Genomic DNA, 72089 nt, shown 5'->3' with positions numbered 1-72089 from the left:
CCAGAAGGGACCAGGCACCACAGGTCCAAAGGGGTTAATTCGCTGGTGCGACCCACTCCCGCGCCGACCTGCCTCACTGTGACCACACTCCAACTTTGGTGCCCAAGCCTGCTCACGCTCCAGGGAAGTGACACCCGCGCATCTCTCTGAGGCCTGAGAGGACCATACTGGATCTCGATCATTTTGCTTTTTATAGAGATTCTAATTTCTGTCCATGTCTAGTGAATTTACAATGCTGTTGACTTTCGCTGTGCAGCACCTTGATTCAGTTCTCCGTGTATGTATATATATACACATCCATTCTCTTTCGCATTCTCTTCCCACGTAGCTTAGTCCAGGGTGGTGGCGACCGCTCCCTGTGCTTTGTAGAAGGTGGTTGTGGATCATCTGCTTAATACATATTAGAATGCATGTGTTAATCCCACCCTCCTCATTCAACCCACCTCCGCATGTCTTTGCCCTCTCGAAACCCTTTACTTGCGTTCTAAATCTGTGACTCTGTTTGTGCTTTCTACTTTCCTGGTATCGACTTTGAGATGCCACCTATACGTGCTATCGTTGGAATTTTCTCTTTCTCTGTTGGACGTCCCATGCTGAGTACAGGGAACTCCAGATCTATCGAAGATGCTGGAAATGGCAGGATATTATTCTGTTTCATGGCTGAGCAGTATTCCATGCTCTATGTGTACCAACTCTTCACTTTCCATTCATCTGGGGATGGACATTGTGTTTTTACTTTCAAGACTTGGCTGTTGTCAATAGGTGGCTAGTGACAGCTGGGGCACCCGTGTCTCTCTAAAGTACACATGGTTCTGCAAACGCTTCCAAAACACTGCAGAGGAAAGAACACTCCCAAACTCATTGTACGAAGCCATCCACCTGATCCCCAAACCAGACAAAGATACTACAAGAAAAGAAAACTGGAGAGCAATATCACCGATGAACTTAGATGCAAAAATCCTCAACAAGATACTAGCCAACAGACTCCAACATGACATTAAAAGGATCACACACCATGACACTGTGTTTTTACTTTCAAGCCTTGGCTCTTGTCAATAGGTGTGCAGGGGTTGCTGGCCTGCCCGGGTCTCCCCAAATGATACTTTACTGTGCAAAGACAGCCAGGAGGTGGATTGCCACATCATGTGGCTGGCTCTCTGGTTTTGTTTTGTTTTTGGCAGGAATCTCTTGATTGTTTTCAATGGTGCCTGTTACCAGGGCGCAATACCACCAGTGGCTTAGGAGGCTTCCCTTTTCTCCAGGCCCTCTCCCGAAGGTATTGCTTCCAGACGTATTGATACTGGCAATCCTAACGGCTGCCAGGTGAAACCGCGAAGGCGTTTCAATTTCCATTTCTCCCATTCGCATGGGCGTGGAGCATATTTCCTGGGCCTTTCTTAGAAAACAACACAAAGGGAAACAAAACACGCATGGTGAATTCAACTTACCTCTTAAAATCGCCTGTTGCCAATCAATCCTGTTTCGGGCTCTTTTCCAGTGCCTATCCCCAGGACATTTTTGCAGCGGGGGTGTCAATTACAACCCCGCTGGCCTTTTGAACAGGAAGGGCCGCTGAGCTCCCTTTGGAACGTTGTAGTTACAGGAGGCGGCCACAAGGCGGCAGCATTTTCCCACAGCTGGCCGGATTCCCCAGGAACGCAGACCTTGCGCACACGCGTGTTCTTGGAATATGAATTAGAGAGGAACGTGTCCGGACAGACACCTAAGGGCTTGTGTCTCACTCCTTCTCCCACTTACCCTTCCCACTCTCGATTCATCACACCCCCTGCAAACCCCTCCTGAAGAGTGTGTTGTCGGAGGCAAGTGGGGTGACTCTAAGGAAGGAGGTGAATGGCGGGAACCCCACCAGCAGGAGACCTGGACACCAGGTGATGTTTGAACACTGTTGTGCATGTCGGACCACCATCCTCTGGCTGCAGTGGGCTTGGCTTAGCTGCAGGAGGGCACACCTACATCTACAGAGACTGCTGCCAACCAGAAGGGACCAGGCACCACAGGTCCAAAGGGGTTAATTCGCTGGTGCGACCCACTCCCGCGCCGACCTGCCTCACTGTGACCACACTCCAACTTTGGTGCCCAAGCCTGCTCACGCTCCAGGGAAGTGACACCCGCGCATCTCTCTGAGGCCTGAGAGGAACATACTGGATCTCGATCATTTTGCTTTTTATAGAGATTCTAATTTCTGTCCATGTCTAGTGAATTTACAATGCTGTTGACTTTCGCTGTGCAGCACCTTGATTCAGTTCTCCGTGTATGTATATATATACACATCCATTCTCTTTCGCATTCTCTTCCCACGTAGCTTAGTCCAGGGTGGTGCCGACCGCTCCCTGTGCTTTGTAGAAGGTGGTTGTGGATCGTCTGCTTAATACATATTAGAATGCATGTGTTAATCCCACCCTCCTCATTCAACCCACCTCCGCATGCCTTTGCCCTCTCGAAACCCTGTACTTGCGTTCTAAATCTGTGACTCTGTTTGTGCTTTCTACTTTCCTGGTATCGACTTTGAGATGCCACCTATATGTGCTATCGTTGGAATTTTCTCTTTCTCTGTTGGACGTCCCATGCTGAGTACAGGGAACTCCGGATCTATCGAAGATGCTGGAAATGGCAGGATATTATTCTGTTTCATGGCTGAGCAGTATTCCATGCTCTATGTGTACCAACTCTTCACTTTCCATTCATCTGGGGATGGACATTGTGTTTTTACTTTCAAGACTTGGCTGTTGTCAATAGGTGGCTAGTGACAGCTGGGGCACCCGTGTCTCTCTAAAGTACACATGGTTCTGCAAACGCTTCCAAAACACTGCAGAGGAAAGAACACTCCCAAACTCATTGTACGAAGCCATCCACCTGATCCCCAAACCAGACAAAGATACTACAAGAAAAGAAAACTGGAGAGCAATATCACCGATGAACTTAGATGCAAAAATCCTCAACAAGATACTAGCCAACAGACTCCAACATGACATTAAAAGGATCACACACCATGACACTGTGTTTTTACTTTCAAGCCTTGGCTCTTGTCAATAGGTGTGCAGGGGTCGCTGGCCTGCCCGGGTCTCCCCAAATGATACTTTACTGTGCAAAGACAGCCAGGAGGTGGATTGCCACATCATGTGGCCGGCTCTCTGGTTTTGTTTTGTTTTTGGCAGGAATCTCTTGATTGTTTTCAGTGGTGCCTGTTACCAGGGCGCAATACCACCAGTGGCTTAGGAGGCTTCCCTTTTCTCCAGGCCCTCTCCCGAAGGTATTGCTTCCAGACGTATTGACACTGGCAATCCTAACGGCTGCCAGGTGAAACCGCGAAGGCGTTTCAATTTCCATTTCTCCCATTCGCATGGGCGTGGAGCATATTTCCTGGGCCTTTCTTAGAAACCAACACAAAGGGAAATAAGACACACATGGTGAATTCAACTTACCTCTTGAAACCGCCTGTTGCCAATCAATCCTGTTTCGGGCTCTTTTCCAGTGCCTATCCCCAGGACATTTTTGCAGCGGGGGTGTCAATTACAACCCCGCTGGCCTTTTGAACAGGCAGGGCCGCTGAGCTCCCTTTGGAACGTTGTAGTTACAGGAGGCGGCCACAAGGCGGCAGCATTTTCCCACAGCTGGTCGGATTCCCCAGGAACGCAGACCTTGCGCACACGCGTGTTCTTGGAATATGAATTAGAGAGGAACGTGTCCGGACAGACACCTAAGGGCTTGTGTCTCACTCCTTCTCCCACTTACCCTTCCCACTCTCGATTCATCACACCCCCTGCAAACCCCTCCTGAAGAGTGTGTTGTCGGAGGCAAGTGGGGTGACTCTAAGGAAGGAGGTGAATGGCGGGAACCCCACCAGCAGGAGACCTGGACACCAGGTGATGTTTGAACACTGTTGTGCATGTCGGACCACCATCCTCTGGCTGCAGTGGGCTTGGCTTAGCTGCAGGAGGGCACACCTACATCTACAGAGACTGCTGCCAACCAGAAGGGACCAGGCACCACAGGTCCAAAGGGGTTAATTCGCTGGTGCGACCCACTCCCGCGCCGACCTGCCTCACTGTGACCACACTCCAACTTTGGTGCCCAAGCCTGCTCACGCTCCAGGGAAGTGACACCCGTGCATCTCTCTGAGGCCTGAGAGGAACATACTGGATCTCGATCATTTTGCTTTTTATAGAGATTCTAATTTCTGTCCATGTCTAGTGAATTTACAATGCTGTTGACTTTCGCTGTGCAGCACCTTGATTCAGTTCTCCGTGTATGTATATATATACACATCCATTCTCTTTCGCATTCTCTTCCCACGTAGCTTAGTCCAGGGTGGTGGCAACCGCTCCCTGTGCTTTGTAGAAGGTGGTTGTGGATCGTCTGCTTAATACATATTAGAATGCATGTGTTAATCCCACCCTCCTCATTCAACCCACCTCCGCATGCCTTTGCCCTCTCGAAACCCTGTACTTGCGTTCTAAATCTGTGACTCTGTTTGTGCTTTCTACTTTCCTGGTATCGACTTTTAGATGCCACCTATACGTGCTATCGTTGGAATTTTCTCTTTCTCTGTTGGACGTCCCATGCTGAGTACAGGGAACTCCAGATCTATCGAAGATGCTGGAAATGGCAGGATATTATTCTGTTTCATGGCTGAGCAGTATTCCATGCTCTATGTGTACCAACTCTTCACTTTCCATTCATCTGGGGATGGACATTGTGTTTTTACTTTCAAGACTTGGCTGTTGTCAATAGGTGGCTAGTGACAGCTGGGGCACCCGTGTCTCTCTAAAGTACACATGGTTCTGCAAACGCTTCCAAAACACTGCAGAGGAAAGAACACTCCCAAACTCATTGTACGAAGCCATCCACCTGATCCCCAAACCAGACAAAGATACTACAAGAAAAGAAAACTGGAGAGCAATATCACCGATGAACTTAGATGCAAAAATCCTCAACAAGATACTAGCCAACAGACTCCAACATGACATTAAAAGGATCACACACCATGACACTGTGTTTTTACTTTCAAGCCTTGGCTCTTGTCAATAGGTGTGCAGGGGTCGCTGGCCTGCCCGGGTCTCCCCAAATGATACTTTACTGTGCAAAGACAGCCAGGAGGTGGATTGCCACATCATGTGGCCGGCTCTCTGGTTTTGTTTTTCTTTGGCAGGAATCTCTTGATTGTTTTCAGTGGTGCCTGTTACCAGGGCGCAATACCACCAGTGGCTTAGGAGGCTTCCCTTTTCTCCAGGCCCTCTCCCGAAGGTATTGCTTCCAGACGTATTGACACTGGCAATCCTAACGGCTGCCAGGTGAAACCGCGAAGGCGTTTCAATTTCCATTTCTCCCATTCGCATGGGCGTGGAGCATATTTCCTGGGCCTTTCTTAGAAACCAACACAAAGGGAAACAAAACACGCATGGTGAATTCAACTTACCTCTTGAAACCGCCTGTTGCCAATCAATCCTGTTTCGGGCTCTTTTCCAGTGCCTATCCCCAGGACATTTTTGCAGCGGGGGTGTCAATTACAACCCCGCTGGCCTTTTGAACAGGAAGGGCCGCTGAGCTCCCTTTGGAACGTTGTAGTTACAGGAGGCGACCACAAGGCGGCAGCATTTTCCCACAGCTGGTCGGATTCCCCAGGAACGCAGACCTTGCGCACACGCGTGTTCTTGGAATATGAATTAGAGAGGAACGTGTCCGGACAGACACCTAAGGGCTTGTGTCTCACTCCTTCTCCCACTTACCCTTCCCACTCTCGATTCATCACACCCCCTGCAAACCCCTCCTGAAGAGTGTGTTGTCGGAGGCAAGTGGGGTGACTCTAAGGAAGGAGGTGAATGGCGGGAACCCCACCAGCAGGAGACCTGGACACCAGGTGATGTTTGAACACTGTTGTGCATGTCGGACCACCATCCTCTGGCTGCAGTGGGCTTGGCTTAGCTGCAGGAGGGCACACCTACATCTACAGAGACTGCTGCCAACCAGAAGGGACCAGGCACCACAGGTCCAAAGGGGTTAATTCGCTGGTGCGACCCACTCCCGCGCCGACCTGCCTCACTGTGACCACACTCCAACTTTGGTGCCCAAGCCTGCTCACGCTCCAGGGAAGTGACACCCGCGCATCTCTCTGAGGCCTGAGAGGAACATACTGGATCTCGATCATTTTGCTTTTTATAGAGATTCTAATTTCTGTCCATGTCTAGTGAATTTACAATGCTGTTGACTTTCGCTGTGCAGCACCTTGATTCAGTTCTCCGTGTATGTATATATATACACATCCATTCTCTTTCGCATTCTCTTCCCACGTAGGTTAGTCCAGGGTGGTGCCGACCGCTCCCTGTGCTTTGTAGTAGGTGGTTGTGGATCGTCTGCTTTATACATATTAGAATGCATGTGTTAATCCCACCCTCCTCATTCAACCCACCTCCGCATGCCTTTGCCCTCTCGAAACCCTGTACTTGCGTTCTAAATCTGTGACTCTGTTTGTGCTTTCTACTTTCTTGGTATCGACTTTGAGATGCCACCTATACGTGCTATCGTTGGAATTTTCTCTTTCTCTGTTGGACGTCCCATGCTGAGTACAGGGAACTCCGGATCTATCGAAGATGCTGGAAATGGCAGGATATTATTCTGTTTCATGGCTGAGCAGTATTCCATGCTCTATGTGTACCAACTCTTCACTTTCCATTCATCTGGGGATGGACATTGTGTTTTTACTTTCAAGACTTGGCTGTTGTCAATAGGTGGCTAGTGACAGCTGGGGCACCCGTGTCTCTCTAAAGTACACATGGTTCTGCAAACGCTTCCAAAACACTGCAGAGGAAAGAACACTCCCAAACTCATTGTACGAAGCCATCCACCTGATCCCCAAACCAGACAAAGATACTACAAGAAAAGAAAACTGGAGAGCAATATCACCGATGAACTTAGATGCAAAAATCCTCAACAAGATACTAGCCAACAGACTCCAACATGACATTAAAAGGATCACGCACCATGACACTGTGTTTTTACTTTCAAGCCTTGGCTCTTGTCAATAGGTGTGCAGGGGTCGCTGGCCTGCCCGGGTCTCCCTAAATGATACTTTACTGTGCAAAGACAGCCAGGAGGTGGATTGCCACATCATGTGGCCGGCTCTCTGGTTTTGTTTTTCTTTGGCAGCAATCTCTTGATTGTTTTCAGTGGTGCCTGTTACCAGGGCGCAATACCACCAGTGGCTTAGGAGGCTTCCCTTTTCTCCAGGCCCTCTCCCGAAGGTATTGCTTCCAGACGTATTGACACTGGCAATCCTAACGGCTGCCAGGTGAAACCGCGAAGGCGTTTCAATTTCCATTTCTCCCATTCGCATGGGCGTGGAGCATATTTCCTGGGCCTTTCTTAGAAACCAACACAAAGGGAAACAAAACACGCATGGTGAATTCAACTTACCTCTTGAAACCGCCTGTTGCCAATCAATCCTGTTTCGGGCTCTTTTCCAGTGCCTATCCCCAGGACATTTTTGCAGCGGGGGTGTCAATTACAACCCCGCTGGCCTTTTGAACAGGAAGGGCTGCTGAGCTCCCTTTGGAACGTTGTAGTTACAGGAGGCGGCCACAAGGCGGCAGCATTTTCCCACAGCTGGTCGGATTCCCCAGGAACGCAGACCTTGCGCACACGCGTGTTCTTGGAATATGAATTAGAGAGGAACGTGTCCGGACAGACACCTAAGGGCTTGTGTCTCACTCCTTCTCCCACTTACCCTTCCCACTCTCGATTCATCACACCCCCTGCAAACCCCTCCTGAAGAGTGTGTTGTCGGAGGCAAGTGGGGTGACTCTAAGGAAGGAGGTGAATGGCGGGAACCCCACCAGCAGGAGACCTGGACACCAGGTGATGTTTGAACACTGTTGTGCATGTCGGACCACCATCCTCTGGCTGCAGTGGGCTTGGCTTAGCTGCAGGAGGGCACACCTACATCTACAGAGACTGCTGCCAACCAGAAGGGACCAGGCACCACAGGTCCAAAGGGGTTAATTCGCTGGTGCGACCCACTCCCGCGCCGACCTGCCTCACTGTGACCACACTCCAACTTTGGTGCCCAAGCCTGCTCACGCTCCAGGGAAGTGACACCCGCGCATCTCTCTGAGGCCTGAGAGGAACATACTGGATCTCGATCATTTTGCTTTTTATAGAGATTCTAATTTCTGTCCATGTCTAGTGAATTTACAATGCTGTTGACTTTCGCTGTGCAGCACCTTGATTCAGTTCTCCGTGTATGTATATATACACACATCCATTCTCTTTCGCATTCTCTTCCCACGTAGCTTAGTCCAGGGTGGTGGCGACCGCTCCCTGTGCTTTGTAGAAGGTGGTTGTGGATCGTCTGCTTAATACATATTAGAATGCATGTGTTAATCCCACCCTCCTCATTCAACCCACCTCCGCATGCCTTTGCCCTCTCGAAACCCTGTACTTGCGTTCTAAATCTGTGACTCTGTTTGTGCTTTCTACTTTCCTGGTATCGACTTTGAGATGCCACCTATATGTGCTATCGTTGGAATTTTCTCTTTCTCTGTTGGACGTCCCATGCTGAGTACAGGGAACTCCGGATCTATCGAAGATGCTGGAAATGGCAGGATATTATTCTGTTTCATGGCTGAGCAGTATTCCATGCTCTATGTGTACCAACTCTTCACTTTCCATTCATCTGGGGATGGACATTGTGTTTTTACTTTCAAGACTTGGCTGTTGTCAATAGGTGGCTAGTGACAGCTGGGGCACCCGTGTCTCTCTAAAGTACACATGGTTCTGCAAACGCTTCCAAAACACTGCAGAGGAAAGAACACTCCCAAACTCATTGTACGAAGCCATCCACCTGATCCCCAAACCAGACAAAGATACTACAAGAAAAGAAAACTGGAGAGCAATATCACCGATGAACTTAGATGCAAAAATCCTCAACAAGATACTAGCCAACAGACTCCAACATGACATTAAAAGGATCACGCACCATGACACTTTGTTTTTACTTTCAAGCCTTGGCTCTTGTCAATAGGTGTGCAGGGGTCGCTGGCCTGCCCGGGTCTCCCTAAATGATACTTTACTGTGCAAAGACAGCCAGGAGGTGGATTGCCACATCATGTGGCCGGCTCTCTGGTTTTGTTTTTCTTTGGCAGCAATCTCTTGATTGTTTTCAGTGGTGCCTGTTACCAGGGCGCAATACCACCAGTGGCTTAGGAGGCTTCCCTTTTCTCCAGGCTCTCTCCCGAAGGTATTGCTTCCAGACGTATTGACACTGGCAATCCTAACGGCTGCCAGGTGAAACCGCGAAGGCGTTTCAATTTCCATTTCTCCCATTCGCATGGGCGTGGAGCATATTTCCTGGGCCTTTCTTAGAAACCAACACAAAGGGAAACAAAACACGCATGGTGAATTCAACTTACCTCTTGAAACCGCCTGTTGCCAATCAATCCTGTTTCGGGCTCTTTTCCAGTGCCTATCCCCAGGACATTTTTGCAGCAGGGGTGTCAATTACAACCCCGCTGGCCTTTTGAACAGGAAGGGCCGCTGAGCTCCCTTTGGAACGTTGTAGTTACAGGAGGCGGCCACAAGGCGGCAGCATTTTCCCACAGCTGGTCGGATTCCCCAGGAACGCAGACCTTGCGCACACGCGTGTTCTTGGAATATGAATTAGAGAGGAACGTGTCCGGACAGACACCTAAGGGCTTGTGTCTCACTCCTTCTCCCACTTACCCTTCCCACTCTCGATTCATCACACCCCCTGCAAACCCCTCCTGAAGAGTGTCTTGTCAGAGGCAAGTGGGGTGACTCTAAGGAAGGAGGTGAATGGCGGGAACCCCACCAGCAGGAGACCTGGACACCAGGTGATGTTTGAACACTGTTGTGCATGTCGGACCACCATCCTCTGGCTGCAGTGGGCTTGGCTTAGCTGCAGGAGGGCACACCTACATCTACAGAGACTGCTGCCAACCAGAAGGGACCAGGCACCACAGGTCCAAAGGGGTTAATTCGCTGGTGCGACCCACTCCCGTGCCGACCTGCCTCACTGTGACCACACTCCAACTTTGGTGCCCAAGCCTGCTCACGCTCCAGGGAAGTGACACCCGCGCATCTCTCTGAGGCCTGAGAGGAACATACTGGATCTCGATCATTTTGCTTTTTATAGAGATTCTAATTTCTGTCCATGTCTAGTGAATTTACAATGCTGTTGACTTTCGCTGTGCAGCACCTTGATTCAGTTCTCCGTGTATGTATATATATACACATCCATTCTCTTTCGCATTCTCTTCCCACGTAGCTTAGTCCAGGGTGGTGCCGACCGCTCCCTGTGCTTTGTAGTAGGTGGTTGTGGATCGTCTGCTTAATACATATTAGAATGCATGTGTTAATCCCACCCTCCTCATTCAACCCACCTCCGCATGCCTTTGCCCTCTCGAAACCCTGTACTTGCGTTCTAAATCTGTGACTCTGTTTGTGCTTTCTACTTTCCTGGTATCGACTTTGAGATGCCACCTATACGTGCTATCGTTGGAATTTTCTCTTTCTCTGTTGGACGTCCCATTCTGAGTACAGGGAACTCCAGATCTATCGAAGATGCTGGAAATGGCAGGATATTATTCTGTTTCATGGCTGAGCAGTATTCCATGCTCTATGTGTACCAACTCTTCACTTTCCATTCATCTGGGGATGGACATTGTGTTTTTACTTTCAAGACTTGGCTGTTGTCAATAGGTGGCTAGTGACAGCTGGGGCACCCGTGTCTCTCTAAAGTACACATGGTTCTGCAAACGCTTCCAAAACACTGCAGAGGAAAGAACACTCCCAAACTCATTGTACGAAGCCATCCACCTGATCCCCAAACCAGACAAAGATACTACAAGAAAAGAAAACTGGAGAGCAATATCACCGATGAACTTAGATGCAAAAATCCTCAACAAGATACTAGCCAACAGACTCCAACATGACATTAAAAGGATCACACACCATGACACTGTGTTTTTACTTTCAAGCCTTGGCTCTTGTCAATAGGTGTGCAGGGGTCGCTGGCCTGCCCGGGTCTCCCCAAATGATACTTTACTGTGCAAAGACAGCCAGGAGGTGGATTGCCACATCATGTGGCCGGCTCTCTGGTTTTGTTTTGTTTTTGGCAGGAATCTCTTGATTGTTTTCAGTGGTGCCTGTTACCAGGGCGCAATACCACCAGTGGCTTAGGAGGCTTCCCTTTTCTCCAGGCCCTCTCCCGAAGGTATTGCTTCCAGACGTATTGACACTGGCAATCCTAACGGCTGCCAGGTGAAACCGCGAAGGCATTTCAATTTCCATTTCTCCCATTCGCATGGGCGTGGAGCATATTTCCTGGGCCTTTCTTAGAAACCAACACAAAGGGAAACAAAACACGCATGGTGAATTCAACTTACCTCTTGAAACCGCCTGTTGCCAATCAATCCTGTTTCGGGCTCTTTTCCAGTGCCTATCCCCAGGACATTTTTGCAGCGGGGGTGTCAATTACAACCCCGCTGGCCTTTTGAACAGGAAGGGCCGCTGAGCTCCCTTTGGAACGTTGTAGTTACAGGAGGCAGCCACAAGGCGGCAGCATTTTCCCACAGCTGGTCGGATTCCCCAGGAACGCAGACCTTGCGCACACGCGTGTTCTTGGAATATGAATTAGAGAGGAACGTGTCCGGACAGACACCTAAGGGCTTGTGTCTCACTCCTTCTCCCACTTACCCTTCCCACTCTCGATTCATCACACCCCCTGCAAGCCCCTCCTGAAGAGTGTGTTGTCGGAGGCAAGTGGGGTGACTCTAAGGAAGGAGGTGAATGGTGGGAACCCCACCAGCAGGAGACCTGGACACCAGGTGATGTTTGAACACTGTTGTGCATGTCGGACCACCATCCTCTGGCTGCAGTGGGCTTGGCTTAGCTGCAGGAGGGCACACCTACATCTACAGAGACTGCTGCCAACCAGAAGGGACCAGGCACCACAGGTCCAAAGGGGTTAATTCGCTGGTGCGACCCACTCCCGCGCCGACCTGCCTCACTGTGACCACACTCCAACTTTGGTGCCCAAGCCTGCTCACGCTCCAGGGAAGTGACACCCGCGCATCTCTCTGAGGCCTGAGAGGAACATACTGGATCTCGATCATTTTGCTTTTTATAGAGATTCTAATTTCTGTCCATGTCTAGTGAATTTACAATGCTGTTGACTTTCGCTGTGCAGCACCTTGATTCAGTTCTCCGTGTATGTATATATATACACAACCATTCTCTTTCACATTCTCTTCCCACGTAGCTTAGTCCAGGGTGGTGCCGACCGCTCCCTGTGCTTTGTAGAAGGTGGTTGTGGATCGTCTGCTTAATACATATTAGAATGCATGTGTTAATCCCACCCTCCTCATTCAACCCACCTCCGCATGCCTTTGCCCTCTCGAAACCCTGTACTTGCGTTCTAAATCTGTGACTCTGTTTGTGCTTTCTACTTTCCTGGTATCGACTTTGAGATGCCACCTATACGTGCTATCGTTGGAATTTTCTCTTTCTCTGTTGGACGTCCCATGCTGAGTACAGGGAACTCCGGATCTATCGAAGATGCTGGAAATGGCAGGATTTTATTCTGTTTCATGGCTGAGCAGTATTCCATGCTCTATGTGTACCATCTCTTCACTTTCCATTCATCTGGGGATGGACATTGTGTTTTTACTTTCAAGACTTGGCTGTTGTCAATAGGTGGCTAGTGACAGCTGGGGCACCCATGTCTCTCTAAAGTACACATGGTTCTGCAAACGCTTCCAAAACACTGCAGAGGAAAGAACACTCCCAAACTCATTGTACGAAGCCATCCACCTGATCCCCAAACCAGACAAAGATACTACAGGAAAAGAAAACTTGAGAGCAATATCACCGATGAACTTAGATGCAAAAATCCTCAACAAGATACTAGCCAACAGACTCCAACATGACATTAAAAGGATCACACACCATGACACTGTGTTTTTACTTTCAAGCCTTGGCTCTTGTCAATAGGTGTGCAGGGGTCGCTGGCCTGCCCGGGTCTCCCCAAATGATACTTTACTGTGCAAAGACAGCCAGGAGGTGGATTGCCACATCATGTGGCCGGCTCTCTGGTTTTGTTTTGTTTTTGGCAGGAATCTCTTGATTGTTTTCAGTGGTGCCTGTTACCAGGGCACAATACCACCAGTGGCTTAGGAGGCTTCCCTTTTCTCCAGGCCCTCTCCCGAAGGTATTGCTTCCAGACGTATTGACACTGGCAATCCTAATGGCTGCCAGGTGAAACCGCGAAGGCGTTTCAATTTCCATTTCTCCCATTCGCATGGGCGTGGAGCATATTTCCTGGGCCTTTCTTAGAAACCAACACAAAGGGAAACAAAACACGCATGGTGAATTCAACTTACCTCTTGAAACCGCCTGTTGCCAATCAATCCTGTTTCGGGCTCTTTTCCAGTGCCTATCCCCAGGACATTTTTGCAGCGGGGGTGTCAATTACAACCCCGCTGGCCTTTTGAACAGGAAGGGCCGCTGAGCTCCCTTTGGAACGTTGTAGTTACAGGAGGCGGCCACAAGGCGGCAGCATTTTCCCACAGCTGGTCGGATTCCCCAGGAACGCAGACCTTGCGCACACGCGTGTTCTTGGAATATGAATTAGAGAGGAACGTGTCCGGACAGACACCTAAGGGCTTGTGTCTCACTCCTTCTCCCACTTACCCTTCCCACTCTCGATTCATCACACCCCCTGCAAACCCCTCCTGAAGAGTGTGTTGTCGGAGGCAAGTGGGGTGACTCTAAGGAAGGAGGTGAATGGCGGGAACCCCACCAGCAGGAGACCTGGACACCAGGTGATGTTTGAACACTGTTGTGCATGTCGGACCACCATCCTCTGGCTGCAGTGGGCTTGGCTTAGCTGCAGGAGGGCACACCTACATCTACAGAGACTGCTGCCAACCAGAAGGGACCAGGCACCACAGGTCCAAAGGGGTTAATTCGCTGGTGCGACCCACTCCCGTGCCGACCTGCCTCACTGTGACCACACTCCAACTTTGGTGCCCAAGCCTGCTCACGCTCCAGGGAAGTGACACCCGCGCATCTCTCTGAGGCCTGAGAGGAACATACTGGATCTCGATCATTTTGCTTTTTATAGAGATTCTAATTTCTGTCCATGTCTAGTGAATTTACAATGCTGTTGACTTTCGCTGTGCAGCACCTTGATTCAGTTCTCCGTGTATGTATATATATACACATCCATTCTCTTTCGCATTCTCTTCCCACGTAGGTTAGTCCAGGGTGGTGCCGACCGCTCCCTGTGCTTTGTAGTAGGTGGTTGTGGATCGTCTGCTTTATACATATTAGAATGCATGTGTTAATCCCACCCTCCTCATTCAACCCACCTCCGCATGCCTTTGCCCTCTCGAAACCCTGTACTTGCGTTCTAAATCTGTGACTCTGTTTGTGCTTTCTACTTTCCTGGTATCGACTTTGAGATGCCACCTATATGTGCTATCGTTGGAATTTTCTCTTTCTCTGTTGGACGTCCCATGCTGAGTACAGGGAACTCCGGATCTATCGAAGATGCTGGAAATGGCAGGATATTATTCTGTTTCATGGCTGAGCAGTATTCCATGCTCTATGTGTACCAACTCTTCACTTTCCATTCATCTGGGGATGGACATTGTGTTTTTACTTTCAAGACTTGGCTGTTGTCAATAGGTGGCTAGTGACAGCTGGGGCACCCGTGTCTCTCTAAAGTACACATGGTTCTGTAAACGCTTCCAAAACACTGCAGAGGAAAGAACACTCCCAAACTCATTGTACGAAGCCATCCACCTGATCCCCAAACCAGACAAAGATACTACAAGAAAAGAAAACTGGAGAGCAATATCACCGATGAACTTAGATGCAAAAATCCTCAACAAGATACTAGCCAACAGACTCCAACATGACATTAAAAGGATCACACACCATGACACTGTGTTTTTACTTTCAAGCCTTGGCTCTTGTCAATAGGTGTGCAGGGGTCGCTGGCCTGCCTGGGTCTCCCTAAATGATACTTTACTGTGCAAAGACAGCCAGGAGGTGGATTGCCACATCATGTGGCCGGCTCTCTGGTTTTGTTTTTCTTTGGCAGCAATCTCTTGATTGTTTTCAGTGGTGCCTGTTACCAGGGCGCAATACCACCAGTGGCTTAGGAGGCTTCCCTTTTCTCCAGGCCCTCTCCCAAAGGTATTGCTTCCAGACGTATTGACACTGGCAATCCTAACGGCTGCCAGGTGAAACCGCGAAGGCGTTTCAATTTCCATTTCTCCCATTCGCATGGGCGTGGAGCATATTTCCTGGGCCTTTCTTAGAAACCAACACAAAGGGAAACAAAACACGCATGGTGAATTCAACTTACCTCTTGAAACCGCCTGTTGCCAATCAATCCTGTTTCGGGCTCTTTTCCAGTGCCTATCCCCAGGACATTTTTGCAGCGGGGGTGTCAATTACAACCCCGCTGGCCTTTTGAACAGGAAGGGCCGCTGAGCTCCCTTTGGAACGTTGTAGTTACAGGAGGCGGCCACAAGGCGGCAGCATTTTCCCACAGCTGGTCGGATTCCCCAGGAACGCAGACCTTGCGCACACGCGTGTTCTTGGAATATGAATTAGAGAGGAACGTGTCCGGACAGACACCTAAGGGCTTGTGTCTCACTCCTTCTCCCACTTACCCTTCCCACTCTCGATTCATCACACCCCCTGCAAACCCCTCCTGAAGAGTGTGTTGTCGGAGGCAAGTGGGGTGACTCTAAGGAAGGAGGTGAATGGCGGGAACCCCACCAGCAGGAGACCTGGACACCAGGTGATGTTTGAACACTGTTGTGCATGTCGGACCACCATCCTCTGGCTGCAGTGGGCTTGGCTTAGCTGCAGGAGGGCACACCTACATCTACAGAGACTGCTGCCAACCAGAAGGGACCAGGCACCACAGGTCCAAAGGGGTTAATTCGCTGGTGCGACCCACTCCCGTGCCGACCTGCCTCACTGTGACCACACTCCAACTTTGGTGCCCAAGCCTGCTCACGCTCCAGGGAAGTGACACCCGCGCATCTCTCTGAGGCCTGAGAGGAACATACTGGATCTCGATCATTTTGCTTTTTATAGAGATTCTAATTTCTGTCCATGTCTAGTGAATTTACAATGCTGTTGACTTTCGCTGTGCAGCACCTTGATTCAGTTCTCCGTGTATGTATATATATACACATCCATTCTCTTTCGCATTCTCTTCCCACGTAGGTTAGTCCAGGGTGGTGCCGACCGCTCCCTGTGCTTTGTAGTAGGTGGTTGTGGATCGTCTGCTTTATACATATTAGAATGCATGTGTTAATCCCACCCTCCTCATTCAACCCACCTCCGCATGCCTTTGCCCTCTCGAAACCCTGTACTTGCGTTCTAAATCTGTGACTCTGTTTGTGCTTTCTACTTTCCTGGTATCGACTTTGAGATGCCACCTATATGTGCTATCGTTGGAATTTTCTCTTTCTCTGTTGGACGTCCCATGCTGAGTACAGGGAACTCCGGATCTATCGAAGATGCTGGAAATGGCAGGATATTATTCTGTTTCATGGCTGAGCAGTATTCCATGCTCTATGTGTACCAACTCTTCACTTTCCATTCATCTGGGGATGGACATTGTGTTTTTACTTTCAAGACTTGGCTGTTGTCAATAGGTGGCTAGTGACAGCTGGGGCACCCGTGTCTCTCTAAAGTACACATGGTTCTGTAAACGCTTCCAAAACACTGCAGAGGAAAGAACACTCCCAAACTCATTGTACGAAGCCATCCACCTGATCCCCAAACCAGACAAAGATACTACAAGAAAAGAAAACTGGAGAGCAATATCACCGATGAACTTAGATGCAAAAATCCTCAACAAGATACTAGCCAACAGACTCCAACATGACATTAAAAGGATCACACACCATGACACTGTGTTTTTACTTTCAAGCCTTGGCTCTTGTCAATAGGTGTGCAGGGGTCGCTGGCCTGCCTGGGTCTCCCTAAATGATACTTTACTGTGCAAAGACAGCCAGGAGGTGGATTGCCACATCATGTGGCCGGCTCTCTGGTTTTGTTTTTCTTTGGCAGCAATCTCTTGATTGTTTTCAGTGGTGCCTGTTACCAGGGCGCAATACCACCAGTGGCTTAGGAGGCTTCCCTTTTCTCCAGGCCCTCTCCCAAAGGTATTGCTTCCAGACGTATTGACACTGGCAATCCTAACGGCTGCCAGGTGAAACCGCGAAGGCGTTTCAATTTCCATTTCTCCCATTCGCATGGTCGTGGAGCATATTTCCTGGGCCTTTCTTAGAAACCAACACAAAGGGAAACAAAACACGCATGGTGAATTCAACTTACCTCTTGAAACCGCCTGTTGCCAATCAATCCTGTTTCGGGCTCTTTTCCAGTGCCTATCCCCAGGACATTTTTGCAGCAGGGGTGTCAATTACAACCCCGCTGGCCTTTTGAACAGGAAGGGCCGCTGAGATCCCTTTGGAACGTTGTAGTTACAGGAGGCGGCCACAAGGCGGCAGCATTTTCCCACAGCTGGTCGGATTCCCCAGGAACGCAGACCTTGCGCACACGCGTGTTCTTGGAATATGAATTAGAGAGGAACGTGTCCGGACAGACACCTAAGGGCTTGTGTCTCACTCCTTCTCCCACTTACCCTTCCCACTCTCGATTCATCACACCCCCTGCAAACCCCTCCTGAAGAGTGTGTTGTCGGAGGCAAGTGGGGTGACTCTAAGGAAGGAGGTGAATGGCGGGAACCCCACCAGCAGGAGACCTGGACACCAGGTGATGTTTGAACACTGTTGTGCATGTCGGACCACCATCCTCTGGCTGCAGTGGGCTTGGCTTAGCTGCAGGAGGGCACACCTACATCTACAGAGACTGCTGCCAACCAGAAGGGACCAGGCACCACAGGTCCAAAGGGGTTAATTCGCTGGTGCGACCCAGTCCCGCGCCGACCTGCCTCACTGTGACCACACTCCAACTTTGGTGCCCAAGCCTGCTCACGCTCCAGGGAAGTGACACCCGCGCATCTCTCTGAGGCCTGAGAGGAACATACTGGATCTCGATCATTTTGCTTTTTATAGAGATTCTAATTTCTGTCCATGTCTAGTGAATTTACAATGCTGTTGACTTTCGCTGTGCAGCACCTTGATTCAGTTCTCCGTGTATGTATATATATACACATCCATTCTCTTTCGCATTCTCTTCCCACGTAGCTTAGTCCAGGGTGGTGCCGACCACTCCCTGTGCTTTGTAGTAGGTGGTTGTGGATCGTCTGCTTTATACATATTAGAATGCATGTGTTAATCCCACCCTCCTCATTCAACCCACCTCCGCATGCCTTTGCCCTCTCGAAACCCTGTACTTGCGTTCTAAATCTGTGACTCTGTTTGTGCTTTCTACTTTCCTGGTATCGACTTTGAGATGCCACCTATACGTGCTATCGTTGGAATTTTCTCTTTCTCTGTTGGACGTCCCATGCTGAGTACAGGGAACTCCGGATCTATCGAAGATGCTGGAAATGGCAGGATATTATTCTGTTTCATGGCTGAGCAGTATTCCATGCTCTATGTGTACCAACTCTTCACTTTCCATTCATCTGGGGATGGACATTGTGTTTTTACTTTCAAGACTTGGCTGTTGTCAATAGGTGGCTAGTGACAGCTGGGGCACCCGTGTCTCTCTAAAGTACACATGGTTCTGCAAACGCTTCCAAAACACTGCAGAGGAAAGAACACTCCCAAACTCATTGTACGAAGCCATCCACCTGATCCCCAAACCAGACAAAGATACTACAAGAAAAGAAAACTGGAGAGCAATATCACCGATGAACTTAGATGCAAAAATCCTCAACAAGATACTAGACAACAGACTCCAACATGACATTAAAAGGATCACGCACCATGACACTGTGTTTTTACTTTCAAGCCTTGGCTCTTGTCAATAGGTGTGCAGGGGTCGCTGGCCTGCCCGGGTCTCCCTAAATGATACTTTACTGTGCAAAGACAGCCAGGAGGTGGATTGCCACATCATGTGGCCGGCTCTCTGGTTTTGTTTTTCTTTGGCAGGAATCTCTTGATTGTTTTCAGTGGTGCCTGTTACCAGGGCGCAATACCACCAGTGGCTTAGGAGGCTTCCCTTTTCTCCAGGCCCTCTCCCGAAGGTATTGCTTCCAGACGTATTGACACTGGCAATCCTAACGGCTGCCAGGTGAAACCGCGAAGGCGTTTCAATTTCCATTTCTCCCATTCGCATGGGCGTGGAGCATATTTCCTGGGCCTTTCTTAGAAACCAACACAAAGGGAAACAAAACACGCATGGTGAATTCAACTTACCTCTTGAAACCGCCTGTTGCCAATCAATCCTGTTTCGGGCTCTTTTCCAGTGCCTATCCCCAGGACATTTTTGCAGCAGGGGTGTCAATTACAACCCCGCTGGCCTTTTGAACAGGAAGGGCCGCTGAGCTCCCTTTGGAACGTTGTAGTTACAGGAGGCGGCCACAAGGCGGCAGCATTTTCCCACAGCTGGTCGGATTCCCCAGGAACGCAGACCTTGCGCACACGCGTGTTCTTGGAATATGAATTAGAGAGGAACGTGTCCGGACAGACACCTAAGGGCTTGTGTCTCACTCCTTCTCCCACTTACCCTTCCCACTCTCGATTCATCACACCCCCTGCAAACCCCTCCTGAAGAGTGTGTTGTCGGAGGCAAGTGGGGTGACTCTAAGGAAGGAGGTGAATGGCGGGAACCCCACCAGCAGGAGACCTGGACACCAGGTGATGTTTGAACACTGTTGTGCATGTCGGACCACCATCCTCTGGCTGCAGTGGGCTTGGCTTAGCTGCAGGAGGGCACACCTACATCTACAGAGACTGCTGCCAACCAGAAGGGACCAGGCACCACAGGTCCAAAGGGGTTAATTCGCTGGTGCGACCCAGTCCCGCGCCGACCTGCCTCACTGTGACCACACTCCAACTTTGGTGCCCAAGCCTGCTCACGCTCCAGGGAAGTGACACCCGCGCATCTCTCTGAGGCCTGAGAGGAACATACTGGATCTCGATCATTTTGCTTTTTATAGAGATTCTAATTTCTGTCCATGTCTAGTGAATTTACAATGCTGTTGACTTTCGCTGTGCAGCACCTTGATTCAGTTCTCCGTGTATGTATATATATACACATCCATTCTCTTTCGCATTCTCTTCCCACGTAGCTTAGTCCAGGGTGGTGCCGACCGCTCCCTGTGCTTTGTAGTAGGTGGTTGTGGATCGTCTGCTTAATACATATTAGAATGCATGTGTTAATCCCACCCTCCTCATTCAACCCACCTCCGCATGCCTTTGCCCTCTCGAAACCCTGTACTTGCGTTCTAAATCTGTGACTCTGTTTGTGCTTTCTACTTTCCTGGTATCGACTTTGAGATGCCACCTATACGTGCTATCGTTGGAATTTTCTCTTTCTCTGTTGGACGTCCCATGCTGAGTACAGGGAACTCCGGATCTATCGAAGATGCTGGAAATGGCAGGATATTATTCTGTTTCATGGCTGAGCAGTATTCCATGCTCTATGTGTACCAACTCTTCACTTTCCATTCATCTGGGGATGGACATTGTGTTTTTACTTTCAAGACTTGGCTGTTGTCAATAGGTGGCTAGTGACAGCTGGGGCACCCGTGTCTCTCTAAAGTACACATGGTTCTGCAAACGCTTCCAAAACACTGCAGAGGAAAGAACACTCCCAAACTCATTGTACGAAGCCATCCACCTGATCCCCAAACCAGACAAAGATACTACAAGAAAAGAAAACTGGAGAGCAATATCACCGATGAACTTAGATGCAAAAATCCTCAACAAGATACTAGACAACAGACTCCAACATGACATTAAAAGGATCACGCACCATGACACTGTGTTTTTACTTTCAAGCCTTGGCTCTTGTCAATAGGTGTGCAGGGGTCGCTGGCCTGCCCGGGTCTCCCTAAATGATACTTTACTGTGCAAAGACAGCCAGGAGGTGGATTGCCACATCATGTGGCCGGCTCTCTGGTTTTGTTTTTCTTTGGCAGGAATCTCTTGATTGTTTTCAGTGGTGCCTGTTACCAGGGCGCAATACCACCAGTGGCTTAGGAGGCTTCCCTTTTCTCCAGGCCCTCTCCCGAAGGTATTGCTTCCAGACGTATTGACACTGGCAATCCTAACGGCTGCCAGGTGAAACCGCGAAGGCGTTTCAATTTCCATTTCTCCCATTCGCATGGTCGTGGAGCATATTTCCTGGGCCTTTCTTAGAAACCAACACAAAGGGAAACAAAACACGCATGGTGAATTCAACTTACCTCTTGAAACCGCCTGTTGCCAATCAATCCTGTTTCGGGCTCTTTTCCAGTGCCTATCCCCAGGACATTTTTGCAGCAGGGTTGTCAATTACAACCCCGCTGGCCTTTTGAACAGGAAGGGCCGCTGAGCTCCCTTTGGAACGTTGTAGTTACAGGAGGCGGCCACAAGGCGGCAGCATTTTCCCACAGCTGGTCGGATTCCCCAGGAACGCAGACCTTGCGCACACGCGTGTTCTTGGAATATGAATTAGAGAGGAACGTGTCCGGACAGACACCTAAGGGCTTGTGTCTCACTCCTTCTCCCACTTACCCTTCCCACTCTCGATTCATCACACCCCCTGCAAACCCCTCCTGAAGAGTGTGTTGTCGGAGGCAAGTGGGGTGACTCTAAGGAAGGAGGTGAATGGCGGGAACCCCACCAGCAGGAGACCTGGACACCAGGTGATGTTTGAACACTGTTGTGCATGTCGGACCACCATCCTCTGGCTGCAGTGGGCTTGGCTTAGCTGCAGGAGGGCACACCTACATCTACAGAGACTGCTGCCAACCAGAAGGGACCAGGCACCACAGGTCCAAAGGGGTTAATTCGCTGGTGCGACCCAGTCCCGCGCCGACCTGCCTCACTGTGACCACACTCCAACTTTGGTGCCCAAGCCTGCTCACGCTCCAGGGAAGTGACACCCGCGCATCTCTCTGAGGCCTGAGAGGAACATACTGGATCTCGATCATTTTGCTTTTTATAGAGATTCTAATTTCTGTCCATGTCTAGTGAATTTACAATGCTGTTGACTTTCGCTGTGCAGCACCTTGATTCAGTTCTCCGTGTATGTATATATATACACATCCATTCTCTTTCGCATTCTCTTCCCACGTAGCTTAGTCCAGGGTGGTGCCGATCGCTCCCTGTGCTTTGTAGTAGGTGGTTGTGGATCGTCTGCTTTATACATATTAGAATGCATGTGTTAATCCCACCCTCCTCATTCAACCCACCTCCGCATGCCTTTGCCCTCTCGAAACCCTGTACTTGCGTTCTAAATCTGTGACTCTGTTTGTGCTTTCTACTTTCCTGGTATCGACTTTGAGATGCCACCTATACGTGCTATCGTTGGAATTTTCTCTTTCTCTGTTGGACGTCCCATGCTGAGTACAGGGAACTCCGGATCTATCGAAGATGCTGGAAATGGCAGGATATTATTCTGTTTCATGGCTGAGCAGTATTCCATGCTCTATGTGTACCAACTCTTCACTTTCCATTCATCTGGGGATGGACATTGTGTTTTTACTTTCAAGACTTGGCTGTTGTCAATAGGTGGCTAGTGACAGCTGGGGCACCCGTGTCTCTCTAAAGTACACATGGTTCTGCAAACGCTTCCAAAACACTGCAGAGGAAAGAACACTCCCAAACTCATTGTACGAAGCCATCCACCTGATCCCCAAACCAGACAAAGATACTACAAGAAAAGAAAACTGGAGAGCAATATCACCGATGAACTTAGATGCAAAAATCCTCAACAAGATACTAGACAACAGACTCCAACATGACATTAAAAGGATCACACACCATGACACTGTGTTTTTACTTTCAAGCCTTGGCTCTTGTCAATAGGTGTGCAGGGGTCGCTGGCCTGCCCGGGTCTCCCTAAATGATACTTTACTGTGCAAAGACAGCCAGGAGGTGGATTGCCACATCATGTGGCCGGCTCTCTGGTTTTGTTTTTCTTTGGCAGCAATCTCTTGATTGTTTTCAGTGGTGCCTGTTACCAGGGCGCAATACCACCAGTGGCTTAGGAGGCTTCCCTTTTCTCCAGGCCCTCTCCCGAAGGTATTGCTTCCAGACGTATTGACACTGGCAATCCTAACGGCTGCCAGGTGAAACCGCGAAGGCGTTTCAATTTCCATTTCTCCCATTCGCATGGTCGTGGAGCATATTTCCTGGGCCTTTCTTAGAAACCAACACAAAGGGAAACAAAACACGCATGGTGAATTCAACTTACCTCTTGAAACCGCCTGTTGCCAATCAATCCTGTTTCGGGCTCTTTTCCAGTGCCTATCCCCAGGACATTTTTGCAGCAGGGGTGTCAATTACAACCCCGCTGGCCTTTTGAACAGGAAGGGCCGCTGAGCTCCCTTTGGAACGTTGTAGTTACAGGAGGCGGCCACAAGGCGGCAGCATTTTCCCACAGCTGGTCGGATTCCCCAGGAACGCAGACCTTGCGCACACGCGTGTTCTTGGAATATGAATTAGAGAGGAACGTGTCCGGACAGACACCTAAGGGCTTGTGTCTCACTCCTTCTCCCACTTACCCTTCCCGCTCTCGATTCATCACACCCCCTGCAAACCCCTCCTGAAGAGTGTGTTGTCGGAGGCAAGTGGGGTGACTCTAAGGAAGGAGGTGAATGGCGGGAACCCCACCAGCAGGAGACCTGGACACCAGGTGATGTTTGAACACTGTTGTGCATGTCGGACCACCATCCTCTGGCTGCAGTGGGCTTGGCTTAGCTGCAGGAGGGCACACCTACATCTACAGAGACTGCTGCCAACCAGAAGGGACCAGGCACCACAGGTCCAAAGGGGTTAATTCGCTGGTGCGACCCACTCCCGCGCCGACCTGCCTCACTGTGACCACACTCCAACTTTGGTGCCCAAGCCTGCTCACGCTCCAGGGAAGTGACACCCGCGCATCTCTCTGAGGCCTGAGAGGAACATACTGGATCTCGATCATTTTGCTTTTTATAGAGATTCTAATTTCTGTCCATGTCTAGTGAATTTACAATGCTGTTGACTTTCGCTGTGGAGCACCTTGATTCAGTTCTCCCTGTATGTATATATATACACATCCATTCTCTTTCGCATTCTCTTCCCACGTAGCTTAGTCCAGGGTGGTGGCGACCGCTCCCTGTGCTTTGTAGAAGGTGGTTGTGGATCGTCTGCTTAATACATATTAGAATGCATGTGTTAATCCCACCCTCCTCATTCAACCCACCTCCGCATGCCTTTGCCCTCTCGAAACCCTGTACTTGTGTTCTAAATCTGTGACTCTGTTTGTGCTTTCTACTTTCCTGGTATCGACTTTGAGATGCCACCTATATGTGCTATCGTTGGAATTTTCTCTTTCTCTGTTGGACGTCCCATGCTGAGTACAGGGAACTCCGGATCTATCGAAGATGCTGGAAATGGCAGGATATTATTCTGTTTCATGGCTGAGCAGTATTCCATGCTCTATGTGTACCAACTCTTCACTTTCCATTCATCTGGGGATGGACATTGTGTTTTTACTTTCAAGACTTGGCTGTTGTCAATAGGTGGCTAGTGACAGCTGGGGCACCCGTGTCTCTCTAAAGTACACATGGTTCTGCAAACGCTTCCAAAACACTGCAGAGGAAAGAACACTCCCAAACTCATTGTACGAAGCCATCCACCTGATCCCCAAACCAGACAAAGATACTACAAGAAAAGAAAACTGGAGAGCAATATCACCGATGAACTTAGATGCAAAAATCCTCAACAAGATACTAGCCAACAGACTCCAACATGACATTAAAAGGATCACGCACCATGACACTTTGTTTTTACTTTCAAGCCTTGGCTCTTGTCAATAGGTGTGCAGGGGTCGCTGGCCTGCCCGGGTCTCCCTAAATGATACTTTACTGTGCAAAGACAGCCAGGAGGTGGATTGCCACATCATGTGGCCGGCTCTCTGGTTTTGTTTTTCTTTGGCAGCAATCTCTTGATTGTTTTCAGTGGTGCCTGTTACCAGGGCGCAATACCACCAGTGGCTTAGGAGGCTTCCCTTTTCTCCAGGCCCTCTCCCGAAGGTATTGCTTCCAGACGTATTGACACTGGCAATCCTAACGGCTGCCAGGTGAAACCGCGAAGGCGTTTCAATTTCCATTTCTCCCATTCGCATGGGCGTGGAGCATATTTCCTGGGCCTTTCTTAGAAACCAACACAAAGGGAAACAAAACACGCATGGTGAATTCAACTTACCTCTTGAAACCGCCTGTTGCCAATCAATCCTGTTTCGGGCTCTTTTCCAGTGCCTATCCCCAGGACATTTTTGCAGCAGGGGTGTCAATTACAACCCCGCTGGCCTTTTGAACAGGAAGGGCCGCTGAGCTCCCTTTGGAACGTTGTAGTTACAGGAGGCGGCCACAAGGCGGCAGCATTTTCCCACAGCTGGTCGGATTCCCCAGGAACGCAGACCTTGCGCACACGCGTGTTCTTGGAATATGAATTAGAGAGGAACGTGTCCGGACAGACACCTAAGGGCTTGTGTCTCACTCCTTCTCCCACTTACCCTTCCCACTCTCGATTCATCACACCCCCTGCAAACCCCTCCTGAAGAGTGTGTTGTCGGAGGCAAGTGGGGTGACTCTAAGGAAGGAGGTGAATGGCGGGAACCCCACCAGCAGGAGACCTGGACACCAGGTGATGTTTGAACACTGTTGTGCATGTCGGACCACCATCCTCTGGCTGCAGTGGGCTTGGCTTAGCTGCAGGAGGGCACACCTACATCTACAGAGACTGCTGCCAACCAGAAGGGACCAGGCACCACAGGTCCAAAGGGGTTAATTCGCTGGTGCGACCCACTCCCGTGCCGACCTGCCTCACTGTGACCACACTCCAACTTTGGTGCCCAAGCCTGCTCATGCTCCAGGGAAGTGACACCCGCGCATCTCTCTGAGGCCTGAGAGGAACATACTGGATCTTGATCATTTTGCTTTTTATAGAGATTCTAATTTCTGTCCATGTCTAGTGAATTTACAATGCTGTTGACTTTCGCTGTGCAGCACCTTGATTCAGTTCTCCGTGTATGTATATATATACACATCCATTCTCTTTCGCATTCTCTTCCCACGTAGCTTAGTCCAGGGTGGTGCCGACCGCTCCCTGTGCTTTGTAGTAGGTGGTTGTGGATCGTCTGCTTAATACATATTAGAATGCATGTGTTAATCCCACCCTCCTCATTCAACCCACCTCCGCATGCCTTTGCCCTCTCGAAACCCTGTACTTGCGTTCTAAATCTGTGACTCTGTTTGTGCTTTCTACTTTCCTGGTATCGACTTTGAGATGCCACCTATACGTGCTATCGTTGGAATTTTCTCTTTCTCTGTTGGACGTCCCATGCTGAGTACAGGGAACTCCAGATCTATCGAAGATGCTGGAAATGGCAGGATATTATTCTGTTTCATGGCTGAGCAGTATTCCATGCTCTATGTGTACCAACTCTTCACTTTCCATTCATCTGGGGATGGACATTGTGTTTTTACTTTCAAGACTTGGCTGTTGTCAATAGGTGGCTAGTGACAGCTGGGGCACCCGTGTCTCTCTAAAGTACACATGGTTCTGCAAACGCTTCCAAAACACTGCAGAGGAAAGAACACTCCCAAACTCATTGTACGAAGCCATCCACCTGATCCCCAAACCAGACAAAGATACTACAGGAAAAGAAAACTTGAGAGCAATATCACCGATGAACTTAGATGCAAAAATCCTCAACAAGATACTAGCCAACAGACTCCAACATGACATTAAAAGGATCACACACCATGACACTGTGTTTTTACTTTCAAGCCTTGGCTCTTGTCAATAGGTGTGCAGGGGTCGCTGGCCTGCCCGGGTCTCCCCAAATGATACTTTACTGTGCAAAGACAGCCAGGAGGTGGATTGCCACATCATGTGGCCGGCTCTCTGGTTTTGTTTTGTTTTTGGCAGGAATCTCTTGATTGTTTTCAGTGGTGCCTGTTACCAGGGCGCAATACCACCAGTGGCTTAGGAGGCTTCCCTTTTCTCCAGGCCCTCTCCCGAAGGTATTGCTTCCAGACGTATTGACACTGGCAATCCTAACGGCTGCCAGGTGAAACCGCGAAGGCATTTCAATTTCCATTTCTCCCATTCGCATGGTCGTGGAGCATATTTCCTGGGCCTTTCTTAGAAACCAACACAAAGGGAAACAAAACAGGCATGGTGAATTCAACTTACCTCTTGAAACCGCCTGTTGCCAATCAATCCTGTTTCGGGCTCTTTTCCAGTGCCTATCCCCAGGACATTTTTGCAGCGGGGGTGTCAATTACAACCCCGCTGGCCTTTTGAACAGGAAGGGCCGCTGAGCTCCCTTTGGAACGTTGTAGTTACAGGAGGCAGCCACAAGGCGGCAGCATTTTCCCACAGCTGGTCGGATTCCCCAGGAACGCAGACCTTGCGCACACGCGTGTTCTTGGAATATGAATTAGAGAGGAACGTGTCCGGACAGACACCTAAGGGCTTGTGTCTCACTCCTTCTCCCACTTACCCTTCCCACTCTCGATTCATCACACCCCCTGCAAGCCCCTCCTGAAGAGTGTGTTGTCGGAGGCAAGTGGGGTGACTCTAAGGAAGGAGGTGAATGGTGGGAACCCCACCAGCAGGAGACCTGGACACCAGGTGATGTTTGAACACTGTTGTGCATGTCGGACCACCATCCTCTGGCTGCAGTGGGCTTGGCTTAGCTGCAGGAGGGCACACCTACATCTACAGAGACTGCTGCCAACCAGAAGGGACCAGGCACCACAGGTCCAAAGGGGTTAATTCGCTGGTGCGACCCACTCCCGCGCCGACCTGCCTCACTGTGACCACACTCCAACTTTGGTGCCCAAGCCTGCTCACGCTCCAGGGAAGTGACACCCGCGCATCTCTCTGAGGCCTGAGAGGAACATACTGGATCTCGATCATTTTGCTTTTTATAGAGATTCTAATTTCTGTCCATGTCTAGTGAATTTACAATGCTGTTGACTTTCGCTGTGCAGCACCTTGATTCAGTTCTCCGTGTATGTATATATATACACAACCATTCTCTTTCACATTCTCTTCCCACGTAGCTTAGTCCAGGGTGGTGCCGACCGCTCCCTGTGCTTTGTAGAAGGTGGTTGTGGATCGTCTGCTTAATACATATTAGAATGCATGTGTTAATCCCACCCTCCTCATTCAACCCACCTCCGCATGCCTTTGCCCTCTCGAAACCCTGTACTTGCGTTCTAAATCTGTGACTCTGTTTGTGCTTTCTACTTTCCTGGTATCGACTTTGAGATGCCACCTATACGTGCTATCGTTGGAATTTTCTCTTTCTCTGTTGGACGTCCCATGCTGAGTACAGGGAACTCCGGATCTATCGAAGATGCTGGAAATGGCAGGATTTTATTCTGTTTCATGGCTGAGCAGTATTCCATGCTCTATGTGTACCATCTCTTCACTTTCCATTCATCTGGGGATGGACATTGTGTTTTTACTTTCAAGACTTGGCTGTTGTCAATAGGTGGCTAGTGACAGCTGGGGCACCCGTGTCTCTCTAAAGTACACATGGTTCTGCAAACGCTTCCAAAACACTGCAGAGGAAAGAACACTCCCAAACTCATTGTACGAAGCCATCCACCTGATCCCCAAACCAGACAAAGATACTACAGGAAAAGAAAACTTGAGAGCAATATCACCGATGAACTTAGATGCAAAAATCCTCAACAAGATACTAGCCAACAGACTCCAACATGACATTAAAAGGATCACACACCATGACACTGTGTTTTTACTTTCAAGCCTTGGCTCTTGTCAATAGGTGTGCAGGGGTCGCTGGCCTGCCCGGGTCTCCCCAAATGATACTTTACTGTGCAAAGACAGCCAGGAGGTGGATTGCCACATCATGTGGCCAGCTCTCTGGTTTTGTTTTGTTTTTGGCAGGAATCTCTTGATTGTTTTCAGTGGTGCCTGTTACCAGGGCACAATACCACCAGTGGCTTAGGAGGCTTCCCTTTTCTCCAGGCCCTCTCCCGAAGGTATTGCTTCCAGACGTATTGACACTGGCAATCCTAATGGCTGCCAGGTGAAACCGCAAAGGCGTTTCAATTTCCATTTCTCCCATTCGCATGGGCGTGGAGCATATTTCCTGGGCCTTTCTTAGAAACCAACACAAAGGGAAACAAAACACGCATGGTGAATTCAACTTACCTCTTGAAACCGCCTGTTGCCAATCAATCCTGTTTCGGGCTCTTTTCCAGTGCCTATCCCCAGGACATTTTTGCAGCGGGGGTGTCAATTACAACCCCACTGGCCTTTTGAACAGGAAGGGCCGCTGAGCTCCCTTTGGAACGTTGTAGTTACAGGAGGCGGCCACAAGGCGGCAGCATTTTCCCACAGCTGGTCGGATTCCCCAGGAACGCAGACCTTGCGCACACGCGTGTTCTTGGAATATGAATTAGAGAGGAACGTGTCCGGACAGACACCTAAGGGCTTGTGTCTCACTCCTTCTCCCACTTACCCTTCCCACTCTCGATTCATCACACCCCCTGCAAGCCCCTCCTGAAGAGTGTGTTGTCGGAGGCAAGTGGGGTGACTCTAAGGAAGGAGGTGAATGGTGGGAACCCCACCAGCAGGAGACCTGGACACCAGGTGATGTTTGAACACTGTTGTGCATGTCGGACCACCATCCTCTGGCTGCAGTGGGCTTGGCTTAGCTGCAGGAGGGCACACCTACATCTACAGAGACTGCTGCCAACCAGAAGGGACCAGGCACCACAGGTCCAAAGGGGTTAATTCGCTGGTGCGACCCACTCCCGCGCCGACCTGCCTCACTGTGACCACACTCCAACTTTGGTGCCCAAGCCTGCTCACGCTCCAGGGAAGTGACACCCGCGCATCTCTCTGAGGCCTGAGAGGACCATACTGGATCTCGATCATTTTGCTTTTTATAGAGATTCTAATTTCTGTCCATGTCTAGTGAATTTACAATGCTGTTGACTTTCGCTGTGCAGCACCTTGATTCAGTTCTCCGTGTATGTATATATATACACAACCATTCTCTTTCACATTCTCTTCCCACGTAGCTTAGTCCAGGGTGGTGCCGACCGCTCCCTGTGCTTTGTAGAAGGTGGTTGTGGATCGTCTGCTTAATACATATTAGAATGCATGTGTTAATCCCACCCTCCTCATTCAACCCACCTCCGCATGCCTTTGCCCTCTCGAAACCCTGTACTTGCGTTCTAAATCTGTGACTCTGTTTGTGCTTTCTACTTTCCTGGTATCGACTTTGAGATGCCACCTATACGTGCTATCGTTGGAATTTTCTCTTTCTCTGTTGGACGTCCCATGCTGAGTACAGGGAACTCCGGATCTATCGAAGATGCTGGAAATGGCAGGATTTTATTCTGTTTCATGGCTGAGCAGTATTCCATGCTCTATGTGTACCATCTCTTCACTTTCCATTCATCTGGGGATGGACATTGTGTTTTTACTTTCAAGACTTGGCTGTTGTCAATAGGTGGCTAGTGACAGCTGGGGCACCCGTGTCTCTCTAAAGTACACATGGTTCTGCAAACGCTTCCAAAACACTGCAGAGGAAAGAACACTCCCAAACTCATTGTATGAAGCCATCCACCTGATCCCCAAACCAGACAAAGATACTACAGGAAAAGAAAACTTGAGAGCAATATCACCGATGAACTTAGATGCAAAAATCCTCAACAAGATACTAGCCAACAGACTCCAACATGACATTAAAAGGATCACACACCATGACACTGTGTTTTTACTTTCAAGCCTTGGCTCTTGTCAATAGGTGTGCAGGGGTCGCTGGCCTGCCCGGGTCTCCCCAAATGATACTTTACTGTGCAAAGACAGCCAGGAGGTGGATTGCCACATCATGTGGCCGGCTCTCTGGTTTTGTTTTGTTTTTGGCAGGAATCTCTTGATTGTTTTCAGTGGTGCCTGTTACCAGGGCACAATACCACCAGTGGCTTAGGAGGCTTCCCTTTTCTCCAGGCCCTCTCGCGAAGGTATTGCTTCCAGACGTATTGACACTGGCAATCCTAAGGGCTGCCAGGTGAAACCGCGAAGGCGTTTCAATTTCCATTTCTCCCATTCGCATGGGCGTGGAGCATATTTCCTGGGCCTTTCTTAGAAACCAACACAAAGGGAAACAAAACACGCATGGTGAATTCAACTTACCTCTTGAAACCGCCTGTTGCCAATCAATCCTGTTTCGGGCTCTTTTCCAGTGCCTATCCCCAGGACATTTTTGCAGCGGGGGTGTCAATTACAACCCCGCTGGCCTTTTGAACAGGAAGGGCCGCTGAGCTCCCTTTGGAACGTTGTAGTTACAGGAGGCGGCCACAAGGCGGCAGCATTTTCCCACAGCTGGTCGGATTCCCCAGGAACGCAGACCTTGCGCACACGCGTGTTCTTGGAATATGAATTAGAGAGGAACGTGTCCGGACAGACACCTAAGGGCTTGTGTCTCACTCCTTCTCCCACTTACCCTTCCCACTCTCGATTCATCACACCCCCTGCAAGCCCCTCCTGAAGAGTGTGTTGTCGGAGGCAAGTGGGGTGACTCTAAGGAAGGAGGTGAATGGTGGGAACCCCACCAGCAGGAGACCTGGACACCAGGTGATGTTTGAACACTGTTGTGCATGTCGGACCACCATCCTCTGGCTGCAGTGGGCTTGGCTTAGCTGCAGGAGGGCACACCTACATCTACAGAGACTGCTGCCAACCAGAAGGGACCAGGCACCACAGGTCCAAAGGGGTTAATTCGCTGGTGCGACCCACTCCCGCGCCGACCTGCCTCACTGTGACCACACTCCAACTTTGGTGCCCAAGCCTGCTCACGCTCCAGGGAAGTGACACCCGCGCATCTCTCTGAGGCCTGAGAGGAACATACTGGATCTCGATCATTTTGCTTTTTATAGAGATTCTAATTTCTGTCCATGTCTAGTGAATTTACAATGCTGTTGACTTTCGCTGTGCAGCACCTTGATTCAGTTCTCCGTGTATGTATATATATACACATCCATTCTCTTTCGCATTCTCTTCCCACGTAGCTTAGTCCAGGGTGGTGCCGACCTCTCCCTGTGCTTTGTAGTAGGTGGTTGTGGATCGTCTGCTTTATACATATTAGAATGCATGTGTTAATCCCACCCTCCTCATTCAACCCACCTCCGCATGCCTTTGCCCTCTCGAAACCCTGTACTTGCGTTCTAAATCTGTGACTCTGTTTGTGCTTTCTACTTTCCTGGTATCGACTTTGAGATGCCACCTATACGTGCTATCGTTGGAATTTTCTCTTTCTCTGTTGGACGTCCCATGCTGAGTACAGGGAACTCCGGATCTATCGAAGATGCTGGAAATGGCAGGATATTATTCTGTTTCATGGCTGAGCAGTATTCCATGCTCTATGTGTACCAACTCTTCACTTTCCATTCATCTGGGGATGGACATTGTGTTTTTACTTTCAAGACTTGGCTGTTGTCAATAGGTGGCTAGTGACAGCTGGGGCACCCGTGTCTCTCTAAAGTACACATGGTTCTGCAAACGCTTCCAAAACACTGCAGAGGAAAGAACACTCCCAAACTCATTGTACGAAGCCATCCACCTGATCCCCAAACCAGACAAAGATACTACAAGAAAAGAAAACTGGAGAGCAATATCACCGATGAACTTAGATGCAAAAATCCTCAACAAGATACTAGACAACAGACTCCAACATGACATTAAAAGGATCACGCACCATGACACTGTGTTTTTACTTTCAAGCCTTGGCTCTTGTCAATAGGTGTGCAGGGGTCGCTGGCCTGCCCGGGTCTCCCTAAATGATACTTTACTGTGCAAAGACAGCCAGGAGGTGGATTGCCACATCATGTGGCCGGCTCTCTGGTTTTGTTTTTCTTTGGCAGCAATCTCTTGATTGTTTTCAGTGGTGCCTGTTACCAGGGCGCAATACCACCAGTGGCTTAGGAGGCTTCCCTTTTCTCCAGGCCCTCTCCCGAAGGTATTGCTTCCAGACGTATTGACACTGGCAATCCTAACGGCTGCCAGGTGAAACCGCGAAGGCGTTTCAATTTCCATTTCTCCCATTCGCATGGGCGTGGAGCATATTTCCTGGGCCTTTCTTAGAAACCAACACAAAGGGAAACAAAACACGCATGGTGAATTCAACTTACCTCTTGAAACCGCCTGTTGCCAATCAATCCTGTTTCGGGCTCTTTTCCAGCGCCTATCCCCAGGACATTTTTGCAGCAGGGGTGTCAATTACAACCCCGCTGGCCTTTTGAACAGGAAGGGCCGCTGAGCTCCCTTTGGAACGTTGTAGTTACAGGAGGCGGCCACAAGGCGGCAGCATTTTCCCACAGCTGGTCGGATTCCCCAGGAACGCAGACCTTGCGCACACTCGTGTTCTTGGAATATGAATTAGAGAGGAACGTGTCCGGACAGACACCTAAGGGCTTGTGTCTCACTCCTTCTCCCACTTACCCTTCCCACTCTCGATTCATCACACCCCCTGCAAACCCCTCCTGAAGAGTGTGTTGTCGGAGGCAAGTGGGGTGACTCTAAGGAAGGAGGTGAATGGCGGGAACCCCACCAGCAGGAGACCTGGACACCAGGTGATGTTTGAACACTGTTGTGCATGTCGGACCACCATCCTCTGGCTGCAGTGGGCTTGGCTTAGCTGCAGGAGGGCACACCTACATCTACAGAGACTGCTGCCAACCAGAAGGGACCAGGCACCACAGGTCCAAAGGGGTTAATTCGCTGGTGCGACCCACTCCCGTGCCGACCTGCCTCACTGTGACCACACTCCAACTTTGGTGCCCAAGCCTGCTCATGCTCCAGGGAAGTGACACCCGCGCATCTCTCTGAGGCCTGAGAGGAACATACTGGATCTTGATCATTTTGCTTTTTATAGAGATTCTAATTTCTGTCCATGTCTAGTGAATTTACAATGCTGTTGACTTTCGCTGTGCAGCACCTTGATTCAGTTCTCCGTGTATGTATATATATACACATCCATTCTCTTTCGCATTCTCTTCCCACGTAGCTTAGTCCAGGGTGGTGGCGACCGCTCCCTGTGCTTTGTAGAAGGTGGTTGTGGATCGTCTGCTTAATACATATTAGAATGCATGTGTTAATCCCACCCTCCTCATTCAACCCACCTCCGCATGCCTTTGCCCTCTCGAAACCCTGTACTTGCGTTCTAAATCTGTGACTCTGTTTGTGCTTTCTACTTTCCTGGTATCAACTTTGAGATGCCACCTATACGTGCTATCGTTGGAATTTTCTCTTTCTCTGTTGGACGTCCCATGCTGAGTACAGGGAACTCCGGATCTATCGAAGATGCTGGAAATGGCAGGATATTATTCTGTTTCATGGCTGAGCAGTATTCCATGCTCTATGTGTACCAACTCTTCACTTTCCATTCATCTGGGGATGGACATTGTGTTTTTACTTTCAAGACTTGGCTGTTGTCAATAGGTGGCTAGTGACAGCTGGGGCACCCGTGTCTCTCTAAAGTACACATGGTTCTGCAAACGCTTCCAAAACACTGCAGAGGAAAGAACACTCCCAAACTCATTGTACGAAGCCATCCACCTGATCCCCAAACCAGACAAAGATACTACAAGAAAAGAAAACTGGAGAGCAATATCACCGATGAACTTAGATGCAAAAATCCTCAACAAGATACTAGCCAACAGACTCCAACATGACATTAAAAGGATCACACACCATGACACTGTGTTTTTACTTTCAAGCCTTGGCTCTTGTCAATAGGTGTGCAGGGGTTGCTGGCCTGCCCGGGTCTCCCCAAATGATACTTTACTGTGCAAAGACAGCCAGGAGGTGGATTGCCACATCATGTGGCCGGCTCTCTGGTTTTGTTTTGTTTTTGGCAGGAATCTCTTGATTGTTTTCAGTGGTGCCTGTTACCAGGGCGCAATACCACCAGTGGCTTAGGAGGCTTCCCTTTTCTCCAGGCCCTCTCCCGAAGGTATTGCTTCCAGACGTATTGACACTGGCAATCCTAACGGCTGCCAGGTGAAACCGCGAAGGCGTTTCAATTTCCATTTCTCCCATTCGCATGGGCGTGGAGCATATTTCCTGGGCCTTTCTTAGAAACCAACACAAAGGGAAACAAAACACGCATGGTGAATTCAACTTACCTCTTGAAACCGCCTGTTGCCAATCAATCCTGTTTCGGGCTCTTTTCCAGTGCCTATCCCCAGGACATTTTTGCAGCGGGGGTGTCAATTACAACCCCGCTGGCCTTTTGAACAGGAAGGGCCGCTGAGCTCCCTTTGGAACGTTGTAGTTACAGGAGGCAGCCACAAGGCGGCAGCATTTTCCCACAGCTGGTCGGATTCCCCAGGAACGCAGACCTTGGGCACATGCGTGTTCTTGGAATATGAATTAGAGAGGAACGTGTCCGGACAGACACCTAAGGGCTTGTGTCTCACTCCTTCTCCCACTTACCCTTCCCACTCTCGATTCATCACACCCCCTGCAAACCCCTCCTGAAGAGTGTGTTGTCGGAGGCAAGTGGGGTGACTCTAAGGAAGGAGGTGAATGGCGGGAACCCCACCAGCAGGAGACCTGGACACCAGGTGATGTTTGAACACTGTTGTGCATGTCGGACCACCATCCTCTGGCTGCAGTGGGCTTGGCTTAGCTGCAGGAGGGCACACCTACATCTACAGAGACTGCTGCCAACCAGAAGGGACCAGGCACCACAGGTCCAAAGGGGTTAATTCGCTGGTGCGACCCACTCCCGCGCCGACCTGCCTCACTGTGACCACACTCCAACTTTGGTGCCCAAGCCTGCTCACGCTCCAGGGAAGTGACACCCGCGCATCTCTCTGAGGCCTGAGAGGAACATACTGGATCTCGATCATTTTGCTTTTTATAGAGATTCTAATTTCTGTCCATGTCTAGTGAATTTACAATGCTGTTGACTTTCGCTGTGGAGCACCTTGATTCAGTTCTCCCTGTATGTATATATATACACATCCATTCTCTTTCGCATTCTCTTCCCACGTAGCTTAGTCCAGGGTGGTGGCGACCGCTCCCTGTGCTTTGTAGAAGGTGGTTGTGGATCGTCTGCTTAATACATATTAGAATGCATGTGTTAATCCCACCCTCCTCATTCAACCCACCTCCGCATGCCTTTGCCCTCTCGAAACCCTGTACTTGTGTTCTAAATCTGTGACTCTGTTTGTGCTTTCTACTTTCCTGGTATCGACTTTGAGATGCCACCTATATGTGCTATCGTTGGAATTTTCTCTTTCTCTGTTGGACGTCCCATGCTGAGTACAGGGAACTCCGGATCTATCGAAGATGCTGGAAATGGCAGGATATTATTCTGTTTCATGGCTGAGCAGTATTCCATGCTCTATGTGTACCAACTCTTCACTTTCCATTCATCTGGGGATGGACATTGTGTTTTTACTTTCAAGACTTGGCTGTTGTCAATAGGTGGCTAGTGACAGCTGGGGCACCCGTGTCTCTCTAAAGTACACATGGTTCTGCAAACGCTTCCAAAACACTGCAGAGGAAAGAACACTCCCAAACTCATTGTACGAAGCCATCCACCTGATCCCCAAACCAGACAAAGATACTACAGGAAAAGAAAACTGGAGAGCAATATCACCAATGAACTTAGATGCAAAAATCCTCAACAAGATACTAGCCAACAGACTCCAACATGACATTAAAAGGATCACGCACCATGACACTGTGTTTTTACTTTCAAGCCTTGGCTCTTGTCAATAGGTGTGCAGGGGTCGCTGGCCTGCCCGGGTCTCCCCAAATGATACTTTACTGTGCAAAGACAGCCAGGAGGTGGATTGCCACATCATGTGGCCGGCTCTCTGGTTTTGTTTTGTTTTTGGCAGGAATCTCTTGATTGTTTTCAGTGGTGCCTGTTACCAGGGCACAATACCACCAGTGGCTTAGGAGGCTTCCCTTTTCTCCAGGCCCTCTCCCGAAGGTATTGCTTCCAGACGTATTGACACTGGCAATCCTAACGGCTGCCAGGTGAAACCGCGAAGGCGTTTCAATTTCCATTTCTCCCATTCGCATGGGCGTGGAGCATATTTCCTGGGCCTTTCTTAGAAACCAACACAAAGGGAAACAAAACACGCATGGTGAATTCAACTTACCTCTTGAAACCGCCTGTTGCCAATCAATCCTGTTTCGGGCTCTTTTCCAGTGCCTATCCCCAGGACATTTTTGCAGCGGGGGTGTCAATTACAACCCCGCTGGCCTTTTGAACAGGAAGGGCCGCTGAGCTCCCTTTGGAACGTTGTAGTTACAGGAGGCGGCCACAAGGCGGCAGCATTTTCCCACAGCTGGTCGGATTCCCCAGGAACGCAGACCTTGCGCACACGCGTGTTCTTGGAATATGAATTAGAGAGGAACGTGTCCGGACAGACACCTAAGGGCTTGTGTCTCACTCCTTCTCCCACTTACCCTTCCCACTCTCGATTCATCACACCCCCTGCAAACCCCTCCTGAAGAGTGTGTTGTCGGAGGCAAGTGGGGTGACTCTAAGGAAGGAGGTGAATGGTGGGAACCCCACCAGCAGGAGACCTGGACACCAGGTGATGTTTGAACACTGTTGTGCATGTCGGACCACCATCCTCTGGCTGCAGTGGGCTTGGCTTAGCTGCAGGAGGGCACACCTACATCTACAGAGACTGCTGCCAACCAGAAGGGACCAGGCACCACAGGTCCAAAGGGGTTAATTCGCTGGTGCGACCCACTCCCGCGCCGACCTGCCTCACTGTGACCACACTCCAACTTTGGTGCCCAAGCCTGCTCACGCTCCAGGGAAGTGACACCCGCGCATCTCTCTGAGGCCTGAGAGGAACATACTGGATCTCGATCATTTTGCTTTTTATAGAGATTCTAATTTCTGTCCATGTCTAGTGAATTTACAATGCTGTTGACTTTCGCTGTGCAGCACCTTGATTCAGTTCTCCGTGTATGTATATATATACACATCCATTCTCTTTCGCATTCTCTTCCCACGTAGCTTAGTCCAGGGTGGTGCCGACCTCTCCCTGTGCTTTGTAGTAGGTGGTTGTGGATCGTCTGCTTTATACATATTAGAATGCATGTGTTAATCCCACCCTCCTCATTCAACCCACCTCCGCATGCCTTTGCCCTCTCGAAACCCTGTACTTGCGTTCTAAATCTGTGACTCTGTTTGTGCTTTCTACTTTCCTGGTATCGACTTTGAGATGCCACCTATACGTGCTATCGTTGGAATTTTCTCTTTCTCTGTTGGACGTCCCATGCTGAGTACAGGGAACTCCGGATCTATCGAAGATGCTGGAAATGGCAGGATATTATTCTGTTTCATGGCTGAGCAGTATTCCATGCTCTATGTGTACCAACTCTTCACTTTCCATTCATCTGGGGATGGACATTGTGTTTTTACTTTCAAGACTTGGCTGTTGTCAATAGGTGGCTAGTGACAGCTGGGGCACCCGTGTCTCTCTAAAGTACACATGGTTCTGCAAACGCTTCCAAAACACTGCAGAGGAAAGAACACTCCCAAACTCATTGTACGAAGCCATCCACCTGATCCCCAAACCAGACAAAGATACTACAAGAAAAGAAAACTGGAGAGCAATATCACCGATGAACTTAGATGCAAAAATCCTCAACAAGATACTAGACAACAGACTCCAACATGACATTAAAAGGATCACGCACCATGACACTGTGTTTTTACTTTCAAGCCTTGGCTCTTGTCAATAGGTGTGCAGGGGTCGCTGGCCTGCCCGGGTCTCCCTAAATGATACTTTACTGTGCAAAGACAGCCAGGAGGTGGATTGCCACATCATGTGGCCGGCTCTCTGGTTTTGTTTTTCTTTGGCAGCAATCTCTTGATTGTTTTCAGTGGTGCCTGTTACCAGGGCGCAATACCACCAGTGGCTTAGGAGGCTTCCCTTTTCTCCAGGCCCTCTCCCGAAGGTATTGCTTCCAGACGTATTGACACTGGCAATCCTAACGGCTGCCAGGTGAAACCGCGAAGGCGTTTCAATTTCCATTTCTCCCATTCGCATGGTCGTGGAGCATATTTCCTGGGCCTTTCTTAGAAACCAACACAAAGGGAAACAAAACACGCATGGTGAATTCAACTTACCTCTTGAAACCGCCTGTTGCCAATCAATCCTGTTTCGGGCTCTTTTCCAGCGCCTATCCCCAGGACATTTTTGCAGCAGGGGTGTCAATTACAACCCCGCTGGCCTTTTGAACAGGAAGGGCCGCTGAGCTCCCTTTGGAACGTTGTAGTTACAGGAGGCGGCCACAAGGCGGCAGCATTTTCCCACAGCTGGTCGGATTCCCCAGGAACGCAGACCTTGCGCACACTCGTGTTCTTGGAATATGAATTAGAGAGGAACGTGTCCGGACAGACACCTAAGGGCTTGTGTCTCACTCCTTCTCCCACTTACCCTTCCCACTCTCGATTCATCACACCCCCTGCAAACCCCTCCTGAAGAGTGTGTTGTCGGAGGCAAGTGGGGTGACTCTAAGGAAGGAGGTGAATGGCGGGAACCCCACCAGCAGGAGACCTGGACACCAGGTGATGTTTGAACACTGTTGTGCATGTCGGACCACCATCCTCTGGCTGCAGTGGGCTTGGCTTAGCTGCAGGAGGGCACACCTACATCTACAGAGACTGCTGCCAACCAGAAGGGACCAGGCACCACAGGTCCAAAGGGGTTAATTCGCTGGTGCGACCCACTCCCGTGCCGACCTGCCTCACTGTGACCACACTCCAACTTTGGTGCCCAAGCCTGCTCATGCTCCAGGGAAGTGACACCCGCGCATCTCTCTGAGGCCTGAGAGGAACATACTGGATCTTGATCATTTTGCTTTTTATAGAGATTCTAATTTCTGTCCATGTCTAGTGAATTTACAATGCTGTTGACTTTCGCTGTGCAGCACCTTGATTCAGTTCTCCGTGTATGTATATATATACACATCCATTCTCTTTCGCATTCTCTTCCCACGTAGCTTAGTCCAGGGTGGTGGCGACCGCTCCCTGTGCTTTGTAGAAGGTGGTTGTGGATCGTCTGCTTAATACATATTAGAATGCATGTGTTAATCCCACCCTCCTCATTAAACCCACCTCCGCATGCCTTTGCCCTCTCGAAACCCTGTACTTGCGTTCTAAATCTGTGACTCTGTTTGTGCTTTCTACTTTCCTGGTATCAACTTTGAGATGCCACCTATACGTGCTATCGTTGGAATTTTCTCTTTCTCTGTTGGACGTCCCATGCTGAGTACAGGGAACTCCGGATCTATCGAAGATGCTGGAAATGGCAGGATATTATTCTGTTTCATGGCTGAGCAGTATTCCATGCTCTATGTGTACCAACTCTTCACTTTCCATTCATCTGGGGATGGACATTGTGTTTTTACTTTCAAGACTTGGCTGTTGTCAATAGGTGGCTAGTGACAGCTGGGGCACCCGTGTCTCTCTAAAGTACACATGGTTCTGCAAACGCTTCCAAAACACTGCAGAGGAAAGAACACTCCCAAACTCATTGTACGAAGCCATCCACCTGATCCCCAAACCAGACAAAGATACTACAAGAAAAGAAAACTGGAGAGCAATATCACCGATGAACTTAGATGCAAAAATCCTCAACAAGATACTAGACAACAGACTCCAACATGACATTAAAAGGATCACGCACCATGACACTGTGTTTTTACTTTCAAGCCTTGGCTCTTGTCAATAGGTGTGCAGGGGTCGCTGGCCTGCCCGGGTCTCCCTAAATGATACTTTACTGTGCAAAGACAGCCAGGAGGTGGATTGCCACATCATGTGGCCGGCTCTCTGGTTTTGTTTTTCTTTGGCAGCAATCTCTTGATTGTTTTCAGTGGTGCCTGTTACCAGGGCGCAATACCACCAGTGGCTTAGGAGGCTTCCCTTTTCTCCAGGCCCTCTCCCGAAGGTATTGCTTCCAGACGTATTGACACTGGCAATCCTAACGGCTGCCAGGTGAAACCGCGAAGGCGTTTCAATTTCCATTTCTCCCATTCGCATGGGCGTGGAGCATATTTCCTGGGCCTTTCTTAGAAACCAACACAAAGGGAAACAAAACACGCATGGTGAATTCAACTTACCTCTTGAAACCGCCTGTTGCCAATCAATCCTGTTTCGGGCTCTTTTCCAGCGCCTATCCCCAGGACATTTTTGCAGCAGGGGTGTCAATTACAACCCCGCTGGCCTTTTGAACAGGAAGGGCCGCTGAGCTCCCTTTGGAACGTTGTAGTTACAGGAGGCGGCCACAAGGCGGCAGCATTTTCCCACAGCTGGTCGGATTCCCCAGGAACGCAGACCTTGCGCACACTCGTGTTCTTGGAATATGAATTAGAGAGGAACGTGTCCGGACAGACACCTAAGGGCTTGTGTCTCACTCCTTCTCCCACTTACCCTTCCCACTCTCGATTCATCACACCCCCTGCAAACCCCTCCTGAAGAGTGTGTTGTCGGAGGCAAGTGGGGTGACTCTAAGGAAGGAGGTGAATGGCGGGAACCCCACCAGCAGGAGACCTGGACACCAGGTGATGTTTGAACACTGTTGTGCATGTCGGACCACCATCCTCTGGCTGCAGTGGGCTTGGCTTAGCTGCAGGAGGGCACACCTACATCTACAGAGACTGCTGCCAACCAGAAGGGACCAGGCACCACAGGTCCAAAGGGGTTAATTCGCTGGTGCGACCCACTCCCGTGCCGACCTGCCTCACTGTGACCACACTCCAACTTTGGTGCCCAAGCCTGCTCATGCTCCAGGGAAGTGACACCCGCGCATCTCTCTGAGGCCTGAGAGGAACATACTGGATCTTGATCATTTTGCTTTTTATAGAGATTCTAATTTCTGTCCATGTCTAGTGAATTTACAATGCTGTTGACTTTCGCTGTGCAGCACCTTGATTCAGTTCTCCGTGTATGTATATATATACACATCCATTCTCTTTCGCATTCTCTTCCCACGTAGCTTAGTCCAGGGTGGTGGCGACCGCTCCCTGTGCTTTGTAGAAGGTGGTTGTGGATCGTCTGCTTAATACATATTAGAATGCATGTGTTAATCCCACCCTCCTCATTCAACCCACCTCCGCATGCCTTTGCCCTCTCGAAACCCTGTACTTGCGTTCTAAATCTGTGACTCTGTTTGTGCTTTCTACTTTCCTGGTATCAACTTTGAGATGCCACCTATACGTGCTATCGTTGGAATTTTCTCTTTCTCTGTTGGACGTCCCATGCTGAGTACAGGGAACTCCGGATCTATCGAAGATGCTGGAAATGGCAGGATATTATTCTGTTTCATGGCTGAGCAGTATTCCATGCTCTATGTGTACCAACTCTTCACTTTCCATTCATCTGGGGATGGACATTGTGTTTTTACTTTCAAGACTTGGCTGTTGTCAATAGGTGGCTAGTGACAGCTGGGGCACCCGTGTCTCTCTAAAGTACACATGGTTCTGCAAACGCTTCCAAAACACTGCAGAGGAAAGAACACTCCCAAACTCATTGTACGAAGCCATCCACCTGATCCCCAAACCAGACAAAGATACTACAAGAAAAGAAAACTGGAGAGCAATATCACCGATGAAGTTAGATGCAAAAATCCTCAACAAGATACTAGACAACAGACTCCAACATGACATTAAAAGGATCACACACCATGACACTGTGTTTTTACTTTCAAGCCTTGGCTCTTGTCAATAGGTGTGCAGGGGTTGCTGGCCTGCCCGGGTCTCCCCAAATGATACTTTACTGTGCAAAGACAGCCAGGAGGTGGATTGCCACATCATGTGGCCGGCTCTCTGGTTTTGTTTTGTTTTTGGCAGGAATCTCTTGATTGTTTTCAGTGGTGCCTGTTACCAGGGCGCAATACCACCAGTGGCTTAGGAGGCTTCCCTTTTCTCCAGGCCCTCTCCCGAAGGTATTGCTTCCAGACGTATTGACACTGGCAATCCTAACGGCTGCCAGGTGAAACCGCGAAGGTGTTTCAATTTCCATTTCTCCCATTCGCATGGGCGTGGAGCATATTTCCTGGGCCTTTCTTAGAAACCAACACAAAGGGAAACAAAACACGCATGGTGAATTCAACTTACCTCTTGAAACCGCCTGTTGCCAATCAATCCTGTTTCGGGCTCTTTTCCAGTGCCTATCCCCAGGACATTTTTGCAGCGGGGGTGTCAATTACAACCCCGCTGGCCTTTTGAACAGGAAGGGCCGCTGAGCTCCCTTTGGAACGTTGTAGTTACAGGAGGCAGCCACAAGGCGGCAGCATTTTCCCACAGCTGGTCGGATTCCCCAGGAACGCAGACCTTGCGCACATGCGTGTTCTTGGAATATGAATTAGAGAGGAACGTGTCCGGACAGACACCTAAGGGCTTGTGTCTCACTCCTTCTCCCACTTACCCTTCCCACTCTCGATTCATCACACCCCCTGCAAACCCCTCCTGAAGAGTGTGTTGTCGGAGGCAAGTGGGGTGACTCTAAGGAAGGAGGTGAATGGCGGGAACCCCACCAGCAGGAGACCTGGACACCAGGTGATGTTTGAACACTGTTGTGCATGTCGGACCACCATCCTCTGGCTGCAGTGGGCTTGGCTTAGCTGCAGGAGGGCACACCTACATCTACAGAGACTGCTGCCAACCAGAAGGGACCAGGCACCACAGGTCCAAAGGGGTTAATTCGCTGGTGCGACCCACTCCCGCGCCGACCTGCCTCACTGTGACCACACTCCAACTTTGGTGCCCAAGCCTGCTCACGCTCCAGGGAAGTGACACCCGCGCATCTCTCTGAGGCCTGAGAGGAACATACTGGATCTCGATCATTTTGCTTTTTATAGAGATTCTAATTTCTGTCCATGTCTAGTGAATTTACAATGCTGTTGACTTTCGCTGTGCAGCACCTTGATTCAGTTCTCCGTGTATGTATATATATACACATCCATTCTCTTTCGCATTCTCTTCCCACGTAGCTTAGTCCAGGGTGGTGGCGACCGCTCCCTGTGCTTTGTAGAAGGTGGTTGTGGATCGTCTGCTTAATACATATTAGAATGCATGTGTTAATCCCACCCTCCTCATTCAACCCACCTCCGCATGCCTTTGCCCTCTCGAAACCCTGTACTTGCGTTCTAAATCTGTGACTCTGTTTGTGCTTTCTACTTTCCTGGTATCGACTTTGAGATGCCACCTATACGTGCTATCGTTGGAATTTTCTCTTTCTCTGTTGGACGTCCCATGCTGAGTACAGGGAACTCCGGATCTATCGAAGATGCTGGAAATGGCAGGATATTATTCTGTTTCATGGCTGAGCAGTATTCCATGCTCTATGTGTACCAACTCTTCACTTTCCATTCATCTGGGGATGGACATTGTGTTTTTACTTTCAAGACTTGGCTGTTGTCAATAGGTGGCTAGTGACAGCTGGGGCACCCGTGTCTCTCTAAAGTACACATGGTTCTGCAAACGCTTCCAAAACACTGCAGAGGAAAGAACACTCCCAAACTCATTGTACGAAGCCATCCACCTGATCCCCAAACCAGACAAAGATACTACAAGAAAAGAAAACTGGAGAGCAATATCACCGATGAACTTAGATGCAAAAATCCTCAACAAGATACTAGCCAACAGACTCCAACATGACATTAAAAGGATCACGCACCATGACACTTTGTTTTTACTTTCAAGCCTTGGCTCTTGTCAATAGGTGTGCAGGGGTCGCTGGCCTGCCCGGGTCTCCCTAAATGATACTTTACTGTGCAAAGACAGCCAGGAGGTGGATTGCCACATCATGTGGCCGGCTCTCTGGTTTTGTTTTTCTTTGGCAGGAATCTCTTGATTGTTTTCAGTGGTGCCTGTTACCAGGGCGCAATACCACCAGTGGCTTAGGAGGCTTCCCTTTTCTCCAGGCCCTCTCCCGAAGGTATTGCTTCCAGACGTATTGACACTGGCAATCCTAACGGCTGCCAGGTGAAACCGCGAAGGCGTTTCAATTTCCATTTCTCCCATTCGCATGGTCATGGAGCATATTTCCTGGGCCTCTCTTAGAAACCAACACAAAGGGAAACAAAACACGCATGGTGAATTCAACTTACCTCTTGAAACCGCCTGTTGCCAATCAATCCTGTTTCGGGCTCTTTTCCAGTGCCTATCCCCAGGACATTTTTGCAGCAGGGGTGTCAATTACAACCCCGCTGGCCTTTTGAACAGGAAGGGCCGCTGAGCTCCCTTTGGAACGTTGTAGTTACAGGAGGCGGCCACAAGGCGGCAGCATTTTCCCACAGCTGGTCGGATTCCCCAGGAACGCAGACCTTGCGCACACGCGTGTTCTTGGAATATGAATTAGAGAGGAACGTGTCCGGACAGACACCTAAGGGCTTGTGTCTCACTCCTTCTCCCACTTACCCTTCCCACTCTCGATTCATCACACCCCCTGCAAACCCCTCCTGAAGAGTGTCTTGTCAGAGGCAAGTGGGGTGACTCTAAGGAAGGAGGTGAATGGCGGGAACCCCACCAGCAGGAGACCTGGACACCAGGTGATGTTTGAACACTGTTGTGCATGTCGGACCACCATCCTCTGGCTGCAGTGGGCTTGGCTTAGCTGCAGGAGGGCACACCTACATCTACAGAGACTGCTGCCAACCAGAAGGGACCAGGCACCACAGGTCCAAAGGGGTTAATTCGCTGGTGCGACCCACTCCCGTGCCGACCTGCCTCACTGTGACCACACTCCAACTTTGGTGCCCAAGCCTGCTCATGCTCCAGGGAAGTGACACCCGCGCATCTCTCTGAGGCCTGAGAGGAACATACTGGATCTTGATCATTTTGCTTTTTATAGAGATTCTAATTTCTGTCCATGTCTAGTGAATTTACAATGCTGTTGACTTTCGCTGTGCAGCACCTTGATTCAGTTCTCCGTGTATGTATATATATACACATCCATTCTCTTTCGCATTCTCTTCCCACGTAGCTTAGTCCAGGGTGGTGGCGACCGCTCCCTGTGCTTTGTAGAAGGTGGTTGTGGATCGTCTGCTTAATACATATTAGAATGCATGTGTTAATCCCACCCTCCTCATTCAACCCACCTCCGCATGCCTTTGCCCTCTCGAAACCCTGTACTTGCGTTCTAAATCTGTGACTCTGTTTGTGCTTTCTACTTTCCTGGTATCGACTTTGAGATGCCACCTATACGTGCTATCGTTGGAATTTTCTCTTTCTCTGTTGGACGTCCCATGCTGAGTACAGGGAACTCCGGATCTATCGAAGATGCTGGAAATGGCAGGATATTATTCTGTTTCATGGCTGAGCAGTATTCCATGCTCTATGTGTACCAACTCTTCACTTTCCATTCATCTGGGGATGGACATTGTGCTTTTACTTTCAAGACTTGGCTGTTGTCAATAGGTGGCTAGTGACAGCTGGGGCACCCGTGTCTCTCTAAAGTACACATGGTTCTGCAAACGCTTCCAAAACACTGCAGAGGAAAGAACACTCCCAAACTCATTGTACAAAGCCATCCACCTGATCCCCAAACCAGACAAAGATACTACAAGAAAAGAAAACTGGAGAGCAATATCACCGATGAACTTAGATGCAAAAATCCTCAACAAGATACTAGACAACAGACTCCAACATGACATTAAAAGGATCACACACCATGACACTGTGTTTTTACTTTCAAGCCTTGGCTCTTGTCAATAGGTGTGCAGGGGTTGCTGGCCTGCCCGGGTCTCCCCAAATGATACTTTACTGTGCAAAGACAGCCAGGAGGTGGATTGCCACATCATGTGGCCGGCTCTCTGGTTTTGTTTTGTTTTTGGCAGGAATCTCTTGATTGTTTTCAGTGGTGCCTGTTACCAGGGCGCAATACCACCAGTGGCTTAGGAGGCTTCCCTTTTCTCCAGGCCCTCTCCCGAAGGTATTGCTTCCAGACGTATTGACACTGGCAATCCTAACGGCTGCCAGGTGAAACCGCGAAGGCGTTTCAATTTCCATTTCTCCCATTCGCATGGGCGTGGAGCATATTTCCTGGGCCTTTCTTAGAAACCAACACAAAGGGAAACAAAACACGCATGGTGAATTCAACTTACCTCTTGAAACCGCCTGTTGCCAATCAATCCTGTTTCGGGCTCTTTTCCAGTGCCTATCCCCAGGACATTTTTGCAGCGGGGGTGTCAATTACAACCCCGCTGGCCTTTTGAACAGGAAGGGCCGCTGAGCTCCCTTTGGAACGTTGTAGTTACAGGAGGCAGCCACAAGGCGGCAGCATTTTCCCACAGCTGGTCGGATTCCCCAGGAACGCAGACCTTGCGCACATGCGTGTTCTTGGAATATGAATTAGAGAGGAACGTGTCCGGACAGACACCTAAGGGCTTGTGTCTCACTCCTTCTCCCACTTACCCTTCCCACTCTCGATTCATCACACCCCCTGCAAACCCCTCCTGAAGAGTGTGTTGTCGGAGGCAAGTGGGGTGACTCTAAGGAAGGAGGTGAATGGCGGGAACCCCACCAGCAGGAGACCTGGACACCAGGTGATGTTTGAACACTGTTGTGCATGTCGGACCACCATCCTCTGGCTGCAGTGGGCTTGGCTTAGCTGCAGGAGGGCACACCTACATCTACAGAGACTGCTGCCAACCAGAAGGGACCAGGCACCACAGGTCCAAAGGGGTTAATTCGCTGGTGCGACCCACTCCCGCGCCGACCTGCCTCACTGTGACCACACTCCAACTTTGGTGCCCAAGCCTGCTCACGCTCCAGGGAAGTGACACCCGCGCATCTCTCTGAGGCCTGAGAGGAACATACTGGATCTCGATCATTTTGCTTTTTATAGAGATTCTAATTTCTGTCCATGTCTAGTGAATTTACAATGCTGTTGACTTTCGCTGTGCAGCACCTTGATTCAGTTCTCCGTGTATGTATATATATACACATCCATTCTCTTTCGCATTCTCTTCCCACGTAGCTTAGTCCAGGGTGGTGGCGACCGCTCCCTGTGCTTTGTAGAAGGTGGTTGTGGATCGTCTGCTTAATACATATTAGAATGCATGTGTTAATCCCACCCTCCTCATTCAACCCACCTCCGCATGCCTTTGCCCTCTCGAAACCCTGTACTTGCGTTCTAAATCTGTGACTCTGTTTGTGCTTTCTACTTTCCTGGTATCGACTTTGAGATGCCACCTATACGTGCTATCGTTGGAATTTTCTCTTTCTCTGTTGGACGTCCCATGCTGAGTACAGGGAACTCCGGATCTATCGAAGATGCTGGAAATGGCAGGATATTATTCTGTTTCATGGCTGAGCAGTATTCCATGCTCTATGTGTACCAACTCTTCACTTTCCATTCATCTGGGGATGGACATTGTGTTTTTACTTTCAAGACTTGGCTGTTGTCAATAGGTGGCTAGTGACAGCTGGGGCACCCGTGTCTCTCTAAAGTACACATGGTTCTGCAAACGCTTCCAAAACACTGCAGAGGAAAGAACACTCCCAAACTCATTGTACGAAGCCATCCACCTGATCCCCAAACCAGACAAAGATACTACAAGAAAAGAAAACTGGAGAGCAATATCACCGATGAACTTAGATGCAAAAATCCTCAACAAGATACTAGCCAACAGACTCCAACATGACATTAAAAGGATCACGCACCATGACACTTTGTTTTTACTTTCAAGCCTTGGCTCTTGTCAATAGGTGTGCAGGGGTCGCTGGCCTGCCCGGGTCTCCCTAAATGATACTTTACTGTGCAAAGACAGCCAGGAGGTGGATTGCCACATCATGTGGCCGGCTCTCTGGTTTTGTTTTTCTTTGGCAGCAATCTCTTGATTGTTTTCAGTGGTGCCTGTTACCAGGGCGCAATACCACCAGTGGCTTAGGAGGCTTCCCTTTTCTCCAGGCCCTCTCCCGAAGGTATTGCTTCCAGACGTATTGACACTGGCAATCCTAACGGCTGCCAGGTGAAACCGCGAAGGCGTTTCAATTTCCATTTCTCCCATTCGCATGGTCATGGAGCATATTTCCTGGGCCTTTCTTAGAAACCAACACAAAGGGAAACAAAACACGCATGGTGAATTCAACTTACCTCTTGAAACCGCCTGTTGCCAATCAATCCTGTTTCGGGCTCTTTTCCAGTGCCTATCCCCAGGACATTTTTGCAGCAGGGGTGTCAATTACAACCCCGCTGGCCTTTTGAACAGGAAGGGCCGCTGAGCTCCCTTTGGAACGTTGTAGTTACAGGAGGCGGCCACAAGGCGGCAGCATTTTCCCACAGCTGGTCGGATTCCCCAGGAACGCAGACCTTGCGCACACGCGTGTTCTTGGAATATGAATTAGAGAGGAACGTGTCCGGACAGACACCTAAGGGCTTGTGTCTCACTCCTTCTCCCACTTACCCTTCCCACTCTCGATTCATCACACCCCCTGCAAACCCCTCCTGAAGAGTGTCTTGTCAGAGGCAAGTGGGGTGACTCTAAGGAAGGAGGTGAATGGCGGGAACCCCACCAGCAGGAGACCTGGACACCAGGTGATGTTTGAACACTGTTGTGCATGTCGGACCACCATCCTCTGGCTGCAGTGGGCTTGGCTTAGCTGCAGGAGGGCACACCTACATCTACAGAGACTGCTGCCAACCAGAAGGGACCAGGCACCACAGGTCCAAAGGGGTTAATTCGCTGGTGCGACCCACTCCCGTGCCGACCTGCCTCACTGTGACCACACTCCAACTTTGGTGCCCAAGCCTGCTCATGCTCCAGGGAAGTGACACCCGCGCATCTCTCTGAGGCCTGAGAGGAACATACTGGATCTTGATCATTTTGCTTTTTATAGAGATTCTAATTTCTGTCCATGTCTAGTGAATTTACAATGCTGTTGACTTTCGCTGTGCAGCACCTTGATTCAGTTCTCCGTGTATGTATATATATACACATCCATTCTCTTTCGCATTCTCTTCCCACGTAGCTTAGTCCAGGGTGGTGGCGACCGCTCCCTGTGCTTTGTAGAAGGTGGTTGTGGATCGTCTGCTTAATACATATTAGAATGCATGTGTTAATCCCACCCTCCTCATTCAACCCACCTCCGCATGCCTTTGCCCTCTCGAAACCCTGTACTTGCGTTCTAAATCTGTGACTCTGTTTGTGCTTTCTACTTTCCTGGTATCGACTTTGAGATGCCACCTATACGTGCTATCGTTGGAATTTTCTCTTTCTCTGTTGGACGTCCCATGCTGAGTACAGGGAACTCCGGATCTATCGAAGATGCTGGAAATGGCAGGATATTATTCTGTTTCATGGCTGAGCAGTATTCCATGCTCTATGTGTACCAACTCTTCACTTTCCATTCATCTGGGGATGGACATTGTGCTTTTACTTTCAAGACTTGGCTGTTGTCAATAGGTGGCTAGTGACAGCTGGGGCACCCGTGTCTCTCTAAAGTACACATGGTTCTGCAAACGCTTCCAAAACACTGCAGAGGAAAGAACACTCCCAAACTCATTGTACAAAGCCATCCACCTGATCCCCAAACCAGACAAAGATACTACAAGAAAAGAAAACTGGAGAGCAATATCACCGATGAACTTAGATGCAAAAATCCTCAACAAGATACTAGACAACAGACTCCAACATGACATTAAAAGGATCACACACCATGACACTGTGTTTTTACTTTCAAGCCTTGGCTCTTGTCAATAGGTGTGCAGGGGTTGCTGGCCTGCCCGGGTCTCCCCAAATGATACTTTACTGTGCAAAGACAGCCAGGAGGTGGATTGCCACATCATGTGGCCGGCTCTCTGGTTTTGTTTTGTTTTTGGCAGGAATCTCTTGATTGTTTTCAGTGGTGCCTGTTACCAGGGCGCAATACCACCAGTGGCTTAGGAGGCTTCCCTTTTCTCCAGGCCCTCTCCCGAAGGTATTGCTTCCAGACGTATTGACACTGGCAATCCTAACGGCTGCCAGGTGAAACCGCGAAGGCGTTTCAATTTCCATTTCTCCCATTCGCATGGGCGTGGAGCATATTTCCTGGGCCTTTCTTAGAAACCAACACAAAGGGAAACAAAACACGCATGGTGAATTCAACTTACCTCTTGAAACCGCCTGTTGCCAATCAATCCTGTTTCGGGCTCTTTTCCAGTGCCTATCCCCAGGACATTTTTGCAGCGGGGGTGTCAATTACAACCCCGCTGGCCTTTTGAACAGGAAGGGCCGCTGAGCTCCCTTTGGAACGTTGTAGTTACAGGAGGCAGCCACAAGGCGGCAGCACTTTCCCACAGCTGGTCGGATTCCCCAGGAACGCAGACCTTGCGCACATGCGTGTTCTTGGAATATGAATTAGAGAGGAACGTGTCCGGACAGACACCTAAGGGCTTGTGTCTCACTCCTTCTCCCACTTACCCTTCCCACTCTCGATTCATCACACCCCCTGCAAACCCCTCCTGAAGAGTGTGTTGTCGGAGGCAAGTGGGGTGACTCTAAGGAAGGAGGTGAATGGCGGGAACCCCACCAGCAGGAGACCTGGACACCAGGTGATGTTTGAACACTGTTGTGCATGTCGGACCACCATCCTCTGGCTGCAGTGGGCTTGGCTTAGCTGCAGGAGGGCACACCTACATCTACAGAGACTGCTGCCAACCAGAAGGGACCAGGCACCACAGGTCCAAAGGGGTTAATTCGCTGGTGCGACCCACTCCCGCGCCGACCTGCCTCACTGTGACCACACTCCAACTTTGGTGCCCAAGCCTGCTCACGCTCCAGGGAAGTGACACCCGCGCATCTCTCTGAGGCCTGAGAGGAACATACTGGATCTCGATCATTTTGCTTTTTATAGAGATTCTAATTTCTGTCCATGTCTAGTGAATTTACAATGCTGTTGACTTTCGCTGTGCAGCACCTTGATTCAGTTCTCCGTGTATGTATATATATACACATCCATTCTCTTTCGCATTCTCTTCCCACGTAGCTTAGTCCAGGGTGGTGGCGACCGCTCCCTGTGCTTTGTAGAAGGTGGTTGTGGATCGTCTGCTTAATACATATTAGAATGCATGTGTTAATCCCACCCTCCTCATTCAACCCACCTCCGCATGCCTTTGCCCTCTCGAAACCCTGTACTTGCGTTCTAAATCTGTGACTCTGTTTGTGCTTTCTACTTTCCTGGTATCGACCTTGAGATGCCACCTATACGTGCTATCGTTGGAATTTTCTCTTTCTCTGTTGGACGTCCCATGCTGAGTACAGGGAACTCCGGATCTATCGAAGATGCTGGAAATGGCAGGATATTATTCTGTTTCATGGCTGAGCAGTATTCCATGCTCTATGTGTACCAACTCTTCACTTTCCATTCATCTGGGGATGGACATTGTGTTTTTACTTTCAAGACTTGGCTGTTGTCAATAGGTGGCTAGTGACAGCTGGGGCACCCGTGTCTCTCTAAAGTACACATGGTTCTGCAAACGCTTCCAAAACACTGCAGAGGAAAGAACACTCCCAAACTCATTGTACGAAGCCATCCACCAGATCCCCAAACCAGACAAAGATACTACAAGAAAAGAAAACTGGAGAGCAATATCACCGATGAACTTAGATGCAAAAATCCTCAACAAGATACTAGCCAACAGACTCCAACATGACATTAAAAGGATCACGCACCATGACACTTTGTTTTTACTTTCAAGCCTTGGCTCTTGTCAATAGGTGTGCAGGGGTCGCTGGCCTGCCCGGGTCTCCCTAAATGATACTTTACTGTGCAAAGACAGCCAGGAGGTGGATTGCCACATCATGTGGCCGGCTCTCTGGTTTTGTTTTTCTTTGGCAGCAATCTCTTGATTGTTTTCAGTGGTGCCTGTTACCAGGGCGCAATACCACCAGTGGCTTAGGAGGCTTCCCTTTTCTCCAGGCCCTCTCCCGAAGGTATTGCTTCCAGACGTATTGACACTGGCAATCCTAACGGCTGCCAGGTGAAACCGCGAAGGCGTTTCAATTTCCATTTCTCCCATTCGCATGGGCGTGGAGCATATTTCCTGGGCCTTTCTTAGAAACCAACACAAAGGGAAACAAAACACGCATGGTGAATTCAACTTACCTCTTGAAACCGCCTGTTGCCAATCAATCCTGTTTCGGGCTCTTTTCCAGTGCCTATCCCCAGGACATTTTTGCAGCAGGGGTGTCAATTACAACCCCGCTGGCCTTTTGAACAGGAAGGGCCGCTGAGCTCCCTTTGGAACGTTGTAGTTACAGGAGGCGGCCACAAGGCGGCAGCATTTTCCCACAGCTGGTCGGATTCCCCAGGAACGCAGACCTTGCGCACACGCGTGTTCTTGGAATATGAATTAGAGAGGAACGTGTCCGGACAGACACCTAAGGGCTTGTGTCTCACTCCTTCTCCCACTTACCCTTCCCACTCTCGATTCATCACACCCCCTGCAAACCCCTCCTGAAGAGTGTCTTGTCGGAGGCAAGTGGGGTGACTCTAAGGAAGGAGGTGAATGGCGGGAACCCCACCAGCTGGAGACCTGGACACCAGGTGATGTTTGAACACTGTTGTGCATGTCGGACCACCATCCTCTGGCTGCAGTGGGCTTGGCTTAGCTGCAGGAGGGCACACCTACATCTACAGAGACTGCTGCCAACCAGAAGGGACCAGGCACCACAGGTCCAAAGGGGTTAATTCGCTGGTGCGACCCACTCCCGTGCCGACCTGCCTCACTGTGACCACACTCCAACTTTGGTGCCCAAGCCTGCTCATGCTCCAGGGAAGTGACACCCGCGCATCTCTCTGAGGCCTGAGAGGAACATACTGGATCTTGATCATTTTGCTTTTTATAGAGATTCTAATTTCTGTCCATGTCTAGTGAATTTACAATGCTGTTGACTTTCGCTGTGCAGCACCTTGATTCAGTTCTCCGTGTATGTATATATATACACATCCATTCTCTTTCGCATTCTCTTCCCACGTAGCTTAGTCCAGGGTGGTGGCGACCGCTCCCTGTGCTTTGTAGAAGGTGGTTGTGGATCGTCTGCTTAATACATATTAGAATGCATGTGTTAATCCCACCCTCCTCATTCAACCCACCTCCGCATGCCTTTGCCCTCTCGAAACCCTGTACTTGCGTTCTAAATCTGTGACTCTGTTTGTGCTTTCTACTTTCCTGGTATCGACTTTGAGATGCCACCTATACGTGCTATCGTTGGAATTTTCTCTTTCTCTGTTGGACGTCCCATGCTGAGTACAGGGAACTCCGGATCTATCGAAGATGCTGGAAATGGCAGGATATTATTCTGTTTCATGGCTGAGCAGTATTCCATGTTCTATGTGTACCAACTCTTCACTTTCCATTCATCTGGGGATGGACATTGTGCTTTTACTTTCAAGACTTGGCTGTTTTCAATAGGTGGCTAGTGACAGCTGGGGCACCCGTGTCTCTCTAAAGTACACATGGTTCTGCAAACGCTTCCAAAACACTGCAGAGGAAAGAACACTCCCAAACTCATTGTACGAAGCCATCCACCTGATCCCCAAACCAGACAAAGATACTACAAGAAAAGAAAACTGGAGAGCAATATCACCGATGAACTTAGATGCAAAAATCCTCAACAAGATACTAGCCAACAGACTCCAACATGACATTAAAAGGATCACACACCATGACACTGTGTTTTTACTTTCAAGCCTTGGCTCTTGTCAATAGGTGTGCAGGGGTCGCTGGCCTGCCCGGGTCTCCCCAAATGATACTTTACTGTGCAAAGACAGCCAGGAGGTGGATTGCCACATCATGTGGCCGGCTCTCTGGTTTTGTTTTGTTTTTGGCAGGAATCTCTTGATTGTTTTCAGTGGTGCCTGTTACCAGGGTGCAATACCACCAGTGGCTTAGGAGGCTTCCCTTTTCTCCAGGCCCTCTCCCGAAGGTATTGCTTCCAGACGTATTGACACTGGCAATCCTAACGGCTGCCAGGTGAAACCGCGAAGGCGTTTCAATTTTCATTTCTCCCATTCGCATGGGCGTGGAGCATATTTCCTGGGCCTTTCTTAGAAAACAACACAAAGGGAAACAAAACAGGCATGGTGAATTCAACTTACCTCTTGAAACCGCCTGTTGCCAATCAATCCTGTTTCGGGCTCTTTTCCAGTGCCTATCCCCAGGACATTTTTGCAGCGGGGGTGTCAATTACAACCCCGCTGGCCTTTTGAACAGGAAGGGCCGCTGAGCTCCCTTTGGAACGTTGTAGTTACAGGAGGCGGCCACAAGGCGGCAGCATTTTCCCACAGCTGGTCGGATTCCCCAGGAACGCAGACCTTGCGCACATGCGTGTTCTTGGAATATGAATTAGAGAGGAACGTGTCCGGACAGACACCTAAGGGCTTGTGTCTCACTCCTTCTCCCACTTACCCTTCCCACTCTCGATTCATCACACCCCCTGCAAACCCCTCCTGAAGAGTGTGTTGTCGGAGGCAAGTGGGGTGACTCTAAGGAAGGAGGTGAATGGTGGGAACCCCACCAGCAGGAGACCTGGACACCAGGTGATGTTTGAACACTGTTGTGCATGTCGGACCACCATCCTCTGGCTGCAGTGGGCTTGGCTTAGCTGCAGGAGGGCACACCTACATCTACAGAGACTGCTGCCAACCAGAAGGGACCAGGCACCACAGGTCCAAAGGGGTTAATTCGCTGGTGCGACCCACTCCCGCGCCGACCTGCCTCACTGTGACCACACTCCAACTTTGGTGCCCAAGCCTGCTCACGCTCCAGGGAAGTGACACCCGCGCATCTCTCTCAGGCCTGAGAGGAACATACTGGATCTCGATCATTTTGCTTTTTATAGAGATTCTAATTTCTGTCCATGTCTAGTGAATTTACAATGCTGTTGACTTTCGCTGTGCAGCACCTTGATTCAGTTCTCCATGTATGTATATATATACACATCCATTCTCTTTCGCATTCTCTTCCCACGTAGCTTAGTCCAGGGTGGTGGCGACCGCTCCCTGTGCTTTGTAGAAGGTGGTTGTGGATCGTCTGCTTTATACATATTAGAATGCATGTGTTAATCCCACCCTCCTCATTCAACCCACCTCCGCATGCCTTTGCCCTCTCGAAACCCTGTACTTGCGTTCTAAATCTGTGACTCTGTTTGTGCTTTCTACTTTCCTGGTATCGACTTTGAGATGCCACCTATACGTGCTATCGTTGGAATTTTCTCTTTCTCTGTTGGACGTCCCATGCTGAGTACAGGGAACTCCGGATCTATCGAAGATGCTGGAAATGGCAGGATATTATTCTGTTTCATGGCTGAGCAGTATTCCATGCTCTATGTGTACCAACTCTTCACTTTCCATTCATCTGGGGATGGACATTGTGTTTTTACTTTCAAGACTTGGCTGTTGTCAATAGGTGGCTAGTGACAGCTGGGGCACCCGTGTCTCTCTAAAGTACACATGGTTCTGCAAACGCTTCCAAAACACTGCAGAGGAAAGAACACTCCCAAACTCATTGTACGAAGCCATCCACCTGATCCCCAAACCAGACAAAGATACTACAAGAAAAGAAAACTGGAGAGCAATATCACCGATGAACTTAGATGCAAAAATCCTCAACAAGATACTAGCCAACAGACTCCAACATGACATTAAAAGGATCACACACCATGACACTGTGTTTTTACTTTCAAGCCTTGGCTCTTGTCAATAGGTGTGCAGGGGTCGCTGGCCTGCCCGGGTCTCCCCAAATGATACTTTACTGTGCAAAGACAGCCAGGAGGTGGATTGCCACATCATGTGGCCGGCTCTCTGGTTTTGTTTTTCTTTGGCAGCAATCTCTTGATTGTTTTCAGTGGTGCCTGTTACCAGGGCGCAATACCACCAGTGGCTTAGGAGGCTTCCCTTTTCTCCAGGCCCTCTCCCGAAGGTATTGCTTCCAGACGTATTGACACTGGCAATCCTAACGGCTGCCAGGTGAAATCGCGAAGGCATTTCAATTTCCATTTCTCCCATTCGCATGGTCGTGGAGCATATTTCCTGGGCCTTTCTTAGAAACCAACACAGAGGGAAACAAAACACGCATGGTGAATTCAACTTACCTCTTGAAACCGCCTGTTGCCAATCAATCCTGTTTCGGGCTCTTTTCCAGTGCCTATCCCCAGGACATTTTTGCAGCGGGGGTGTCAATTACAACCCCGCTGGCCTTTTGAACAGGAAGGGCCGCTGAGCTCCCTTTGGAACGTTGTAGTTACAGGAGGCGGCCACAAGGCGGCAGCATTTTCCCACAGCTGGTCGGATTCCCCAGGAACGCAGACCTTGCGCACATGCGTGTTCTTGGAATATGAATTAGAGAGGAACGTGTCCGGACAGACACCTAAGGGCTTGTGTCTCACTCCTTCTCCCACTTACCCTTCCCACTCTCGATTCATCACACCCCCTGCAAACCCCTCCTGAAGAGTGTGTTGTCGGAGGCAAGTGGGGTGACTCTAAGGAAGGAGGTGAATGGCGGGAACCCCACCAGCAGGAGACCTGGACACCAGGTGATGTTTGAACACTGTTGTGCATGTCGGACCACCATCCTCTGGCTGCAGTGGGCTTGGCTTAGCTGCAGGAGGGCACACCTACATCTACAGAGACTGCTGCCAACCAGAAGGGACCAGGCACCACAGGTCCAAAGGGGTTAATTCGCTGGTGCGACCCACTCCCGCGCCGACCTGCCTCACTGTGACCACACTCCAACTTTGGTGCCCAAGCCTGCTCACACTCCAGGGAAGTGACACCCGCGCATCTCTCTGAGGCCTGAGAGGAACATACTGGATCTCGATCATTTTGCTTTTTATAGAGATTCTAATTTCTGTCCATGTCTAGTGAATTTACAATGCTGTTGACTTTCGCTGTGCAGCACCTTGATTCAGTTCTCCGTGTATGTATATATATACACATCCATTCTCTTTCGCATTCTCTTCCCACGTAGGTTAGTCCAGGGTGGTGCCGACCGCTCCCTGTGCTTTGTAGTAGGTGGTTGTGGATCGTCTGCTTTATACATATTAGAATGCATGTGTTAATCCCACCCTCCTCATTCAACCCACCTCCGCATGCCTTTGCCCTCTCGAAACCCTGTACTTGCGTTCTAAATCTGTGACTCTGTTTGTGCTTTCTACTTTCCTGGTATCGACTTTGAGATGCCACCTATACGTGCTATCGTTGGAATTTTCTCTTTCTCTGTTGGACGTCCCATGCTGAGTACAGGGAACTCCGGATCTATCGAAGATGCTGGAAATGGCAGGATATTATTCTGTTTCATGGCTGAGCAGTATTCCATGCTCTATGTGTACCAACTCTTCACTTTCCATTCATCTGGGGATGGACATTGTGTTTTTACTTTCAAGACTTGGCTGTTGTCAATAGGTGGCTAGTGACAGCTGGGGCACCCGTGTCTCTCTAAAGTACACATGGTTCTGCAAACGCTTCCAAAACACTGCAGAGGAAAGAACACTCCCAAACTCATTGTACGAAGCCATCCACCTGATCCCCAAACCAGACAAAGATACTACAAGAAAAGAAAACTGGAGAGCAATATCACCGATGAACTTAGATGCAAAAATCCTCAACAAGATACTAGCCAACAGACTCCAACATGACATTAAAAGGATCACACACCATGACACTGTGTTTTTACTTTCAAGCCTTGGCTCTTGTCAATAGGTGTGCAGGGGTCGCTGGCCTGCCCGGGTCTCCCCAAATGATACTTTACTGTGCAAAGACAGCCAGGAGGTGGATTGCCACATCATGTGGCCGGCTCTCTGGTTTTGTTTTTCTTTGGCAGCAATCTCTTGATTGTTTTCAGTGGTGCCTGTTACCAGGGCGCAATACCACCAGTGGCTTAGGAGGCTTCCCTTTTCTCCAGGCCCTCTCCCGAAGGTATTGCTTCCAGACGTATTGACACTGGCAATCCTAACGGCTGCCAGGTGAAATCGCGAAGGCATTTCAATTTCCATTTCTCCCATTCTCATGGTCGTGGAGCATATTTCCTGGGCCTTTCTTAGAAACCAACACAGAGGGAAACAAAACACGCATGGTGAATTCAACTTACCTCTTGAAACCGCCTGTTGCCAATCAATCCTGTTTCGGGCTCTTTTCCAGTGCCTATCCCCAGGACATTTTTGCAGCGGGGGTGTCAATTACAACCCCGCTGGCCTTTTGAACAGGAAGGGCCGCTGAGCTCCCTTTGGAACGTTGTAGTTACAGGAGGCGGCCACAAGGCGGCAGCATTTTCCCACAGCTGGTCGGATTCCCCAGGAACGCAGACCTTGCGCACATGCGTGTTCTTGGAATATGAATTAGAGAGGAACGTGTCCGGACAGACACCTAAGGGCTTGTGTCTCACTCCTTCTCCCACTTACCCTTCCCACTCTCGATTCATCACACCCCCTGCAAACCCCTCCTGAAGAGTGTGTTGTCGGAGGCAAGTGGGGTGACTCTAAGGAAGGAGGTGAATGGCGGGAACCCCACCAGCAGGAGACCTGGACACCAGGTGATGTTTGAACACTGTTGTGCATGTCGGACCACCATCCTCTGGCTGCAGTGGGCTTGGCTTAGCTGCAGGAGGGCACACCTACATCTACAGAGACTGCTGCCAACCAGAAGGGACCAGGCACCACAGGTCCAAAGGGGTTAATTCGCTGGTGCGACCCACTCCCGCGCCAACCTGCCTCACTGTGACCACACTCCAACTTTGGTGCCCAAGCCTGCTCACACTCCAGGGAAGTGACACCCGCGCATCTCTCTGAGGCCTGAGAGGAACATACTGGATCTCGATCATTTTGCTTTTTATAGAGATTCTAATTTCTGTCCATGTCTAGTGAATTTACAATGCTGTTGACTTTCGCTGTGCAGCACCTTGATTCAGTTCTCCGTGTATGTATATATATACACATCCATTCTCTTTCGCATTCTCTTCCCACGTAGGTTAGTCCAGGGTGGTGCCGACCGCTCCCTGTGCTTTGTAGTAGGTGGTTGTGGATCGTCTGCTTTATACATATTAGAATGCATGTGTTAATCCCACCCTCCTCATTCAACCCACCTCCGCATGCCTTTGCCCTCTCGAAACCCTGTACTTGCGTTCTAAATCTGTGACTCTGTTTGTGCTTTCTACTTTCCTGGTATCGACTTTGAGATGCCACCTATACGTGCTATCGTTGGAATTTTCTCTTTCTCTGTTGGACGTCCCATGCTGAGTACAGGGAACTCCGGATCTATCGAAGATGCTGGAAATGGCAGGATATTATTCTGTTTCATGGCTGAGCAGTATTCCATGCTCTATGTGTACCAACTCTTCACTTTCCATTCATCTGGGGATGGACATTGTGTTTTTACTTTCAAGACTTGGCTGTTGTCAATAGGTGGCTAGTGACAGCTGGGGCACCCGTGTCTCTCTAAAGTACACATGGTTGTGTAAACGCTTCCAAAACACTGCAGAGGAAAGAAGACTCCCAAACTCATTGTACGAAGCCATCCACCTGATCCCCAAACCAGACAAAGATACTACAAGAAAAGAAAACTGGAGAGCAATATCACCGATGAACTTAGATGCAAAAATCCTCAACAAGATACTAGCCAACAGACTCCAACATGACATTAAAAGGATCACACACCATGACACTGTGTTTTTACTTTCAAGCCTTGGCTCTTGTCAATAGGTGTGCAGGGGTCGCTGGCCTGCCCGGGTCTCCCTAAATGATACTTTACTGTGCAAAGACAGCCAGGAGGTGGATTGCCACATCATGTGGCCGGCTCTCTGGTTTTGTTTTTCTTTGGCAGCAATCTCTTGATTGTTTTCAGTGGTGCCTGTTACCAGGGCGCAATACCACCAGTGGCTTAGGAGGCTTCCCTTTTCTCCAGGCCCTCTCCCGAAGGTATTGCTTCCAGACGTATTGACACTGGCAATCCTAACGGCTGCCAGGTGAAACCGCGAAGGCGTTTCAATTTCCATTTCTCCCATTCGCATGGGCGTGGAGCATATTTCCTGGGCCTTTCTTAGAAACCAACACAAAGGGAAACAAAACACGCATGGTGAATTCAACTTACCTCTTGAAACCGCCTGTTGCCAATCAATCCTGTTTCGGGCTCTTTTCCAGTGCCTATCCCTAGGACATTTTTGCAGCAGGGGTGTCAATTACAACCCCGCTGGCCTTTTGAACAGGAAGGGCCGCTGAGCTCCCTTTGGAACGTTGTAGTTACAGGAGGCGGCCACAAGGCGGCAGCATTTTCCCACAGCTGGTCGGATTCCCCAGGAACGCAGACCTTGCGCACACGCGTGTTCTTGGAATATGAATTAGAGAGGAACGTGTCCGGACAGACACCTAAGGGCTTGTGTCTCACTCCTTCTCCCACTTACCCTTCCCACTCTCGATTCATCACACCCCCTGCAAACCCCTCCTGAAGAGTGTGTTGTCGGAGGCAAGTGGGGTGACTCTAAGGAAGGAGGTGAATGGCGGGAACCCCACCAGCAGGAGACCTGGACACCAGGTGATGTTTGAACACTGTTGTGCATGTCGGACCACCATCCTCTGGCTGCAGTGGGCTTGGCTTAGCTGCAGGAGGGCACACCTACATCTACAGAGACTGCTGCCAACCAGAAGGGACCAGGCACCACAGGTCCAAAGGGGTTAATTCGCTGGTGCGACCCACTCCCGCGCCGACCTGCCTCACTGTGACCACACTCCAACTTTGGTGCCCAAGCCTGCTCACGCTCCAGGGAAGTGACACCCGCGCATCTCTCTGAGGCCTGAGAGGAACATACTGGATCTCGATCATTTTGCTTTTTATAGAGATTCTAATTTCTGTCCATGTCTAGTGAATTTACAATGCTGTTGACTTTCGCTGTGCAGCACCTTGATTCAGTTCTCCGTGTATGTATATATATACACATCCATTCTCTTTCGCATTCTCTTCCCACGTAGGTTAGTCCAGGGTGGTGCCGACCGCTCCCTGTGCTTTGTAGTAGGTGGTTGTGGATCGTCTGCTTTATACATATTAGAATGCATGTGTTAATCCCACCCTCCTCATTCAACCCACCTCCGCATGCCTTTGCCCTCTCGAAACCCTGTACTTGCGTTCTAAATCTGTGACTCTGTTTGTGCTTTCTACTTTCCTGGTATCGACTTTGAGATGCCACCTATACGTGCTATCGTTGGAATTTTCTCTTTCTCTGTTGGACGTCCCATGCTGAGTACAGGGAACTCCGGATCTATCGAAGATGCTGGAAATGGCAGGATATTATTCTGTTTCATGGCTGAGCAGTATTCCATGCTCTATGTGTACCAACTCTTCACTTTCCATTCATCTGGGGATGGACATTGTGTTTTTACTTTCAAGACTTGGCTGTTGTCAATAGGTGGCTAGTGACAGCTGGGGCACCCGTGTCTCTCTAAAGTACACATGGTTCTGCAAACGCTTCCAAAACACTGCAGAGGAAAGAACACTCCCAAACTCATTGTACGAAGCCATCCACCTGATCCCCAAACCAGACAAAGATACTACAAGAAAAGAAAACTGGAGAGCAATATCACCGATGAACTTAGATGCAAAAATCCTCAACAAGATACTAGCCAACAGACTCCAACATGACATTAAAAGGATCACGCACCATGACACTGTGTTTTTACTTTCAAGCCTTGGCTCTTGTCAATAGGTGTGCAGGGGTCGCTGGCCTGCCCGGGTCTCCCTAAATGATACTTTACTGTGCAAAGACAGCCAGGAGGTGGATTGCCACATCATGTGGCCGGCTCTCTGGTTTTGTTTTTCTTTGGCAGCAATCTCTTGATTGTTTTCAGTGGTGCCTGTTACCAGGGCGCAATACCACCAGTGGCTTAGGAGGCTTCCCTTTTCTCCAGGCCCTCTCCCGAAGGTATTGCTTCCAGACGTATTGACACTGGCAATCCTAACGGCTGCCAGGTGAAACCGCGAAGGCGTTTCAATTTCCATTTCTCCCATTCGCATGGTCGTGGAGCATATTTCCTGGGCCTTTCTTAGAAACCAACACAAAGGGAAACAAAACACGCATGGTGAATTCAACTTACCTCTTGAAACCGCCTGTTGCCAATCAATCCTGTTTCGGGCTCTTTTCCAGTGCCTATCCCCAGGACATTTTTGCAGCAGGGGTGTCAATTACAACCCCGCTGGCCTTTTGAACAGGAAGGGCCGCTGAGCTCCCTTTGGAACGTTGTAGTTACAGGAGGCGGCCACAAGGCGGCAGCATTTTCCCACAGCTGGTCGGATTCCCCAGGAACGCAGACCTTGCGCACACGCGTGTTCTTGGAATATGAATTAGAGAGGAACGTGTCCGGACAGACACCTAAGGGCTTGTGTCTCACTCCTTCTCCCACTTACCCTTCCCACTCTCGATTCATCACACCCCCTGCAAACCCCTCCTGAAGAGTGTGTTGTCGGAGGCAAGTGGGGTGACTCTAAGGAAGGAGGTGAATGGTGGGAACCCCACCAGCAGGAGACCTGGACACCAGGTGATGTTTGAACACTGTTGTGCATGTCGGACCACCATCCTCTGGCTGCAGTGGGCTTGGCTTAGCTGCAGGAGGGCACACCTACATCTACAGAGACTGCTGCCAACCAGAAGGGACCAGGCACCACAGGTCCAAAGGGGTTAATTCGCTGGTGCGACCCACTCCCGCGCCGACCTGCCTCACTGTGACCACACTCCAACTTTGGTGCCCAAGCCTGCTCATGCTCCAGGGAAGTGACACCCGCGCATCTCTCTGAGGCCTGAGAGGAACATACTGGATATTGATCATTTTGCTTTTTATAGAGATTCTAATTTCTGTCCATGTCTAGTGAATTTACAATGCTGTTGACTTTCGCTGTGCAGCACCTTGATTCAGTTCTCCGTGTATGTATATATATACACATCCATTCTCTTTCGCATTCTCTTCCCACGTAGCTTAGTCCAGGGTGGTGGCGACCGCTCCCTGTGCTTTGTAGAAGGTGGTTGTGGATCGTCTGCTTAATACATATTAGAATGCATGTGTTAATCCCACCCTCCTCATTCAACCCACCTCCGCATGCCTTTGCCCTCTCGAAACCCTGTACTTGCGTTCTAAATCTGTGACTCTGTTTGTGCTTTCTACTTTCCTGGTATCGACTTTGAGATGCCACCTATACGTGCTATCGTTGGAATTTTCTCTTTCTCTGTTGGACGTCCCATGCTGAGTACAGGGAACTCCGGATCTATCGAAGATGCTGGAAATGGCAGGATATTATTCTGTTTCATGGCTGAGCAGTATTCCATGCTCTATGTGTACCAACTCTTCACTTTCCATTCATCTGGGGATGGACATTGTGTTTTTACTTTCAAGACTTGGCTGTTGTCAATAGGTGGCTAGTGACAGCTGGGGCACCCGTGTCTCTCTAAAGTACACATGGTTCTGCAAACGCTTCCAAAACACTGCAGAGGAAAGAACACTCCCAAACTCATTGTACGAAGCCATCCACCTGATCCCCAAACCAGACAAAGATACTACAAGAAAAGAAAACTGGAGAGCAATATCACCGATGAACTTAGATGCAAAAATCCTCAACAAGATACTAGACAACAGACTCCAACATGACATTAAAAGGATCACACACCATGACACTGTGTTTTTACTTTCAAGCCTTGGCTCTTGTCAATAGGTGTGCAGGGGTTGCTGGCCTGCCCGGGTCTCCCCAAATGATACTTTACTGTGCAAAGACAGCCAGGAGGTGGATTGCCACATCATGTGGCCGGCTCTCTGGTTTTGTTTTGTTTTTGGCAGGAATCTCTTGATTGTTTTCAGTGGTGCCTGTTACCAGGGCGCAATACCACCAGTGGCTTAGGAGGCTTCCCTTTTCTCCAGGCCCTCTCCCGAAGGTATTGCTTCCAGACGTATTGACACTGGCAATCCTAACGGCTGCCAGGTGAAACCGCGAAGGCGTTTCAATTTCCATTTCTCCCATTCGCATGGGCGTGGAGCATATTTCCTGGGCCTTTCTTAGAAACCAACACAAAGGGAAACAAAACACGCATGGTGAATTCAACTTACCTCTTGAAACCGCCTGTTGCCAATCAATCCTGTTTCGGGCTCTTTTCCAGTGCCTATCCCCAGGACATTTTTGCAGCGGGGGTGTCAATTACAACCCCGCTGGCCTTTTGAACAGGAAGGGCCGCTGAGCTCCCTTTGGAACGTTGTAGTTACAGGAGGCAGCCACAAGGCGGCAGCATTTTCCCACAGCTGGTCGGATTCCCCAGGAACGCAGACCTTGCGCACACGCGTGTTCTTGGAATATGAATTAGAGAGGAACGTGTCCGGACAGACACCTAAGGGCTTGTGTCTCACTCCTTCTCCCACTTACCCTTCCCACTCTCGATTCATCACACCCCCTGCAAACCCCTCCTGAAGAGTGTGTTGTCGGAGGCAAGTGGGGTGACTCTAAGGAAGGAGGTGAATGGCGGGAACCCCACCAGCAGGAGACCTGGACACCAGGTGATGTTTGAACACTGTTGTGCATGTCGGACCACCATCCTCTGGCTGCAGTGGGCTTGGCTTAGCTGCAGGAGGGCACACCTACATCTACAGAGACTGCTGCCAACCAGAAGGGACCAGGCACCACAGGTCCAAAGGGGTTAATTCGCTGGTGCGACCCACTCCCGCGCCGACCTGCCTCACTGTGACCACACTCCAACTTTGGTGCCCAAGCCTGCTCACGCTCCAGGGAAGTGACACCCGCGCATCTCTCTCAGGCCTGAGAGGAACATACTGGATCTCGATCATTTTGCTTTTTATAGAGATTCTAATTTCTGTCCATGTCTAGTGAATTTACAATGCTGTTGACTTTCGCTGTGCAGCACCTTGATTCAGTTCTCCGTGTATGTATATATATACACATCCATTCTCTTTCGCATTCTCTTCCCACGTAGCTTAGTCCAGGGTGGTGGCGACCGCTCCCTGTGCTTTGTAGAAGGTTGTTGTGGATCGTCTGCTTAATACATATTAGAATGCATGTGTTAATCCCACCCTCCTCATTCAACCCACCTCCGCATGCCTTTGCCCTCTCGAAACCCTGTACTTGCGTTCTAAATCTGTGACTCTGTTTGTGCTTTCTACTTTCCTGGTATCGACTTTGAGATGCCACCTATACGTGCTATCGTTGGAATTTTCTCTTTCTCTGTTGGACGTCCCATGCTGAGTACAGGGAATTCTGGATCTATCGAAGATGCTGGAAATGGCAGGATAATATTCTGTTTCATGGCTGAGCAGTATTCCATGCTCTATGTGTACCAACTCTTCACTTTCCATTCATCTGGGGATGGACATTGTGTTTTTACTTTCAAGACTTGGCTGTTGTCAATAGGTGGCTAGTGACAGCTGGGGCACCCGTGTCTCTCTAAAGTACACATGGTTCTGCAAACGCTTCCAAAACACTGCAGAGGAAAGAACACTCCCAAACTCATTGTACGAAGCCATCCACCTGATCCCCAAACCAGACAAAGATACTACAAGAAAAGAAAACTGGAGAGCAATATCACCGATGAACTTAGATGCAAAAATCCTCAACAAGATACTAGCCAACAGACTCCAACATGACATTAAAAGGATCACGCACCATGACACTTTGTTTTTACTTTCAAGCCTTGGCTCTTGTCAATAGGTGTGCAGGGGTCGCTGGCCTGCCCGGGTCTCCCCAAATGATACTTTACTGTGCAAAGACAGCCAGGAGGTGGATTGCCACATCATGTGGCCGGCTCTCTGGTTTTGTTTTTCTTTGGCAGCAATCTCTTGATTGTTTTCAGTGGTGCCTGTTACCAGGGCGCAATACCACCAGTGGCTTAGGAGGCTTCCCTTTTCTCCAGGCCCTCTCCCGAAGGTATTGCTTCCAGACGTATTGACACTGGCAATCCTAATGGCTGCCAGGTGAAACCGCGAAGGCGTTTCAATTTCCATTTCTCCCATTCGCATGGGCGTGGAGCATATTTCCTGGGCCTTTCTTAGAAACCAACACAAAGGGAAACAAAACACGCATGGTGAATTCAACTTACCTCTTGAAACCGCCTGTTGCCAATCAATCCTGTTTCGGGCTCTTTTCCAGTGCCTATCCCCAGGACATTTTTGCAGCGGGGGTGTCAATTACAACCCCGCTGGCCTTTTGAACACGAAGGGCTGCTGAGCTCCCTTTGGAACGTTGTAGTTACAGGAGGCGGCCACAAGGCGGCAGCATTTTCCCACAGCTGGTCGGATTCCCCAGGAACGCAGACCTTGCGCACACGCGTGTTCTTGGAATATGAATTAGAGAGGAACGTGTCCGGACAGACACCTAAGGGCTTGTGTCTCACTCCTTCTCCCACTTACCCTTCCCACTCTCGATTCATCACACCCCCTGCAAACCCCTCCTGAAGAGTGTCTTGTCAGAGGCAAGTGGGGTGACTCTAAGGAAGGAGGTGAATGGCGGGAACCCCACCAGCAGGAGACCTGGACACCAGGTGATGTTTGAACACTGTTGTGCATGTCGGACCACCATCCTCTGGCTGCAGTGGGCTTGGCTTAGCTGCAGGAGGGCACACCTACATCTACAGAGACTGCTGCCAACCAGAAGGGACCAGGCACCACAGGTCCAAAGGGGTTAATTCGCTGGTGCGACCCACTCCCGCGCCGACCTGCCTCACTGTGACCACACTCCAACTTTGGTGCCCAAGCCTGCTCACGCTCCAGGGAAGTGACACCCGCGCATCTCTCTGAGGCCTGAGAGGAACATACTGGATCTCGATCATTTTGCTTTTTATAGAGATTCTAATTTCTGTCCATGTCTAGTGAATTTACAATGCTGTTGACTTTCGCTGTGCAGCACCTTGATTCAGTTCTCCGTGTATGTATATATATACACATCCATTCTCTTTCGCATTCTCTTCCCACGTAGCTTAGTCCAGGGTGGTGGCGACCGCTCCCTGTGCTTTGTAGAAGGTGGTTGTGGATCGTCTGCTTTATACATATTAGAATGCATGTGTTAATCCCACCCTCCTCATTCAACCCACCTCCGCATGCCTTTGCCCTCTCGAAACCCTGTACTTGCGTTCTAAATCTGTGACTCTGTTTGTGCTTTCTACTTTCCTGGTATCGACTTTGAGATGCCACCTATACGTGCTATCGTTGGAATTTTCTCTTTCTCTGTTGGACGTCCCATGCTGAGTACAGGGAACTCCGGATCTATCGAAGATGCTGGAAATGGCAGGATATTATTCTGTTTCATGGCTGAGCAGTATTCCATGCTCTATGTGTACCAACTCTTCACTTTCCATTCATCTGGGGATGGACATTGTGTTTTTCCTTTCAAGACTTGGCTGTTGTCAATAGGTGGCTAGTGACAGCTGGGGCACCCGTGTCTCTCTAAAGTACACATGGTTCTGCAAACGCTTCCAAAACACTGCAGAGGAAAGAACACTCCCAAACTCATTGTACGAAGCCATCCACCTGATCCCCAAACCAGACAAAGATACTACAAGAAAAGAAAACTGGAGAGCAATATCACCGATGAACTTAGATGCAAAAATCCTCAACAAGATACTAGCCAACAGACTCCAACATGACATTAAAAGGATCACACACCATGACACTGTGTTTTTACTTTCAAGCCTTGGCTCTTGTCAATAGGTGTGCAGGGGTCGCTGGCCTGCCCGGGTCTCCCCAAATGATACTTTACTGTGCAAAGACAGCCAGGAGGTGGATTGCCACATCATGTGGCCGGCTCTCTGGTTTTGTTTTTCTTTGGCAGGAATCTCTTGATTGTTTTCAGTGGTGCCTGTTACCAGGGCGCAATACCACCAGTGGCTTAGGAGGCTTCCCTTTTCTCCAGGCCCTCTCCCGAAGGTATTGCTTCCAGACGTATTGACACTGGCAATCCTAACGGCTGCCAGGTGAAACCGCGAAGGCGTTTCAATTTCCATTTCTCCCATTCGCATGGGCGTGGAGCATATTTCCTGGGCCTTTCTTAGAAACCAACACAAAGGGAAACAAAACACGCATGGTGAATTCAACTTACCTCTTGAAACCGCCTGTTGCCAATCAATCCTGTTTCGGGCTCTTTTCCAGTGCCTATCCCCAGGACATTTTTGCAGCGGGGGTGTCAATTACAACCCCGCTGGCCTTTTGAACAGGAAGGGCCGCTGAGCTCCCTTTGGAACGTTGTAGTTACAGGAGGCAGCCACAAGGCGGCAGCATTTTCCCACAGCTGGTCGGATTCCCCAGGAACGCAGACCTTGCGCACATGCGTGTTCTTGGAATATGAATTAGAGAGGAACGTGTCCGGACAGACACCTAAGGGCTTGTGTCTCACTCCTTCTCCCACTTACCCTTCCCACTCTCGATTCATCACACCCCCTGCAAACCCCTCCTGAAGAGTGTGTTGTCGGAGGCAAGTGGGGTGACTCTAAGGAAGGAGGTGAATGGCGGGAACCCCACCAGCAGGAGACCTGGACACCAGGTGATGTTTGAACACTGTTGTGCATGTCGGACCACCATCCTCTGGCTGCAGTGGGCTTGGCTTAGCTGCAGGAGGGCACACCTACATCTACAGAGACTGCTGCCAACCAGAAGGGACCAGGCACCACAGGTCCAAAGGGGTTAATTCGCTGGTGCGACCCACTCCCGCGCCGACCTGCCTCACTGTGACCACACTCCAACTTTGGTGCCCAAGCCTGCTCACGCTCCAGGGAAGTGACACCCGCGCATCTCTCTGAGGCCTGAGAGGAACATACTGGATCTCGATCATTTTGCTTTTTATAGAGATTCTAATTTCTGTCCATGTCTAGTGAATTTACAATGCTGTTGACTTTCGCTGTGCAGCACCTTGATTCAGTTCTCCGTGTATGTATATATATACACATCCATTCTCTTTCGCATTCTCTTCCCACGTAGCTTAGTCCAGGGTGGTGGCAACCGCTCCCTGTGCTTTGTAGAAGGTGGTTGTGGATCGTCTGCTTAATACATATTAGAATGCATGTGTTAATCCCACCCTCCTCATTCAACCCACCTCCGCATGCCTTTGCCCTCTCGAAACCCTGTACTTGCGTTCTAAATCTGTGACTCTGTTTGTGCTTTCTACTTTCCTGGTATCGACTTTGAGATGCCACCTATACGTGCTATCGTTGGAATTTTCTCTTTCTCTGTTGGACGTCCCATGCTGAGTACAGGGAACTCTGGATCTATCGAAGATGCTGGAAATGGCAGGATAATATTCTGTTTCATGGCTGAGCAGTATTCCATGCTCTATGTGTACCAACTCTTCACTTTCCATTCATCTGGGGATGGACATTGTGTTTTTACTTTCAAGACTTGGCTGTTGTCAATAGGTGGCTAGTGACAGCTGGGGCACCCGTGTCTCTCTAAAGTACACATGGTTCTGCAAACGCTTCCAAAACACTGCAGAGGAAAGAACACTCCCAAACTCATTGTACGAAGCCATCCACCTGATCCCCAAACCAGACAAAGATACTACAAGAAAAGAAAACTGGAGAGCAATATCACCGATGAACTTAGATGCAAAAATCCTCAACAAGATACTAGCCAACAGACTCCAACATGACATTAAAAGGATCACGCACCATGACACTTTGTTTTTAATTTCAAGCCTTGGCTCTTGTCAATAGGTGTGCAGGGGTCGCTGGCCTGCCCGGGTCTCCCTAAATGATACTTTACTGTGCAAAGACAGCCAGGAGGTGGATTGCCACATCATGTGGCCGGCTCTCTGGTTTTGTTTTTCTTTGGCAGCAATCTCTTGATTGTTTTCAGTGGTGCCTGTTACCAGGGCGCAATACCACCAGTGGCTTAGGAGGCTTCCCTTTTCTGCAGGCCCTCTCCCGAAGGTATTGCTTCCAGACGTATTGACACTGGCAATCCTAACGGCTGCCAGGTGAAACCGCGAAGGCGTTTCAATTTCCATTTCTCCCATTTGCATGGTCGTGGAGCATATTTCCTGGGCCTTTCTTAGAAACCAACACAAAGGGAAACAAAACACGCATGGTGAATTCAACTTACCTCTTGAAACCGCCTGTTGCCAATCAATCCTGTTTCGGGCTCTTTTCCAGTGCCTATCCCCAGGACATTTTTGCAGCAGGGGTGTCAATTACAACCCCGCTGGCCTTTTGAACAGGAAGGGCCGCTGAGCTCCCTTTGGAACGTTGTAGTTACAGGAGGCGGCCACAAGGCGGCAGCATTTTCCCACAGCTGGTCGGATTCCCCAGGAACGCAGACCTTGCGCACACGCGTGTTCTTGGAATATGAATTAGAGAGGAACGTGTCCGGAGAGACACCTAAGGGCTTGTGTCTCACTCCTTCTCCCACTTACCCTTCCCACTCTCGATTCATCACACCCCCTGCAAACCCCTCCTGAAGAGTGTCTTGTCAGAGGCAAGTGGGGTGACTCTAAGGAAGGAGGTGAATGGCGGGAACCCCACCAGCAGGAGACCTGGACACCAGGTGATGTTTGAACACTGTTGTGCATGTCGGACCACCATCCTCTGGCTGCAGTGGGCTTGGCTTAGCTGCAGGAGGGCACACCTACATCTACAGAGACTGCTGCCAACCAGAAGGGACCAGGCACCACAGGTCCAAAGGGGTTAATTCGCTGGTGCGACCCACTCCCGTGCCGACCTGCCTCACTGTGACCACACTCCAACTTTGGTGCCCAAGCCTGCTCATGCTCCAGGGAAGTGACACCCGCGCATCTCTCTGAGGCCTGAGAGGAACATACTGGATCTTGATCATTTTGCTTTTTATAGAGATTCTAATTTCTGTCCATGTCTAGTGAATTTACAATGCTGTTGACTTTCGCTGTGCAGCACCTTGATTCAGTTCTCCGTGTATGTATATATAT

This window comes from Hippopotamus amphibius, chromosome 6 (genome assembly GCF_030028045.1).
Source record: "Hippopotamus amphibius kiboko isolate mHipAmp2 chromosome 6, mHipAmp2.hap2, whole genome shotgun sequence".
NCBI classification, from domain to species: domain Eukaryota; kingdom Metazoa; phylum Chordata; class Mammalia; order Artiodactyla; family Hippopotamidae; genus Hippopotamus; species Hippopotamus amphibius.
This window is presented reverse-complemented; position numbering follows the sequence as displayed.